Here is a 72,089-nt window from a genome sequence, read left to right on the forward strand (position 1 = left end):
TTCTTCTATTTTTATTAAAGGCTTTGTTAGACTACTATGGGCATGGACGGTGTCGGTATTGGTGCTAACATTGATATTAGTGTTGGCATTGAGAATGATATTAGATGGTTAATTGGTTTTCGATTTTGGCTGTGGTTATAGAGTTATTACAATGACTTTAATTTGATGTTATCTTCTGTTGTTATATGTTCGAAATTCATCCAACATCGGGTGAACTGGGGTCAATTGTATGGGTATTGGGAGTGGTCTCCGGTCTTGGTTTGACTTGAGATACTCGACACGGTAACGCTCTAGTTTGGGTTGTGAAACTTAGACCTCCTTTCCCATCAAAAGACACATAGCTACTTGCATTCACCTTTATAGAAAACCTTGTAGTTGTTACATATGTCATACCCAACTAAGCAAATTTAGTAGGGAATTGATATCCTTACACAATTTCAGCAAAAAGGCCCTACTCTATCATGTCATATGCCTTTAAGTCAATATAATTTTTATAATACATCAGGGACTTGTCTTTCTTTTACAATACCTTATAATTTCTGGATGCATTAAGAAATTGTGTACTAATGACTTATCATTGACAAAGGTAGTGTAATACCCTATATTTTCTTAGCATAATTAAGTCCCAATACATGAGTATTCATATATAATTTTTTTGAAAAAATCAGTATTTTTTAGTTTAGAGTCTTCCATTGCGTAGAAAATTTAATTAGCTTTCCAACGATATAAAATTTGCCCAAATCTAATAACTGGGTAAGAAGTTATGGCAATTTTAAGTTTTAGTTGTTAAACACCGTCATTTTGATCCCTAGCGTGTTGCGGAGCCAGTCTAAATGATGATTGTCAAATTTCAGCAAGCCTCCATAATAATGGCACATCGGAGAGGTGGCCAAAATGACAATTATCAATTTTCAGTGTGACTCCGCAATTTCACCACGTCACGGAGTATATCCAGGTCCTTACAAGTGAGAGACTACGATCTCACTACATCACGCCATCGTCCAATTTCCTAGTTGGCAATTTCTAGTGGCTTGGTGTGATAGTGGCACATCGTGCTAAGGCCAAAAATTAGGATTTCAGTTCCCAATTTTGAGTTTTAAAATTCATTTAGGGGTATTTGGGTCTTTTTCCACTGCCCTAATCAGCCTAAAACCTGAGATTTAACCCCTAAAAGACCTAAATAATCATCATTTATTCAATTCCTCTAAAAATTAAAGATCTCCTTCTCAAGAACAAAAGACCCTAGCTCTCAAATTCAAGGCCAAATCTTTATAACTCTCCATCAATCTTCTGAAATTCATTAACCCAGGTATGTTAAATCTTCATTCATGAGTTCCTTTAACCCATGAAGTCTAAGTATTCGATTTTAGTTACAAATTTATAATCTTTTCAAGTTATAGTGTTTTAAATTAATTTTTCAACCATGAATCTCCATGAACTATTATTTTACACCATCTAAGAATGAAATTGTTCTTGTTATTAAGTTTCCCAAGTTTTAATCTTATTAGTCATTGAGTTAAATCCTGAGTTAATTCTATTCATGTTGAATTCATGATATTACTACAAATTCTATAACCTTCCCATAATTCGATTATGCTATGAACTAGAAGTGTTTGATAAAATACCTACAAGAATACATGTTTGATAAAAGCCTTCATACTATGTTCTCTAAGATTAAGTATCATGTTTCTATTATTGTTTTGAGTCCTGGAGGTATTGAATGCATAAAAACCCTAGCTGCCTATTTAGTCCTGTCTCAGTATCTTTCGAATAACTTCAAACTACATATTATGAGCATTACGAGATCAGACAGTTAAACACAGAATAGTTAGTAACTCAGTGTCATTAAGTTGGGCGTAGGAATTAGCACCAAGCAAGGGTATGGATGGCGGATTCCTCATCAGATCGGTAGAGTCGCTAGTAGTAGTCCCTAAACTTCAGAACTGTATAGACAGCGTATGATATGAGAAGTCACCCATCAGTGTAGGCTTGACTATCTCGCAGGGGTCACCCATCAGTTCAGGCTTAAAACAGTTAGTCCTTCGGGATAGTACATCAGTATAGTGGATCCACATAGATAGCGTTAGTACCTGTGGTATGGTATTAACACCCTTCCAATTGGGGTTATAGTTTAGACCCCGATTAGCTCAGATTAGGGCATGTCAGTGAGATAAAAGCTCCCACAGTCTTAGTCTAATAATCAGAATAGTGGTTCAGTCTTAGTGTTGTTTGACCAAGGCATACATATGTCAGTTATTTCAGTATTTTAGTTTACAAAATATTATTCAGTTCGGGTTATATTCTTTGTCATGCATCTCCTGTATTTATAGACTTCATGTACTTTTAGAAATTTACAGACTTTTATGTATACACAGTATTTATAGATTTCACATATTTAAAGTATCTACAGATCCCATGCTTTTTATTCAGTACTCCATATTTTACATGTACATTCACATAATTATTATTCTTGTTCATAAAACCATGTATATTAGCCTACCACATTTATCATACCAGTATATTCAAAGTACTGATCGCATACCTTTCTTTTGCACTACGATGTATTATATCATAGATGATGACACTAAGTTTTTGAATCGCACTTAGACTTCTCAGACTCCCAAAAAAAGTAGTAGTGAGTCCTCATAATTTGAGGATGAATTATTTTATTTCATGCTTTCAATCTAGTAGTTAGTTGGAGTTAGTTGGGGCCTGTCCCATCAATTCTCATTTATTTAGTTTAGAGGCTTTCAGAAACTACAACCAGTTATTCAGTATTCAAACTTCAATTGACATGTCAGTTAGTTATTTAGTTTATCTCAATTTCAGTAATTGTTTCAGTTCTTAAAACCTTATGGCATATTAATTATTCTTCCACATTTATAGTATGTTATTCAGTGCTCATATCAAGTACCAGCTCATGGGTTATCTTGTGGTTCCTCAGGACTGTAAACACCGTGTGATGTCCAAGGTGTACTCTCGGGGAATTACAAACTTGGTATCAGAGCCTAAGGTTTTAAAGAGTCCAAAGAAGTCTGAAAGTTACTTTAAGTAGAGTCTTAGGCATGGATGTGTAGAGCTCTACACTTATGGACAAGCTGCTACAAGGCGTTTAGGAAAAGTTTCCTGTCTTTCAGTATTCAAGTCATGCTGTAAGACCCCACAAAATCATTCCGTCCGAATTCAGCTCTCTTGGCTTTAAAAGCCTCAAGACTTATAAATTTTTCATAAGTGTTCAACACTTCGTCTAATTTTAAACGTCCAAACTTTGGGGATTTATTTGATGACCTTCCCAACATTTGTTTTTCGATTTTCAAGTTGCGTTGTGATGGGGCAAGGTGGTAGTACATCCCGGGTAAGTTTCAAAATTTTTTGAATCCTTTTGGGTCACGTTTTGATTTAAAAATAGTAGCTCTCCGCGATAAGGGGGCATTGGCCATCTTAGAGAGCATCTCGAAGCAAGGCGTCGCCCTACTTAGAGAGGGGGTAAAGCAAGGTGCTGCCTGCCAGTTCGGTAGGTGCCTAGTTTTTCAGCATTTCAATTCCATATTTCTAAGGGTGTTTTGAACATTTTCTCAACCCTATATATATGCTTAAACACGGGATTTGAGTCAAATATCACCAAAATATACTAGTTTTCTTGATTTCCTCTCAATAACAACCAAGAACAAGTCTAGGGTTCAATTGGAGGTTTCTAATTCCAAGCTTATTTGACTACAATCTTTACAGATTATTACTCAAAGGTATGCGTAGTATTCATCTATGGATTCAATTCATTCATAGAGCTCAAGAATCATGGTTTTAATTGTTATTTTGTAAACTTTTTGTGGTGATATATGCATGTACTTGTTGATGATTGTTGATTATGTTTTAAGATTATATCTAAAGATGTTTCCATGAAATATATGTGGTTTTTAATTGAAAAATATGAACTTTAGGTGGTTTCATGTGATTCAAGTATGAAATCCACCTATGCCTTAAAGAATGTATGCAAGGTGTTTGATAAAATGCCTAGGATGGTACAAACCCATATTTACATGATTCCATGTATCTAAATGACAAGTCCATATTAGTTATACACTCCTATAGGAATTTTCATGATAATTATGTGTTGTTATTGTTGTGGCATGAAGCATGTGTGATAATGGAAATATGAATTATGTACATGAAATATATCCATGCTTTCCCTACCATGTTGAGATGTTGAATAAATACATGAAGTATGCTATCCCCTACTTATGATACTGTGAGTTGTAGAATCCAATCTTGTGACCAAGTCATGTCACGTGTGTCAGTTTTCTTCTATCGAGTCTTGGGGGTATTCATACCCAAAAAATATAGCTGTATGCCTAGAGCTATGTCATGTTGTCCGGATAAATCTCAGTCAAGCTATAATTTATAGAACTCAGTCAGTCATGTGCTTCAGGAAACATAAAAAATATCATGATCTCAGTTAACTCTCAGATATAGTACTACTCCATCGGTCAACAAATGTCAGTTATTCATCCCATGTACAGTCAGTTAAATCATGTTTGTTCCCTCCAGATAGGAGTGAAAGTTAGCACCGAGTGAACCCACAGATGGGAACTCACCTGCTAGTTCAGAGTATGATTCTTAGCAGTCATCCTTGTGTTCTAGAACTACATAGCCAGCGTAGGTTGAGACATCTTAACCTGTAATATAAGGGTTGATAAGGTGGCTTAACCTGTCAGTTTAGGGTCCCACCGTTCTCACCTTGAGTACCTTTCAAATAAGGGTCACTCACAACTGTCCTTACTAGTGGCGCGGTATTGACACCTCTCTTATCGGGGTAGAGATTGGACCCCAGCTTAGCCGTAATAGCATATATGGGCTATGTTGGTTAAATAACTACCTCCCATAGTTTCAAACTCAGTTTCAGTAAACAAACTCAAATAGTTCTTTAGATTTCAGTATACCAAGACTGTCAGATACAATCAAACTCAGTCACGGTACGAAACTCAGATAGTTCTATTAGATTTAGGACTGTTAGCTACAGTCATCCAGGTTATCAAAATTTCCATATCATTTATGCTAGTATCAGTAAACCATGTATTAGCTTACCGATCTAGCTATCACGTATTCACGATCTCAGTTTCTATTTTATGTATGTTTGCACTCTCACATTCATATCAGTCAGTCAGTTGGCATTGTTCATGCATAAAATGCTTTGTATTAGCCTACCTCACTCGTATACTCAGTACCCCAGTTGTACTGACGCATTTGCAATATGGTACTTTTTTTTTATGTTAGACCATAGGTCCAGAGGAACGAGCTCCAAACCAACAGTAGTAGTAGCATTCCTATCGAAGAGATACAGTGAGTCCTCATCTATTCGAGGATAATATGATTTGATTTATTTATTTATTTATTTATTTAGTTTAGTTTTTTGAAGTTAGTCGGAGACATGTTCCTTCAACTCCTTATTCAGATTGTATTTAGAGGCTTTGAGATTTAGTCTAATTTAGCTTTCAGATTTAGTTGTTTTGGGTATTCACTACCACATGGATGTTATGGTATTTTGTTTAGTTGAACCTTATGGCCTACATGTTCAGTCATGGGTTAGCTTGTGGTCCTTCGGGGTCATGAGCACCATGTAGAGTTTCAATTCATAAAATTAGGGCGTTACAATCTTGGTATCAGAGCCTACGGTTTAATAGAGTCTTAGGAAGTTGGAAAGCTACATCTATTAGAGTCTTATGCATGGGTTTGTTGTGCGCCATATTTATGTACAAGAGGCTATAAGATGTTTTAGGAATAGTTTCCGTTCTTTCAGTATTCATGTTGTGCTTGTAAGCATAATCTCAAGTTAAAATCCCAGTCTAATCTGTTCTTCTCTTGTTTCAGAATATGGCCCCAAAGAGAAGAAATCAGCTAGCTCCTCAGCCCAAAGATCCTTTGGGCGAGCATGTTTCTCATACAGAGTTTTGAGCTACATTCACCATACTTGCTTAGTCAGTGGCTACCCAGAATGAATGGCCACCAGTTATTCTGGCCAATCCAGTGGCCAATTCGACAACAGCTAGGATTCAGGACTTCACACGAATGAACCCTCCATCTTTCTTTGGGTCTAAGTCTGATGAGGACCCTTAAGAGTTTATTGACCAAGTTCAGAAGGTCATGGACATCATGGGTGTTACTTCTGTTCAGAGTGCTGAGTTAGCCGCATATTAGTTGTAAGATGTAGCACACTCTTGGTATAAATAGTGAAATCCAAGAGGGTAGATGATGTAGGTCCTATTGAGTGGGAGGAATTTGTCACGGCTTTCTTAGATAGATTCTCTCCCCAAGAGCTGAGGGAGGCCAAAGTTCTTGAGTTCATCAAACTCAGGAAGAGAAATATAATGGTTGGAGAGTATTCTTTCAGATTTACTCAGCTAGCCAGATATGCCCCTCATATGGTTGTAGACAATAGGGCTAAGATGAGCAAGTTCGTGTCAAGGGTCAATGATAGCATGGTAAATGAGTGTAGATCTATGATGCTTAATAGTGATATTACCTTAACTAGACTCATGACCTATGCCCAACAGATAGAGGAGCAGAAAGTTAGGACTAGGGAGAGGCAAAATAAGAATGTAAGATCAGGTAGTTTCAGTTTTGCTCAGCCCAAATTCGAGGGAGAAAACTATACACAGTTTCATCCCAAGTCATCAGCTCCAGCTCATTCTATAGCCAGTGCTCCAGTCCCTAAGTTCAGGGAGAGTAACAGAGATAGAGCACCAGGCTTTAAGCCCTATGGTAGTATTAGTAGTGCCTGCACAAATCCCCTATGTCAGACTGTTGGTAAGAACCACAAGGGCATTTACAAATCCAGTAGTGATGTTTGTTTTGGTTGTAGTAAGACAAGCCACATGATTAAAGAGTGTCCACAGTCAGGTCTTTAGGGTTAGCAAAATCATTCCATAGCACAGTCCGGTCGCCTGAACCAGCAGAGTGCCACTTCTACTGCTCCTAGTGGGCAACACCCAAATAGACTCTATGCTCTTTAGACCCGACAGGATCAGGAACATTCTTATAATATCATTACTGGTACATTACAGATTTTCCATGTTCAGTTTTATGCTTTGCTAGACCTAGGTGTATCCTTGTCTTTTGTCACTCCATTCATAGTAGGAGATTTTAGAATCAGTCTCAAAATTTTAGCAGAGCTCTTTTCAGCCTCTACCCCAATGGGTAAAACCATCATAGTTCGACAATTATATAGGAACTACCCAGTCATGATATTTCAGAAATCCATGTTAGTAGATTTAGTTGCATTAGAGATGACTAGTTTTGACGTCATTATCGACATGGATTGGCTTCATTCCTACTATGCCACAGTCGACTACAGAAATAGGAAAGTTCATTTTTAGTTCCCAAATAATACCATCCTAGAGTGGAAGGGTAGTATTTGAGCATTCAGGGGCCACCTTGTTTCCTACCTTCGGGCAAGGAAAATGATTTCTAAGGGGTGTGTGTATCATCTTGTACATGTTAAAGATTCTAGTTTCAAATCTCCCAGCCTTGAAACAGTTTTGGTGGTTAATGAATATTTAGATATCTTTCCCGAAGATCTTCCAGGAATTCCTTCCGAAAGGGAAATAGATTTTGGCATAGACCTTCTTCTGGATACTCAGCCTATTTCTATTTCGCCATACAGAATGGCACCAGTAGAACTCAAGGAACTAAAATATCATTTGAAGGATCTCTTAGATAAGGTATTCATCAAACCCAATATTTTCTCATGGGGCTCACCAGTCTTATTCGTGCATAAGAAAGACAGTTCTCTCAGGATGTGAATTGATTACCGTTAGCTCAACAATGTCAAGTCAAGAACAAATATCCTCTTCCCAATATTGATAATCTATTTGACCAACTTTGGGGTGCCAGTTACTTCTTCAAGATAGACCTCAGATCAGGCTATCATCAGCTCGGAGTTAGAGAATATGACATCCCAAAGATAGCTTTGCATACTCGGTATGGTCACTTTGAATTTTTAGTCATGTCTTTTGGTCTTACCAATGCCCCTGTAGCTTTCATGGACTTGATGAACCGGGTGTTCAAGCAGTACTTGGACATGTTCGTCATAGTCTTTATAGATGATATTCTAGTCTATTCTCGCATAGAGCGTGATCATTCAAACTCTCAGAGATCATCAGTTGTTCGCCAAGTTTAGCAAGTGCAAATTTTGTCTAAGATCAGTAGCATTCCTTGGCCATATTTTTTTTGGTGAGGGCATTAGAGTAGATCCTCAGAAAATTAAAGCGGTAAAAAACTGTCCCAGGCTCATATCTCCATTAGATATCAGGAGTTTCTTGGGTTTGGCTGGCTATTACAAATGATTTGTCAAGGTATTTTCTTCTATTGTATCTCCCATGTCCAGATTGCGTCAGAAGAAGATTAAGATTCAATCGTAAGATTCATGCAAGAAGAGTTTTCAAGAGTTGAAGACTCAACTCACCTCAGCTCCAGTTTTAGATCTTCCAGATAGTTCAGATGGTTTTGTAGTCTATTGTGATGCATCCATAGTAGGTTTAGGTTGCGTCCTCATGCAGTATAGTAAGGTCATAGTCTACGCCTCCAGACAGTTAAAGCCATATAAGAAGATTTATCCTACTCATGATCTTGAGTTAGTAGCCATGTTATTTGCACTAAAGACTTAGAGACATTATTTATATGGAGTTCATGTAGACATCTTCACAGATCATAAGAGTCTCCAGTATATTTTTTCCCAAAAATATCTCAATCTTCATCAAAGAAGGTGGTTAGAGCTCTTGAAGGATTATGACATAAGAGTCCTTTACCATCCGGGAAAGGCCAATGTTGTGGCCGACGCTCTCAGTAGACTCTCCATGGGTAGTATCTCATATTGAGGATAGCAAGAAAAGATAGTTCAGGAGATCCATTAGCTTACCAGATTAGGCGTTTACTTGGTTGACTCTTTAGAGGGTGGTGTATGTATTCAGAGTAGTTCAGAGTCATCTCTAGTTTCCGAGGTAAAAGAGAAGCAAGACAGGGATCCTAGCCTTGTCAAGCTAAAAGAGTCATTTCAAAATCAGAAAGTAGAGGTTTTCTCCGAAGGGAGAGATGGTGTTTTTCGTTGTTAGGGTAGTTTGTACGTCCCAGGTGTAGATGACTTGAGTTAGCAAATTCTTGCAGAAACTCATGGTGCAGGATACTCTATTTATCCAGGGCCACTAAGATTTACCGCGATCTACGGGAGAACTATTGGTGAAGTGGGATGAAGAGGAATGTTGCAGAATTTTCGGGTAAGTGCTCTACAGGTCAGCAGGTTGAGATAGAGCATTAGAAACCTAGTGGTTCCATGAAGAAGTTCACCATTCCCACTTGGAAGTGGGAAGAAGTGAACATGGACTTTGTGATGGGTTTGCCTAGAACTCGTCATCAGCATGATTTAGTTTAAGTCATTATAGATAAAATGATCAAGTTAGCTCATTTTCTTCCTGTTCATACTTCTTATTCAGCCGAGGATTATGCCAAACTCTATATTAGGGAGTTGGTCAGATTACACGGTGTTCCCTCATCCATTATCTCAGATAGAGGTACCTAGTTCACCTCTTACTTCTGGAAAGCATTCCAAAAGGGTCTCGTACCCAAGTCTATCTCAGTACAGTGTTTCATCCTCAAATAGATGGTCAAGCAGAGTGGACCATTCAGACTCTTGAAGATATGCTAAGGGCGTGTGTAGTCGATTTCAAGGTAAGTTGGGATGACTACTTGTCTTTGATTGAGTTTGCATACAATAATAGCTATCATTCCACTATTCAGATGGCTTCATTCGAAGCTCTCTATGGTAGGAGATGTAGATCTAAAATTGGTTGGTTTGAAGTTAGTGAGGCCTTAGTCATAGGTGACGTGGTATTCAATGCCTTAGAGAAAGTTCAGGTTATCAGAGAGAGACTTTGGGCTGCTCAAAGCCGACTGAAGTCTTATGCAAATGTTCATAGAAACGATCTCTAGTTTGAGGTCAACAACTATGTCTATCTTAAGATCTATCCCATAAAGGGAGTGAAGAGGTTCGACAAGAAAGGGAAACTCAGTCCCTGATATATCGGTACCTTTAGGATTCTTAGTCACTTCCACAAGGTAGCATATGATCTTAAATTGCCTTCAGATCTAGCCTCAGTCCATCTAGTCTTCCATGCCACTTTGCTCAAGAAGTGCATAGTTGACCCAAAAGTTATTGTCCCTATTCATAGCATTGATGTTCAGAACAACCTCTCTTATAAAGAGATTCCATTTGAAATCTTAGACTATCAGACACGTAATTGAGGAACAAACAAGTCCCTCTAGTCAAGGTTCTTTGGAAAAATCACTCTTATAAGGGAGCTACTTGGGAGGAAGAAGAAGATATGCGTACCAAGTACCCTCACCTCTTCCCCGCCAATTCGGATCAAGCTGAAGGTAATAGTTCTCCTTAAGCTTATTCGATTTCATGTTCATGTCCCCAGTTTAAACATGGTATCTATTACCATTGCATACTCAGTCATGCATTCATGTCTCAGTTTAATTATAAGGTCATGCATCAAATATTCATTCTTATCTTGAGAAGCTCAGTTTATCAGATTGCTCAGTTACCCATTTATGTCTCAGTTATCCATGCATTAGATATGCATGAGTTCAGCATGTTTAGCATGTCAGTCATGAGATCAAGTTTCAGTTAATCATGTTCAGTTCAGGTTCTTTTGTCTTGTATACCCTCTCACTTGATTCATATTTGAGGATGAATGTTTTCAAGGGGGAGATATTGTAAGAATCCGCAAAATTGTTGCGCCTGAATTTAGCTCTCTTAGATTTACAAGCCTCAAGACTTAGAAATATTTCATAAGTGTTCAACACTTAGTATCATTTTAGACCTCCTAATTTCAAGGATTTATTTGATGATCTTCCCAACATTCATTTTTTGATTTTCAAGCTGCGTTGTGATGGGGCAAGGTTGTAATACATCCCAGGTAAGTTTCAGAGTATTTAGAATCCATTTAGGGAACTTTTGGATTTGAAAATAGTAGCTCTCCATAATTAGGGGGTGCCGCCTAGCTTAGAGAGCCTCTCTAAGCCAGGCGTCGCCCGCTTAGAGAAGGGGTAAGAGCAAGGTGCCGCCTTGCCAGTCCGGTGGGTGCCTAGTTTTTCAGCATTTCACTTCAGTGTTTGTAAGGGTTTGTTGGACATTTTCCCTACCCTATATATAGGCTTAAACATGGGATTTGAGTCAAATATCACAAAAATATACTAGTTTTCTTAATTTTCTCTCAAGAACAACCAAGAACAAGTCTAGGGTTCAATTGGGGGTTTCTGATTCCAAGCCTATTTCACTACAATATTTGTGGATTATTACTCTAAGGTATGCATAGTGTTCATCTATGGATTCAATTCGTTCATAGAGCTCAAGAATCATTCTTTTAATTGTTATTTTGTAAACTTTTTGTGGTGATATAAGCATGTACTTATTGGTAATTGTTGATTATGTTTCAAGATGATATCTAAAGATGTTTTCATGAAATATATGTGGTTGTTAGTTGAATAACATGAACTTTAGGTGGTTTGATGTGATGCAAGTATGAAATCCACCTATGCCTTAAAGAATGCTTGCAAGGAGTTTGATAAAATTCCTAGGAGTCTAGAAACCCATATTTACATGATTCCATGATATCTAAATGACAAGTGCATATTAGCTATACACTCCCATAGGAATTTCCATGCTATTTATATGTCATTATTGTTGTGGCATAAAGCATGTGTGCTAATGGAAATATGAATTATGTACACGAAATGTATCCATGCTTTCCCTACCATGTTGAGATGTTAAATAAATACATGAAGTATGCTATCCCCTACTTATGATACTGTGAGTTGTGGACTCCAATCTTGTGACCAAGTCATGTCATGTGTGTCAGTTTTCTTCTATCGAGTCGTGGGGGTATTCGTACTCGAAAAATATAGCTGTGTTCCTAGAGCCATGTCATGTTTTCATGATAAATCTCAGTCAAGCTATACTTTATAGAACTCAGTCAGTCATGTGCTTCAGGAAACATCAAAAATCTCATCAGATAATTGTACTACTTTGTCGGTCAAAGAATGTCAGTTATTCAGTCCATGTACAGTCAGTTAAGTAATGTTCAGTCCCTCCAGATAGGAGTGGAAGTTAGCACCAAGTGAACCCAGGGATGGGAACTCACCTCCTAGTTCAGGATGTGATTCTTAGCAGTCATCCTTATGTTCTAGAACTATGTAGCTAGCGTAGATTTAGACATCTTAAACTGTCAGATTAGGGTTGATGAGGTGGCTTAACCTGTCATTTTAGGGTCCCACCATTCTCACCTTGAGTACCTATCAGAAAAGGGTCACTCACAACTGTCCTTACCAGTGGTGTAGTATTAACACCCCTCAAGCCGGGGTAGAGATTTGACCCCAGCTTAGCCGTAATGGCATACATGGGGCATGTTGGTTAAACAACTACCTCCCATAGTTTCAGACTCAGACTCAGCAAACGAACTCAGATGGTTCTTTAGATTTTAGTATGCCAGGACTGTCAAATACTGTCAAACTCAATCACTGTACGGAACTTAGATAGTTCTATCAGATTCAGGAATGTCAGCTACAGTCATCCAGGTTATCAAAATTTTTGTATCAATTATGCTAGTTATTAGTAAAATATGTATTATCTTATAGATCTAGCTATCAAGCATTCACTATCTCAGTTTCTATGTATGCATGTTTGCACTCTCACGTTCATATTAGTCTTTCTGGACGAAACCCTTTTTATTAGCCTACCTCACTCATATACTCAGTACCGCAGATGTACTGATACATTTGTGCTATGGTGCTTTCTTTTCATGTTTCACCATAGGTCCAGAGACACAAGCTCTATACCAGCAGTAGCAGTAGCAATCCAATCATAAAGATACAGTGAGTCCTCATCTATTCGAGGATAATATGATTTGATTTATTCATTTATTTCTTCAGTTTAGTTTTTTGGAGTTGGTTGGATACATGTTCCTTCAACTCCTTATTCAGATAGTACTTAGAGGCTTTTAGATTTAGTCAGATTTAGTATTCAGTTTTGATTCAGATTCAGTTATTTCGGGTATTCATTACCCCATGGATATTATCATATTTTTTTCAGTTGATATGTTCATATTTTCTGCATATTAAATGTATATTATGTAGTGTACAGGTATAGATATCAGTCATGCGTTAGCTTGTGGTACATTGGGGTCATGAGCATCGTGTAGCATTCCGATTTAGAAAATTGGGGCGTTACACATGCGTGTAAGCATGAACACAAGTTAAACTATTAGTCTAATCTATTTCTCCCTTCTATTTATAGAATATGCCTCCTAAGAAGAATAACAAAAGGGAAGCAGGAAATTAGCCAGCACCTCCACCCTTCTAGGCAGACCCTCTGGATGAGTATGTCTCTCACATATAATTCAGGGCTATATTCACTACTCTAGCAAATTATGAAGCATCACAGAATGAATCCTCCTTTCTTCACGAGATCCAAGTCTGAAAAGGCTCTACAAAAATTCTTAGATATGGTTCAAAAGGTTACGAATGCTATGGGGGTGACATCCAGTGCGAGTGCTGAGTTAGTTTCATATCAGTTACAGGATGTAGCCCATACTTGGTTTAAGAAGTGAAAGGTTGCTAGGGTTTTTTATGCATGGCGGTAGGATGGGAAGAGTTTTCCCTAACTTTCCTAGACATATTCTTCCTATTAGAGTTGAGCGAGGCCAAAGTGTTAGAATTTATTAAATTGAGGTAGGGAAGCATGAGCGTGAAGGAGTATTCTCTTAAGTTTACTCAGTTAGCTAGATATTCTCCTCATGTGGTAGTTGATAGCAGGTCCAAGATGAGTAAGTTTGTGTCTGGTGTATCTAATAGTGTAGTTAGGGAGTGTAGGAACAAAATGCTAATTAGGGAGGTGGACTAGTCTAGGTTGATGGTCTATGCTCAACATATTAAGGAGCAAAAGATTAAGGAAAGAGAGAGGAAACAAGATGGCAAGAATGGGTAGTTTTAATTTCAGCCAGCTAAGGTAGAAGGCGGTATCTGTCCTCAATTTCATCAGAGGTCTTCAGCCTCAGCACCCTCTTCAGCCAGTGCCCTAGTACCCAAATTAAGAAATGATAATCCAGATAATCCCAAGTCAGTGTTAACAGTGCCCGTATGAATCCTCTATATTAGAAATATACCAGAAACCATCAGGGTGAGTACAAAGCGGGCAGTGATGTGTGTTTCATATGTAGAAAGATAGGCCATCGGATTTAAGAATATTGGATAGTTGCTCAGAAAGGTAGGGATTTATGCTAACAGGCCCTATCCAATCAGTCGTTAGATCCATCCGGTCACCCAACTCAGTAGGGTGCCACTTCCAATGCTACCCATGGTCAGCGTACGAATAGATTATATGCTCTTAATCCTGCCAAGATTGGGAAAATTCTCTTGACATAGTTACTGGTATGTTACAGGACTTTCACTTATATGTTTATACTTTACTAGACCCTCGATCTTTGATTTCTTTTGTAAATCCATATATAGCCATCAATTTTAGAGTCAGTCTTAAATCTCAAGTAGAGAACTTTTTAGTGTCTACCCTAGTGTGTGTTTCCATTATAGCCAGGCAGGTATATAAGAACTTTTCGGTCATAATATCTTATAAAGTTACCTTCGTTAATCTCATGGAGCTAGAGATGAGTAATTTTTACATCATTCTCTGCATGAATTGGCTCTACTAATGCCTCAATTGATTGTAGAAATAGCATAGTTCATTTTCAGCTCCCAAATGAACCAGTCCTTCAATGAGGGGGTACTACAACTCTTAAGGGTCATCTTGTTTCGTACCTTAGAGCAAGAAAGATGGTATCCAAGGGGTGTATTTACCATCTTGTTTGAGTCAAAGACTCAAATTCATAAACTCCAACCCTTGATTCAATTTCAGTAGTCAAGAAATTTCCATATGTGTTCCCTGAAGATCTTCCCAGAGTTCCTCTCGAAAGGAAAATTGACTTTAAGATAGACCTTATTCCAAACTCTCAGCCAATATCTATTCTTCCATACAGAATGGATCTATATAAAATCAAAGAACAAAAAGAAAAGTTAAAAGATCTCCTATATAAAGGATTCATTAGTCCAAGAATCTCCCTATGGGGTGCACCAGTCTATTCGTGCGTAAGAAAAATGGTTCTCTCAAAATATGCATAGACTACCGTTAGTTAAACAAATTCATAGTCAATAACAAATATTCACTTCCTAGAATTGATGAATTTTTTGACTAACTTTAGGGTGCCAGCTATTTTTCTAAGACAAACCTCAAATCAGGCTATCATCAGCTTAGGGTTAGGGAATGTGACATTCCAAAAACATCTTTTTGAACTCAGTATAGTCACTTCAAATTTCTATTCATGTCCTTTAGTCTTAGGAATGCCCCAGTAACCTTCATGTACTTGATAAACTTAGTGTTCAAGCAGTACTTGGACATGTTCATCATAGTCTTCATTGATTAAATTCTTGTTTACTCCCATAGCGAAAATGATCATGTAGACAATCTCAAAGTAATGTCATGGACCCTTAGAGCTCAACATTTGTTTGCCAAATTCAGTAAGTGTGAATTTTGGCTAAGGTCAGTAGCATTCCTTGGTTATATTATTTCTGTTGATGGCATTAGAGTTGATCCTCAAAAGATCGAAGTAGTAAGAAACTGGCCTTGACCCATCTTTCCTTCAGATATCAGGAGTTTCATGGGTTTAGCTAGCTATTACCATAGTTTTGTTAATGGGTTTTCATCTATTGCATCCCCTATGCCTAGATTGATTCAGAAGAAAGTTAAGTTTCAGTGGTCAGATTCGTGCGAGAAGAGTTTTTAGGAGTTGAAGACTTGACTCACCTCAACCCCAGTTCTTACATTACTAGATGGTTCAAATGGGTTTGTTGTGTATTGTGATACATCCAGAGTAGGTTTGGGTTATGAACTCATGCATACAGGTAAGGTTGTATCCTATGCCTCTAGATAGCTTAAGCCCCATAAGAAGAATTATCCGACTCATGGTCATGAGCTAGCAGTAATTCTATTTACCTTAAATATTTAGAGGCATTACTTATATGGGGTGTACGTTAATGTATTCATAGATCACAAGAGTTTGTAGTATGTATTCTCTCAGCAATACTTGAATTTACATTAGAAGAGGTGGTTAGAGTTATTGAAAGACTATGACATGAGTGTTCTGTATCACCTAGGCAAGGCCAATATAGTGGTTGATGCTCTTAGTACATTATTTATGTGTAGTGTTGCACATGTTGAGGATGGTAAGAAAAAGTTAGCTTAGGAAGTCCATCAACTTGCTCTAGTGGATGTCCGCTTAGTCGATTCAGTAGAAAGTAGTGTATGGGTGTAGAGTAGTTTAGAATTCTCTCTAGTTTCTGAAGTGAATGAAAAGCAAGATAGAGATTCCAGTCTAGTTAAGTTGAAAGAATCAGTCAGAGATCAGAAGGTTGATATTTTCTCCCAAGAGGGAGATGGTGTGTTGCGTTGTCAGGGTTTTCTATGTGTGGCTGGTGTAGATGACTTGAGGTAACAAATTTTTGTAGATAGATATAATACGCGTTACTCTATTCATCCATAGTCCATTAAGATGTACCGCAATTTGTGGGAGATATATTAGTGAAGTGGGATTGTAATGCCCTAATTTTCTGAAATGGAATACTACACTGTGCTTATGACTCCGAAGTATCACAAGCTAACCCATGACTGATATCTATACCTGTACACTGCAATATATAATTTAATAATGCAGAAAACATGAACATGTAGGCCATAAGGTTCAATTGAATAAATAATCTGTCAAAACATAATATCCATATGGGTGAAAGATACCAAAATAACTAAAAACTTAATCAAATCTGAACTAAATCTTAAAGCCTCTAAATACTGTCTAAATAAGGAGTTGAAGGAACATTTCTCCAATTAACTCCATCTAGCAAAACTTAGTTAAAATAATAAATAAAATAAAAAAATATCATCCTCGAATGGATGAGGACTGACTGCAACTCTGCTGCTAGAATGCTACTGTTGATTTGGAACTCGTGTCTCTGAATCTATGGTGTAACATGAAAACAAAGAACCGTAGCGCAAATGCTTCAGTACAACTGGACTACTGAGTATATGAGTGAGGTGCAAATGGTTTACATGCATAAACAATGCTAACTGACTAACTGATATGAATGTAAGAGTAAAAATATACATACATAGTAATTGAGATCATGATTACGTGATATCTAGATCTGTATGCTAATACATGGTTTACTGATAACTGACATGACTAAAACTATAGTTCTGATAACATGGGAGACTGTGTCTGACAGTCTTGAATCTGATGGAACTATCTGATTCCATACTATAACTGAATTTGACTATATCTAATAGTCCTGGTATACTGATATTTGAAGAACTGTTTGAGTTTTATTATAAAGACTGAGTGTAAACTGTAGGAGGTAGTTGTTAAACCAGCATGCCCTAATCATGCATATAGCTAAGTTGGGGTCTAATCTCTGCCCTGACTAGAGGGGTATCAATACCACACCACTGGTAAGGACAGTTGTGAGTGACCCTTAGCTGGAAGAAAGTCGAAATAAGAATGGTGGGAACCCTAAGCTGACAGGTTAAGCCACCTCATCAACCCTAACCTGACAGGCTAAGATGTCTCAACCTATGCTGGCTATATTATTTTGGAACACAAGGATAACTGCTAAGAATCACACCCTAAACTAGTAGGTGAGTTCCTATCATTAGGTTCACTTAGTGATAACTTCTACTCTAATCTGAAGAGACTAAACATGACTTAACTGACTGTATATGGACTGAATAACTGACTTCTGTTGACTGACAGAATAGTACTAATATCTGAGTATTTACTGAGATCATGAGAGTTCTGAGGTTTCTTGAGTCACTTGACTGACTGATTTCTATATATTATGGCTTAACTGAGATTTATCGTGACAACATGACCTAGATCTAGGCACACAACTATATTTTTTGGGTATGAATACCCCCAAGACTCGATTGAAGGAAACTGACACACATGACTGACTTGAATACATGATCAACATCAACAATCCATAATATCATTACTTGGGAAATTTCATGAAGTACATGGTTATCATACATCTTGTACATAAGTAGGACTTGCAAGTAAGCATAGCATAATCTCATAATACTAGTTCATGAACAATCCAACAATATTTACAAGACGTAATATCAACATAAAAGTCATTGGAACATTGGGCCATATCATGAATCCTTCACTTAGTCACAATTTAGCTATATTACATGATTTCTAGTTGCATAGGCATTTTATCAAACACCTTGCATGCACTCTTTAAGGCATACGTGTATTTCATAAATTTACATCACATTAAACCAATCAAATTCATGGGTTACAACTACATGATCAAAACCTTCATGAAAATTCATCAAATTGCTACTCTATAGCACTAACAACAACCACCAACATGAATACAATCATATCGCAACAACACATTTATGATTTAGTATTTAAAGATTGATTCTTGAACTCCACGGATAAAAGGGATCCATGGATGACCACTGTGCATACCTTAGATTAAGAATTCATGAAATTTATGGTTGAATTCGCTTGAAACTTGAAACTCCCAATTGAACCCTAGACTTGTTCTTGGTTGTTCTTGAGAGAAATCTAATTAAATACCATGTTAACAAGATTATATATGAGTGGAGAATGACCAAAAATACCTTAAAAACACGGAGTTTAAGTGCTGAAAAACTGTGTACCCACCAAACTAGCCAGGCGGTGCCCACTAAGTCCGCTGACCTAGCCCAGTCGACGCCCGCCTTAGAGCGGTGCTCTTGCCTGGGCGGCATGGGACTATTATGTGAGGCTACTATTTTCCACATCCACACTCGCCCTTACATTATCCCAAAAATTTAAAAACTTACCCGGGATGTACTACGACCTTGCCCCATCACAATCCAACTTCAATATCCAAAAACGAAGGTCGGGAAGGTCGTCAAATAAATCCCCAAAGTTTAGAGGTCTAAAATGAGACTAAGTGTTGAACACTTATAAAATTTTTCTAAGTTTTGAGGCTTGTCAAGCCATATGAGCTGAATTCTAGACTTAGGATTTTACGGGGTCTTACAATATCTCCCCCTTAGGAACATTCCTCCTCTAATGCAAAATTATCTGAAAGGGGATAAAAGACCAGCTGAACATGAACTGAACATGGATGACTGAAATATGATCTCATGACTGACATGATAAATATACTGAACTCATACATATCTGATGCATGGATAACTGGTATATGAATGTATAACTAAGTAATCTGATAATTGAGTTTCTCAAGATGAGAATGCATACTTGATGCATGATCGTATAACTGAATTGATACATGAATGCATGACTGAGTATGCACTGGTAATAAACACCAAGTTCATACTGGGAGCCTGAACATGAAACTAAATGAGCTTAAGGAGAACTATTACCTTAAGCTTGATATAAATTGGCAGAGAAGAGGTGGGGATACTTGGTACGCATATCTACTTCTGCATCCCAAGTAGCTCTTTCAACGGACTGATTTTGCCAAAGAACTTTAAATAGAGGGACTTATTTGTTCCTCAATCGACGAGTCTGATAGTCTAAGATTTTGGCTGAAATGTCTTCATAAGAGAGGCTATTCTGAACGTCAATGCTCTGAATAGGGACTACTAATGCTGGATCACCTATGTACTTCTTCAGTAATGAGACATGGAAGACTGGATGAACTAAGGCTAGATCTGAAGGTAATTCAAGCTCATAAGCTACCTTGCCATAGCTACTGAGAATCCTGAAGGGACCGACATAGCGGGGACTAAGTTAACCTTTATTTTCAAACCTCTTCACTCCCTTCATGGGAGAGATCTTGATATATCCATAGTCATCAACCTTGAACTCGAGATATTTTCTACGAGCATCTGCATAAGACTTCTGTCGGCTCTGAGCAGCCCAGAGTCTCTCTTTGATCAACTGAACTTTCTCTAAGGCATCAAATACTAAGTCAAGACCTATAACTTAGGCCTTACTAACTTCAAACAAACCAATTAGAGATCTATACCTCCTACCATAGTGAGTTTTGAATGGGGCAATTAGAATACTCGAATGATAGATATTATTGTAGGAAAACTCAATCAATGGTAAGTGGTCATCCCAACTTCCCTTGAAATCAATTGAACATTCCCTTAGCATATCTTCAAGAGTATGAATGGTCCTTTCTGCTTGACTATCTGTCTGAGGATGAAATGCTGTACTAAGATGGACTTGTATACCAAGACCCTCATGGAATGCTTTCTAGAAGTGAGAGGTAAACTGGGTACCTCTATCTAAGATGATAGATAATCGAACACCATCTAATCTTACCAACTCCCTGATATAGATTTTGGCATAATCCTCAGCTTAATAAGAAGTACGAACTAGAAGGAAATGTGCTGACTTGGTCATTCTATCTTCAATGACCCAAACTGAATCATGTTGATAATGAGTGCAACGTAAACCCTTCACAAAGTCCATGTTCACTACTTCCTACTTCCAAGTAGGAATGGTGAACTCCTGCATAGAACCACTAGTTTTTTGGTGATCTATCTTAACCTGCTGACATGTAGAGCACTTAGCCATAAAATCTACAACATCTCTCTTCATCCCACTCCACCAATAGATCCTCCACAAGTCGTGGTACATCTTAATGGACCCTAGATAAATAAAGTATCATGCACCATGTGCTTCTGCTAGAATTCGCTGCCTCAAGTCATCTATATTGGGAACACACAAACGACCCTGACAACGAAGAACACCATCTCCCCCTTGGAAAAAAACCTCTACTTTTTGTTTCTGAACTGACTCTTTTAGCTTGACAAGGATAGGATCCCTGTCTTACTTTCCTTTCACCTCAAAAACTAGAGATGACTCTGAACTGCTCTAAACACATACACCACCCTCTAAAGAGTCGACTAAGCAAATGCCTAGTCTGGCAAGCTGATGGATCTCTTGAGCTATCTTTTTTTTGCTATCATCAACATGACAAACACTACCCGTGGAGAGCCTACTAAGAGCATCGACCACAATATTGGCCTTGCCCGGATGATAAAGGACACTCACGTCCTAATCCTTACAAAGATCTAACCACTTTCTCTGATGAAGATTTAGATCTTTCTGAGAAGAGACATACTGGAAACTCTTATGATCTGTGAATACATCTACCTGAACTCCATAAAGAAAATGCCTCCAAATCTTTAGGGAAAATACTATGACTTCTAACTCAAGATCATGAGTAGGATAATTCTTCTCATGGGGCTTTAGATGTCTGAAGACGTAGGCTATGACCTTACCATGATGCAGGAGGAAACAACCTAAACCCACTATGGATGCATCATAATAGACTACAAAACCATCTGAACTATCTGGAAGAGCTAAAATTGGAGCTGAGGTGAGTCGAGTCTTTAATTCTTTAAAACTCTTCTCGCATGAATCTGACCACTGAAACTTGAAATTCTTCTGAGTCAATCTAGATATGGGAGATGAAATATAAGAAAATCCCTTGACAAACCATCTATATTAGCCAACCAAGCCCAAGAAACTCCTGATATCTGATGGAGATATGGAGTGAGGCTAGTTTCTTATTGCTTTGGTTTTCTGATGATCTAATCTAATGCCATCACTAGAAATAATATGGCTAAGGAATTCTACTGATCTTAGCCAAAATTCACACTTAATGAACTTGGAGAACAACTGATGATCTTTGAGAGTTTGAAGAACAATTTTGAGATGGTCTGAATAATCATGCTCTATGCGAGAATAGACCAGAATATCATCTATGAAGAATATAAAGAACATGTCTATGTACTACTTAAACACCTGGTTCATCAAGTCTATGAAAGTTGCAGGGGCGTTGGTAAGACCAAAGGACATGACTAGAAATTCAAAGTGATCAGACCGAGTATGAAAAGCTATGTTTGGGATGGCATATTTTCTAACTCTAAGCTAATGGTAGTTTGATCTGAGGTCTATCTTGAAAAAATTACTATCACCCTAAAGTTGGTAAAACAAGTCATCTATTCTATAGAATGGATACTTGTTCTTGATCGTAACTTTGTTGAGCTGACGGTAATCAATATTCATCCTGAGAGAACCATCTTTCTTGAGAACGAACAAGATTGGTACGCCTTGATCTAGCTAAGAATAAACATAAACATTGAACATCTATAACATAGCAATAACAACATCAGGAGAATTTTCCTGATCCTATCGGGTCTGAATAGCATAGAGCCTGTTTGGGCGTTGCCTACTAGTATCACTGGAAGTGGCACCCTTCTAGTTCGGGCGACTGGACTGAGTTGTGGAACAATTGTGTTAACATTGAGGACATGGTTGAGGATAGTCTCTAATTCTGTGGCCTGTCTTTCCATAACCAAAAAAAATGCCATGACCCTCTTTACACACACTTTGATGGTGCTTACCGCAAGTTTGACACTAAGGATAAGTGCGGGCATTGCTAACACTACCCTAAGATTTATAGACTGGTACTCTATCTCTATTGCCATCTCTGAATTTTGGCACTAAGGCACTAGCTGAGGAAGGGGCTGGAGTTACTGACTTAGGACAAAACTGTGAACGATTTTCTCCCTCTAATTTAGGTTAAGAAAAACTGAAACTACATGTTTTTCCTCTCTTGTTCTGCCTCTCCCTAGTCCTTATCTTCTACTCCTCTATCTACTGAGAATGGGTCATGAGCCTGGCTAAAGTCATATCACTATTCAGCATCGCAGACCTACACTCATTTACCAAGCTATCATTCACCCTTGACACAAACTTTCTCATCTTAGACCTGTTGTATTCAACCATATAAAGGGCATATCTATCTAGGTGAGTAAATCTAAGAGAATACTCCCTAACCATCATATTTCCCTGTGTGAGGTTGATGAACTCAAGAACTTTGGCCTCCCTCAGCTCTTGGGGAAATAATCTATCTAAGAAAGCCGTGACATAGTCCTCCCACTCTATAGGACCTATATCAGTTACCCTCTTAGACTTCTACTATTTGTACCAAGTATGAGCGATATCCTGTAACTGGTATGTGGCTAACTCAATACTCTAAATAGAAGTAAATCCCATGATGTTAATGACCTTCTGGACTTGGTCAATAAATTCCTGAGGGTCTTCATCAGACTTACACCCAACGAAAGATGGAAGGTTCATTCGGGTAAAGTCTCGAATCCTAGCTACTACGGAATTGGTCGGAATAACTAGTGGCCATTTATTCTGGGCAGCCACAGACTGAGCAAGTGTGGTGAATGTGGCTCTAAACTCAGCATGAGAAACATGTTTACCCAAAGGATCTTTGGGCTAAGGAGCTGGCTAGTTTCTTCTATTTGGAGGCATATTCTGAAATAAGAGAAGAATGACAAATTCCTTCTTAATGAATTTCTTTCCATATTCCTCCAATGATTTAGATCTATCTTCTACTCTTTTGCACATTATTAAAAAATGAGTTGCAACTCCAGTTACCACCCCTACCTCTTTCATTCCAGAAGTGTTAAGTGGCTTAGTGAGATTAGACAATTTAGTGAAATATTCTATGGTTAAACCTTTTTCATAGCCCGATAAGTCACAGTCTGTCCTTCTTGTTAAGAAATAAGTTGTCAAACTTGTTCCTTATGATTCCCCTAATTCTGATGAAAATCAGTATGACATGGTTCAGCAAAAGCAAAATGTATGATTTAGAAAAACTCTGAACAGATGAGAAGTACTGCTCATCCTATGCAACGAATGACGAATTTGCTTGCTGAATTAATCTTTGTAAAAATGGTGGCACACGAAGAATAAAAAGAGTCAGGTACTTCCTGGGAAGTTACTAAAACTAAAATCCTCCTTGCTTGAACTGTTCATAATAGTGAAAATAGGAGCTCATTTCTAAAATTGATGCCCTCCAAAGTGTTCTTACGAAGAAGAGTAATGCAGTGGCAACTCATGAGGCTAAGAAAATATCAATTCTTGCCAAAATCAATTCCCTTCAGGCTGATTTTCTAGTGCATGTGCGGATAATGATCAACTAACCACCTAGCTATTTTTATTCCCTCTACCTTCACTAACTCTTAAAGCCCTAGTTTTTTTGTTTTTTTATATCTAGATGTTTCTGGTTTGATTATTTGTTATTATATGTTGGAGATTTTAATAATGTGGCTTTTTTTGCTTGATTAAAACTCTATTCTTGTGCACTCTTATGCATGATTTGTCTTGGCTTTTTTGTTCTATTTATTTTAGCGATAACGCAAGTGGCCATGAATTGTTGAACGATCTTTTTGTATTTTCATGTATTGAACCAACTTTTTGATAATGTCAAAAGGGGGAATATGAGTTGTGCAATGTTTATAACCTAATCACTTAATTTGTTTCATTTTTAGTGTTGTTTCTTAACCAAGGGTTTCAGGGACATAATGTTTTTCATTATGAAAAAGAGGGAATTTGTTAGATCAATAAAGTTTTGATGATGGACAAACAAATGAAACATGTTACTCAAGCTGGTCCAACCACATCAACACAGTCACTAAGAAAAGCAGATAAGTTTTTTTAAACGGTGGAATGGATAAGCTCTCTTGCGCTCTTAATGGATCACGTATGATAAAATATAGTTGTAATAAAATACAAAAATTGTTGATAAGGTGAAGAGAAATTGTTGCACTTTAATAAGGAGATTGAGTTGAAGTAGGAGTTTCACCACTACAAGAGTTTCACTAGAAAAGGGACTCTACCTGAAGATAGAAATATATCGAAGATAAAGAATCGATAAGGCAAAAAAAGAATGTACACTGTAAATGACTCTTTTGAAGATTCATTATATATTGATGGAGTAACTCAATTTGTTACTATACACTTTAAAAGGTAGCAACACATCAACGAATTATCAGCGAAGTTCCAAAGCTTAAAGTAGTCTGAGTTAAACTTGTTCTTATTACTTGGAGTTAAGGAGTCTTAGACTTTATGTTTTAGGTTAGTTCTTGAGTTGTAATTTTTTCTAGTCTCAGTAAAGTATAAACTGAGTTAGCAGCTTTGTCTTCTAGTTTGGGAACTCGAAGACTTGGGACTGTCATTCCTATAAGTATGGACCCAAAACCAATGATTCATTGTTAATATATATGAGATGACTAATTCTATAATGTTGGAATACTTTTGAATATTAATTGAGGAAACAAATATCTCCTAACTCAAAGATGAGTTTAGAACGTTTCTATCGATTAGGTTTTAGTGAATTCTTCAGTTTATGTCATTTTTAAATTACCATTAATCTATTTACATAAATGAGTTATATGGCCTACTTAAAAACAAAATAAAGATCTCTGAGTCCTCTTTCCAACACAACTAGTTTCACATTAATCTGACATCAGAGTAGAAAGTTATGTCATTTTACTTTGAAGTATCTATCTGTCAACTTAGTGATCACTACTCTAATAAGCCATCACTTAGGTGACGACTAAGATGACGAACCGTTAACTAAGTGATGACCCATCAGCTCTAGATGTCATCCTAGGACAGTAATAGGGAAATTCCAGCCTGAAAGTGATGACTTAGGTGGTAATCCGTCACCTAAATGATGGGTCATCAACCTTGATCGTCAACTGAAGAATTTTTGCAATTTTATTTGATTTCTTTGGGGGTATTTTGGTCTCTTCCTTTCTTTAAAAACCTGCCCCACGAGTTTAAATCATACCCTAAGTATTATAATCCATCTTCTATTAGTTTTTAACATCTCAAATCCTCTCAATTCTCAAGTACAAGAAGAAATTAGGGTTTTCTTCAAGGCATGAATTCAAACCTTTCAATCCAAGATTTCCTAAGAAAAGTGTCATTAGGGTTCTGTTCTTTATCTAAGAAACATAAGGTACATGGGGCTGTCCTAAAAACTGTATGGGTATAAGTTATGGTTTTATTAAGATTTTGAAAGAATGTTATGATGTTTATAACAATGGTTTGAGCAATTGTTTGGAATAGCCAAATCATGAAACACTTTTCAATGATATATATATATGTAATACACCGCACTTTTACTAGCTTAAATTCATTCCAAGAATGTTAAGAAATAGCATCCAAGATGAAGAATATTTATTTTGTGTGGAATTTTCCAGATTTAGACCTCCCATTCTGTGGAAAATTGAATAAGATTTCCATCGATACCAAATTCACCAAATTCCAACACTAGGTAAAGAAGTTATGACGCTTTTAAGTTGATAGTGTTTCACCTGGGCATTCAGCGCATTGCAGAGAAGGGTAAAATGATGAATGTCAAATTCTAGTGGCCCTCCATAGTAGCGCCGCATTGTAAAGAAGTCCAAATGCCCAATCATCCCATTCTAGTAGACCGACGTGATATTGGCGAATCGAGGAGAGGTTAATTTTTCGATTGTTGATTTTCAGCAGCTCAGTGCGATGTTGGTGCATCGGACCAGTAGCTAAAATTAAAAAACTATAGGTCACCATAATTGATCCGCGTCGCAGGGAAAGCTTAGTTCCCACTCATCATTTTAAAGTGAGCCACTGCGATAGTGGCGCATCGTAGTGACTAGCCAAATCGAAAAATGTTGCTCTTTTCTTGTTCTATTTAAAGTTTTAAAAAGGGTATTTTGGTCCATTCCCAAGGTTTCAATCAGTCAAAAACACAAGATTAATCATCTTCAAAGCACTCGGTGCTCATTATTCATCATTTTCTTCAAAATCAAAACCTTAAAGATCCAAAGATTCTTCTAAAAAAAAACAAAATCCTCCAATGATTCTCCAAGAGAACTTAAGATTGATGATTTTCAAGGAAATATAATCAAGAATCCATCTCTAAGAACTCAATTAGGAATCAATAATTTAAGTTTCTTCATCTAATTACCTATCAAGGTATGTGGGGTTTATGAACAAGCATCTTCTTCCATATTTGTGCTCAAAATCAAGCTTTTACATTAAATTCATATGATTTTAAATGATATTACATGAGTTTTTTATTTAGGATTTATGCCCATTATTGCTATTTCCAAAGTTACGAGTTTCTGAGATATTTTGAAGGTGAATTGTATGTCTATTTTCATATTTTCATGCCTATTATAGTAAATTACAGATTTTAAGATGAATTATCATTATTTTCATTATCAAGAATGATTATTATGATGTTTTGACATGAGTTTTATGCATGGGTTGTTAATCTCCAAGTTTATATGTTGAGGTTTTGAGAAAGATGATGCTTTAAGCATCTTATTAGATGATTATATCAGATTTATAATAAAGTTTTGATCTTTTGATCCTCAGATAAGTTTTGGAATTCAATTTATAGATTTATTACAGATTTCAGAAAGTAAAATATCATCATTTTCAGATTGATTCAGATAAATGCATAACTATTTTCATAACAAACCCTTATGCTAGTTTTAAAGTAGATTTCCAATAAGATGAGCATAGCAAATAAGAAGGTAGTAGTATTTAGCACTGAGTTGGGTATGATTCCAAGGTCTCACACCCCAAAACTATGTGCCACCATAGAATTGAGATTTGAGAGCCCATAGTGTGTTGAGATAGTGATCACTTAAGCTGTGGTTATACTCCCTCGCAAGAGTATGAAAATTCTCCCTAATGTAAGGAGAAGACGTTGGACTCCTGTCGGTTAAGAGAACCTCCCTTGCAGAATAGTTATTCCCTAATAGTAAATCCTAACAAAAAAGATTTACAGAAAAGCTTTCAGAAAACTAAATGTAAAGGGTCACAAAGTTTACTCAGATTATGCTTTATAGAAATATAACAGTTATAGACTTCTGTTTTTAGAATTAAGATTTCAGAAGTGAGCTCTTTCTACACTTAGACAGTATGATTTACAAACATAATATGAGTATAGCTTTAAGAAGTACATGTTATAACTCACTAGATTTATAAAGTATGACTTATTTATTATTCATTATTTCAGTATATCAGATATTCCAGCTTATGTTAGTCATTTATATTTAGCATGCATTGTTTTATAAATTATGATGATGATATGATGTTTTACTTATGGATTTCACCCCATATACTTAGTACATCTTCAAAGTACTGATCCACATATATTTATATGTGCTACATTGTCTCATAATGTAGGTTTAGGTGCTTAATATCAACAATGTGAGTAGTCCGAGCATCTCCATGTATATCCTACAGTTGGTACGTCCTTATGGTTTGGTGACTTGTTAACTCATATTTTGTAGCTTATTAGTTTACATGATTTAGTATTCTTTTCAAAGAGTTGAGTTAGTTGGGGGTTTATCCCAGTGACTATCCAAATGTTAGTAGTAGAGACTTGTCAGACTTTTAGTTGTGATTCAGCTTATTCAGCATAGATGTTTCATACACTATATTCGGATTATTCTTAGTTATTTTAGACAGTTTCCGCATTCAGTATGACTATCATGTCTATATTACAGTGATTATGAGATTTATATCTAGTAGAAAGCAGATAGGGTTAGCTTAAGGCTACTCGTAGTCTTGAGCACCATATCACATCTTGAGATCAGATTTTGGGGCGTTACAATATATATATATATATATATTGTTTTTGTCTTGAGACCTCCCCTTAAAATTGATTTTTACTCATGTATATATAAGTGTGAGTTTTGAGTTTCTCAAAGATTAAATCTAGATCATGAATGAACAAACCCCTCTCATGTTATGCTACCTCTTGATTTTACATGTTTTGGGTTGTTCAATTGCATGTTTTGAAGCATGAGATAAGTGTTTTACTATTATTTTGAACTTGATATTGATTATGAATTGAAGAGAGGGTATTTTATTATTTATAAATATTTCGGATGATAATGAAAAGATATGCATGCATTCTTATAAAGGAATTAACTATTATATGTTTAAATATTGAAAAGGTAGAATCCTTGAATAAGTTTTGCACATGATTTGAAATAAGGACTCCCTTGCATTTTTTATATATTTTTTGTGGTCAAATGACTAAGCTGATTGAAAAATCTAAAGAAGAACATTGTATGGCTTAGACATATGGCTTCCAAGTCTTGATATGAAGATACCAAATAAAATAATACCATAGAAGATTCAGAACAAACTAAAATATAGATTTTACTCAGATTTTGAATTCAGAAAGATGCATGTTTAGAAAAGGTTAAAAATAGGCTTAAAGAGAGTTAGATGATTACCCGAAGAAACTACGAGTTGAAAGACTGAATGCTAAAAATTGTTATTTGCCAAAATGGGGTTACAATACCATATTTTGTGGTCTTGAATACCTTGATTCACGTCATTCAAATTTGGGACTATGGTTAGGAGTCATGCTTTGTTGTCTTGTTCACTACCATGACATATTGATTTGATTGGGGATCATGGAACAATGTTGTGTGGTCTTGCGTGTGTACCTTTACTAATACTCCGATCCTTGAGGAAAACATGGATTGGGGGCTTGGACGCCAAGTCAAGGATAGATTCCATATAGCCCGTGGAATTACAGATAGTAGGGTATACCATCTAGCTCAGAAGAATAACAAAGTATTGAGTCATGATTTCAAGAAAGTGTTATGAAATTTATTAAATTATGCCTATGTGTTTTCAAATGTTGTAAGATGATATGTTTTATAAAATTCTCTCAGCTATGTTGTATAAAAATATATTTTGTTTTTGGATTGTCTTACATGCCAGTACATTTGTATTGACCCCCTATATTTCAGGTTTTGAGGATCAGTCCCATGTCCCGCTAAGCAGTTGATCATTGTCAAATGATTAGAGTTGGTTAACCTCTCTTATTTCATAAGTCCTTTTTTTGCATGATGATTTAATTATTTTAGTTCATGGTCCTACCGGGGGCCTTGTCCCAGTTTCAAACAGATTTGCTCTCAGTTGTCAGTAGAGATTTTGCAGTCTTGTATAGATAGTTTTAAGTCTTGTTGAACTTATGTCTTGTTGTTAGTTGATATAATCAAATGACTATGTTTCTATTTTTTTTGTTTCCACCTTTTATAGTTTATGAATTATTCATATAATTGTCAGGGCTCTAGGGTCTTCATGGTTTGGGATGAGGCCAGGGCCTCGATTTGGGTCGTGACATAGGAACTCTAGCCTTGGGAAGGTTTGTGTTGTGTATAAATAGGAGTTAGAGTTTAATTCCTTGATTACGAGTGTTTTGTAATTCGTTGATTTAGTGAGGCTCAAATTGTATTAGTAAAGTTGGGGTTAAATTCTTTAGAGGCACAAAACATGATTTTTTACTCAGCTTTAAGCCGGGTGTTTTTCATGTAAACATGTGCAAGTTACTTACTGTTTTATATAGATAGGAACACGTTAGTCAACTTATTCCATTGATAGGCAACTGCTAGGCCAAAATTAGTAAACAGTAGGGGACACACTATAACATGGCATTCTCCATGTTTACCATGCTGAAATGCGGCTGCTAGCTTTGGGAACACTTAATGCATTAAGAATGGATTCACCAACCTGCATACTGAACATGACTATTTGGTGGTTGCCTACATGCTGATCAAGAAGTCCAATAATTAGAAAATCAATCCTCTGGTTAAAGTTAACTCAAAACTCTTTAATAGGAGCTAATGTTCTTATTAATCACTATGTAAGTGAACAAAATCAAGTTGCACAATTTTTGGCAAAAAAATCTTATACAAGTTGCCATAGAGCCTTATATCTGTTTTACTAGGACCTCCTAAAGATTCAAAAGGCCTAGTCTCTATTTTAACTTAGTAAGAGGTAACTTTCTATATTTAGGATGAGATTTGAAAAATGTAATTTCTCTTTTGTAAGTTCTAGGAAGGAACTTTTTATAGGCTATTTATTTCCTGTATATTGCTTGTCAACTTATTTTTTGTAGACTTGAGGCAAGGTTTCCAGTTTCCATGTCCTCCACTAGTATTACCTCCTAATATCAACATTTTCAATAGCTACGTATGAAGGATGTACGGTAAAACAATTGAATATAGTTTATTACATTACCTCATGAGTATTACCTCTTAATATCTAAGTATTTCATACTAGGATGGATTATCGATTTTTTTTTGACTGCTATCTACATGACATATACATTCAAAGTTAGGGAGACCAATAAAAGAAATTGGTTTGCTACATTGCTATATAGAGTATTACCTCCTACTATCAATGTAACGTAGCGAATGAATTATTGGTGTTCAGATGACTACTGTCTACACGTGAGACATAAATCCAAACACTCAACATATTGGCTCACAACCTAATGATGATGACTTAGGTAAAAAAAAAGGCATACTGTTCCTAATACAATATAGTCTATTGTGTTTTACCCCCTTGTTTTGGTTATGTCATCCATCCCCTTGTATACTATCCTTTATCTATAGTCGGGGGTCTATTGGAAATAATCTCTCTATCTCTTCAGAGGTAGCGGTATGGACTGCATACATCTTATACTCCCCAGATCCTACGTGTCGGAATACAGTAGGTTTGTTGTTGTTGTTGTTGTTGTTATTGCATTTTACCAAAAATAAAAAATAAAAAATAAAAAACATTAAAAATTTAAATTCTGATTTAGCATTTGTTTGTCTATTAGCAATGTAAAGATCTTGATACATAATTGACGTAATCTCACCTACTATAATATACGTAAGTCACCATTTTTATATTTATCCAAAAGAGTTAACTCGTAATTAACTCGTCGATGCAAATATTTCTTGATAATGCAAATCCAAGAATTAACATGAATGTTGCTTTGTTAACATGTAAAGACATAAATCTGAAGCTTAACTCAACCCGAAAAACTAATTTAAGAGAGAGAAATTGGTCAAAACCATGTACATAAGGAGAGGAGACCAATCCCCTTTTTCCTGTAACGTTAATTAACTTTTCAACATATAAACTCAAGTTAAACTCATAAGATAAATCCAAGGTATAGAAGCATCTACTTTTTTCACTTTTATGATTACTAAAAAACAAGTTCAAACTAGACTATGAGAGAGAAAGAGAGTGAAAACAAAAGTTGTTGGTAGTGAGTATTTTAATGTGTGAGATAGGATGTAAAGAAATAATGAAGTATTATGCTAGCTAGCAGATAAGAAACCGCTTCAAATTATTTTGTATCATTTAAGGCAATGCATACACGGTGCCAGGCGTATTCTCCTTCGTAACATATGCCATGTCTTCCTTTTGTTTGTTTCTTCAGTTCCTCCAAAAAATCTACTCTCCCTATAACTTCATTCTCCATCTCATAGATCTCTCATATTCTTTTCTCTCTTCAATCTTTTTCTGCCCTTTATGGATAGTCTACCACCATCACTTGATCCAACACCCTTAATGGATTACTCTCCAGTAGTTTCACCGATAGCATCTCCTGAAGCAACACCACATCTATCTCCACTGCACGCCATTGATAAGCCTAAGACATTATCTGAAAAAGAACTCGACGCTCATAGGGTACCTACACCTTCTATCCCTCTCCTTACACATATTTTAAAGCATTAAATAGATATTATTTTAATTGTTGATATATGATTGTTTTAGTCGATGACTTAGCATATAGTAGACACTCATACTACTAAAGAAGCCACGTGAATTTTTATGGAGGTAACATATTTACACATACATAGTAGTTCCCTCTTTTTCCCTCATCTGGCATTGATGATGTTTCTTGTTATGTGTTTCTTTGTTTCTATTACTAATATTTATAATGAATAGTTTTTTTGATCTTTTTAAACACTTGATATATATGGCGCATATATCAATGACCACTATAAAATCAAAGAAAAATTTATATTTTAAAGGTCTTATTTTATAAATCTCTTTTTTATTATTTTTTAAAAGAAGATTTTATTTTGAGTGTCCAAAGGGAAATGAAACCCTTATAGAGGAAAGCAACAAATCTTGAGCAAATCCATTCTGTTGGATCAATAGCTAAATTTATTCTTGGGCTCTACCAAAAAAATATTTATATATTTAATGAATTTCTAAAATTTAAATACATGATCTACATAAAATTGGTTTCTCAAAACCACACTTGATATTTTAGATCCACCGTACAAAACGACTATGGAAGCCGGTGAAGTTTTTTTAGTTACCTGATTAAAATGATAAGATCCCTAAAAGCAATCTTAAAATTAATGCAAATGATTAATCGGATAAAGCCTTTAATGATGCAATTTTAAGAGTCTAGATATATCGTTATTACATATATATTTAACTGAATTTCTTTTTGGATAGGATATCAAATAATCCAATTAATGTATAGTTAATTGTTTACTAAAAGGACACAATGACTCGATTTAATTTGAATAAAAGTAGGAGTAATTCCATGAAGACGGAGTCTGAGTTGCAATTGGATGAAAGAGCAAGAACCAGAACTTAAGATTAATCCATGGTTCTCTTGCTTTAATTGTATGGATAATATATGATTTCCTTGTTTGAAATTTGTTAATTTATTCAAAGATAATTTTTATTTATTTTACTTAAGGTTTAAATTTTATATGCAAATAAATACAATTAAGCAGTTTATAAATGCATATATCCTTTGAATTATTCTACTTTAATTATCACCCCTTTTTTAGGGTTTAACACCTATCAATGGGCTGAAATCAGAATTCCTTTCCGATAAGATAAAAGATGTGAAGCAAAAAATACTCACCAAGGCAAAGAAGGTCTTTCACATTAGTGAAAATGCCAAAAATGAAAGTGAGACTCCTTTAAATAAAAGTTGTGATTTGTATCTTAATTTTGTATTTTGAATTTTAAGTTGTTTACTTCTGAATAATTAGTACTTTATGAAACCTTCTAATTTAATTTGGGAAAATACGCAGCTACCCCCTGAACTATACCAAAAAAGGCTATGACATACCTCAACTTAAAAGGGGTCCTATTATCCCCTGAACAAATTAAAGGTGTAAATTTGACACCCTTAGTTCCTACGTGGCACATACTTGGTACGCACGTGTGCCTACATGGACACTTCAGTATGTTGTGTCACATATGTGCCACGTAGGCACTAAGAGTGTGAAAATTACACTTTTAATTAGTTCAGGGGGTAATAGGACCCCCTTTAAGTTGAGGTGTGTCATAGCTTTTTTGGGTATAGTTCAGGGGGTAATCGGGTATTATCTTATTTAATTTTAATATTATGATGTACCATATTTTGTTTTCTAATTTATGTATCTTATTATAGTAATGAGCAAAGATTGATTAGCTTTGAAATCTATATTCCGCTTTAGCAAGGATTACATATATATCATAGTCAAAACTTAAACACAGATTGTAGTGGATTGGTAAGTACTACTTCATATTTAACCAAAGGTCTCAGATTATAGTCCCTAAGTATAGAGTCGTCTTCATTAATGAGCATTTTACCTCCCAATGTGGGAATTTTTAGTACAAACCTGAATTTAGTCGAGCGTCAATATGTGGGTGTGATACTCCGACTGAACAACTGTCTGAACATAATAGTCTAAAAAGCCTCTAACTGACTGAACTGTCTGAATAAAGAGTTGATAGGACATGTCCTCAACTAACTCCAACTAATAAACTAATTATTGAGATAATAGAGAAATAATCATGTCCTTAAAGAATAAGGACTCACTACTAACTCTAACTATTGATATCTGGAATCTACTGATGCTCTGGAGTTCGTGTCTCTAAACCTAAGGTATAAGACACCATAGCGTGAATGCGTCAGTCTGACTGAATGTACTGGTATGCATGTGAGGTAGGCTAAATGCATGGGGTTCATATGCAAGAACAATAATAATAACAACTAACTATAATGAGCGTGAGAATACATGTATGAGACATAATAACTGACACTAATATCGTGATAATGTGATTACATAATATGAATACTGACAACATGAGTGACTGTATCTGACATTCCTGACTCTAATGGAACTATCTAAGTTTTGTACTAAACTGAGTTGACTGTATTTGACAGTTCTCAAATCTGATTAACTATCTGAGTTCTTTTACTGATATTGATACTGAAACCGTGGGAAGTAGCCATCTAACTGACATGCCCCAAATGTGCAATAATACTTGAGTTGGGGTCCAATCTGTGCCCTGATTGGAAGGGTGCCGATGTCGCGCCATAGGTAAGGACAACATGTGAGTAACTCTAATATAGTAGGTAACTCTAGTGAGAATAGTGGGAACCCTCATATAGCAGGTTAAGCCACCTCATCTACCCTCATATAGCAGGCTATGATGTCTCAACCTATGCTGGCTATATAGTTCTAGAATGCAAGGATTACTTCTAAGAATCACACCCTCATATAATAGGTGAGTTCCCATCCTTGGGTTCACTCAATTCTAATTTCTACTCCCATCTAAATAGACACTAAACTTGATTTACTGAACTAAACATGCACTAAGTTACTGAATTCTATTAACTAACGAAATATTACTGATTTTTGACAACTGACCGAGTTCATGAGATCATGGAGATTTCCTGAGTCATAAGACTATCTAAAGTCAAAGGATTCATAGCTTCATTGAGAGTATCGTGAAAACATAGCATTGGCTCTAGGCACACAGCTAATGTTTCAGGTACTAGTACAACCAGGACTCGATGAAAGAAAACTAACCAAGCATAACTTACATGAACACATAACTAACATCATAATCCATAATTCATTTATTAAATCATTTCATTAAACATGTGATATGCATGAACTTATACATACATGGGGATTTCATAATATCATACTAGTTAGACACTTTTCCTTCATATGGGCATTTAATCAAATACATGGTAGGCATAGCATATGTAAACAACAATTAAACATCATAATTCAATTCTAATTTCATCATTCAAGGGTTTAGGCATATGTTTGCATGAATCTATGTCTATACTAATCAAACCAACATAAAATTTATCACCCAACATAGAATAGAATTCAATTACTCATCATCAACAAGAACAAGAGCAGCCTAAATCATGAAATTCATAAAGGGAATCCATAAACTTGAACTTAGAAAAGGGATTAGTGGGCTTCATGGATGAAAGGAGTCCATGAATGAACACTATGCATTCGTAGGTTGAGTTTCTTGATGTTCTTAAACTTGAGGGATTTGAATCTCTTAGTTCTTGAAGAAGATTTGGATTTTTTTCTTGAGATTACTCTCAGAGAGAAAAACCCTAGTTTTGTCATTGTGAAATAATAGTGAATAATGAGCTATGGTCGGGTATAACTGGGTATACATAATTGGGTGGTAAATGACTAAAATACCCCTATATAAATGATTTAAAATAACTAAGCGGTTCATGTGATGATGGGGTACGACGGTCCGTTGCTGGGTCCACGATCTATTTAATTGAGACACAACTTGGACATACTGCCATGGAGCGACGATGGGGTACGACGATCCATCGCCGGGACGACGGGTCGTCGGACCTCTCCATCATACTTATCCTATAGCTGAATCACTACCTTGATGCGATGGTTGTGGTCGACGGTCCATCGGCCTGCACCATCGCACCTGGGCAGGTTTTTCTGCCTTCTATATTTTGGCCATAACTTCCACATCTGACATCGGATTTTAATGAAATTAATATCGATGGAAAGCTTATTAAATTTCCCACGTGATAGAAATTGAAAATATTTAAAATACCATGTGTAAAAAATATATTCATATTTTAAAGAAAGTTCTAACATCTTTAAGATGATTTCAAGATAAGGAAAAGGTACGGGTATTACACTTAATCATGATTTAATTCAGAAAATAATAATATTAAAATAAATCAGGGTTGATAACAACAACAATTTCATGTAAGCATGGTATGAAATCAAGTAACATGGAGATTTGTGGTTGAAATCATAATTTAAAATCATAATAACTTGAAAAGATAATATTTTGTATTTAAATTGGATGTTTGGGCTCCATAGGTGAAAGGAACCCATGGATGAACACTTAACATGCCTGGGTTGATGAATTTGTGAGAGTCGATGGTGAATTTGTTCAAATTTGATCTTGAATTTTGAAGGCTAAGGTTTTGTATTTGATAGAGAATGCTCTTGATTTGAGAAGAATTGAATAAAATAATGACTAAGTAGGCTTTCAGAGCATCAATTTTAAGTTATGGACTGATTTTGGTCATGGAAAGAGACCTAACTATCCTTGAAATAATTAAAAAATTCCATCACTGGAATCTTGTTTTTGGGATTCACAGTGATGCGGTGCCATCGCGATGAGCCAATGGAAGTATGGTGAAACTGTATTCGATGGACAAGTATAAAAATGCACTTTGACGTTATTTGGTGGAATCGCATTGCATCCTTGGAATTTGACGAGTGGGAACTGGTACTCTAGTGTGATGTGGTGGTAGTGCAGAGCCTCAATGGAAAGTGACAATTGAAAAATGGTGCATCAGCGCGATGCGGTGCTACTCGTATTGAGCTACTATTTTCACTAAAAGTTTCATAACTTCTCACCTGAGTATCGAATTTGGGCGAAATTGATATAGTTTGAAAGATAATTCAATTTAGTACATCTTGGTAGGTCCTGAACTGGAAAATTCCAAGTAGAGAAAATGATATGCTCATTTGAAGTTGACTACAACAACATTCTTAACAAAATTTCAATTGAGAAAGATTATCTTGATTCTTCTAATAGCCTAAAATTATTTGGGGCCTTAATATGCCTCAAACTAACTTATAAAACTATCAAGGAACTATAATGTACTATGAATGAGCTTGAAGCATGAATCTAGCATTGGTTATGATTTTTGGGTTATTACAATATCTCCCTCTTGGGAACATTCATCCTTGAATGAGACTGGTTAAGCTGATAACACTGAGGAACTAAGATTACATGCTGAATATATGTGTTGAAAACATGATTACATGACTAATTTTGAGCATGTCACATGACTGAACTAGTTTTGCGAATGCATGACTGACATGAGAATAGTATACTGCTAAAACTAAGCATGGAAAAGAGAGATTCTAAGGAAAATTGTTACCTTAAGTTGCGAATACTGAAGAATCTGAGATCATTTACTAAACACGCATGAATGGGAAATGAGAGAATAATTGAGTGTAAAACATGAAACATGAACTGGATATTATAACACTAACTGATTTCTTGAACACATGCAGTGACATGAGAATGGTTATAAGGTTGGGATAGGAATGAGAGAGTCCACTTATGAGTAACCATTACCTCCGGTTGGATCTGGTTTTGTCCAAAAAATATGAGAGATTTAGTACATAAAAATCTCAGTGGTATTACATCTCCCCCTTGGGATAGTTCATCCCGCAAATGATACTGACTTAACTGAAATACTAGGAAAACTAAGATGATGTACGGAACGCTTACGGACTGAATCATGACTGAATATCTAGGATCTGAAATATGATGCATGAACTAAAATGGATTTATAATTTACATGGATGTGAACCATGTATTTCTTGGAAGGGATATATATTCATGAAACTTCAGATAGTAAGACTAGATCGGAAGATAGAACAAAACCAAAGGAACTTGTCTGTCTGATTGCTAATCTGAATTACTCGCTACACAAAGTAACTCATACTGAAAGCTTATACTTAACTAGAGTATTTCTTTGTCACTCTTTCTAAGAAGTTATAATGACTTTAGGAAGAAAATAATCCTGCGCATGGTCTGAATAAGACATCTGGACAAGAAATCAAAATAAGTTTAAAATTCGGTAATATGAAACAAAGGCCTACGAAACATCAACTAGCATAGCTCTACTAGGCCTTATGCACTGCAACTATTATCTTTCAAGTGTAGACATACTCCTATAATACTCTCTCAACTATACCTTCCATCTTAATACTGCACTTTACCTAAGACTATAAAAAATATTCATATGGACACTAATAATTCTACTTACTGAAGTCTGAGCTGGACTGAATTCTCCCACTGTGTACAAGCTTACTCAAATCTACAAAATACACACATCACTGTAATACTAGTCTAAATCTTGAATTCAACATACCCTGCATTTTCACAACTTCTCATCTCATGCAAAATTCTGATTTCCCCTTCAATAACTAAATACAACCTCTTACTAGCCATTTAGCAATGCGTGATGCATTTATTCACTTACACACTAACATGACATTCAAGCCTATATTCGTAACTACAACCTCCTATAAAGAAAGCATGCAACACTCTTTCCTTAACATGAAATATTAAATCTCTCCCGTCTAAGCAATTGTTCATCACTATATTATTTCATAAGGAGTGGTCACTGAAAGGCTAAAACATGAGGAACTGAAGCATGAATGGACACTATACAGAACTTGACACTTAACTGATGCCAGAAGAATAGAATATCAACATCAAGGATTCATCAAGAGATCTAAACTGAGGATATACATAAGATAATCAATAATCCACTGATCGATAAGAGTGTAGCATAAGTCATAAAAACTAAGCATACTATAAAACACGAATACATGAGTCATGAGCTGCATGACCTGAGTATGGAGTTTTTGAATCTGTGGAACATGATCCGTACTACTAAGCAAACTGGAACTCCTTATACTAGGAACTGGAAAACACATGATTTTACTATAATATGCATGAATATGAGCAATCATCATAGAGCTTATATGTAAGGTATGATTAGATATCATAATAAATGAAGTACAATTACTAAAGTAAGCATGGTTCAGGATTCTCCCTCCCTAGTACTACTCTATAACACACTCACATCAGTACTAGAATATGAAAGCCTAACTTAGTTACTTGTTCTATCATCTCCCCCTTAGCTTAAAGCCATCATTCTAAGTCCGTGAACCACTTAATCAACAAATCTAAACTGAACTGTACCCACTTTACTCTAGAATCAGGGGTATAATAATATACATAATTGGTAAACTCACCCGAAATGACTATGCTCGATAATGTAAAACTTCCTGCTAGTGTTTTCTTTTGAGATACAACTCTTAACCCTATATAAACCCAATAATCATCTTGTAAAATCTTAAAATTGACTAACCTTGAACTTTTAACTCTACTTTTATTAGCACAACCTTCAAAAATACTAACTTAGATTCTAACACATAACATGGATACCCCCAAATCTTTAATAACCATACTACCTTCATCATAACCTACAAATGTCACATCTCTAAGCTTAGATTTCTATCTAAACCATGAGAACTACTATTACACCTAAACATCTGACATTAACATCTTATAGTCCATAACGGAGTGGGTAGGAACACCAATTACTACGTCAATAAAAATATTCAAACTTAAAAAGCAAGGATACTACATAAGCGTACCCACAACATCATACTTAGCTTAAATTCTTGCATATACAGTTTTCAAGACTATAGATTCACCTTTCTTAAAACTAGCCCCACAGATACATAGTCCACCAAATTTAGATAACATTATCCCCACTTTACTACTGCTAAACTTTTGGATTCATGCTTCTAACTCTAGGCCATCTACTATTATGGGATTCCAGGACGGGCTCTGGAAACATATCTAACCCCTAGGCACTGAGGTACTACCCCTCCATTCAATGATCAATTCATTTGGAAACTTAAGATGAACACTCTGCTTCCATAATCAACTGAAGCATAGCATAAGTAGAGCCAATCCATTTTGAGAATGGCATCTAAATCTATCATCTGTAAAATAAGATCCACTGAAGTTACTTCTTGGTACACTATAATAGGGCAGTTCCCATATACCTTCTGGGATACGATTGACTTACCCACTGGGGTAGACACTGAGAGAGGCTCTACTAAGATTTTGGGACTGACTCTGAATTTGATGGCTATATAGGAGTCATAAAAAAAGTGAAGGCTCGGTATTTAACCAAGAATAAATATAAAGATGAAAGACTTGTAACGTACCCATAATTATATTAGGAGAACTTTCCTAATCATATTGGGCTTAGAGTGCATAGAGTCTATTCTGACACTGACTATGGGTTACAGTGGAAATAGCGCTCTGCTGAGTTGAGAAATTTGATGGAACTGAAGAATGATTATGCTAACTCCGCAGACCAACCTTAGGATATTCTCTGAATCTATGGATTGACTCTCCACATCCAAAGCATACATAACTACTGGATCTACACACACCCTTATTATTTTTTCCATACTCTCTGAAAAGTGGATTACTACAAACTCCCTTCCCACTACTTGTGACATAGAGCCTGGTTCTTTATGTTGACTATTATTCTTAAACATAGGCACTAGCTGAAAGTAGAGTTGCAACTGAGAATTTTTGATAGAATTGGGAGCGCTTACTACCCTTTAACCTAGGCTTAAAACTAATTGTTCTGGCCCTCATATTATTTCTCTCTTTCTTGCTACGCTCTTCTTTCTCACTCAGCTAAGCATGATCAAAACCCTAGAAAGGAAAATAGCCTTCAGATTATTTGGAGAAACTATTAAATAAGCTAAGGTAGTGAAAGTAGCTCTAAATTTTGCATGAGAGACTGTCCCATTTAAGGGATCTTTTTAAATAGGCAGAGGTATAGGTTGATTCCTATTTTTTGTTCCATTATTCTTTCTAGGAGGCATTTTCTGTTCATGGAAGGATGGATGATTTAGGAAGAGATTTTAAATAGAGCCTATGCTCTATCGTATGACCTGAACGCTGAAAGAAGGGAAACTTTTCATAAAATGCCTCATAGCCTCTTGTCCATAAGTGTGGTTCTCTTCACACTCATGTACAGGACTCTTCTTGATGCAAATTTAAGACTTTCTAGGACACTTTAAAACCTTAGAATCTGATGCCATATTTGTAATGCCCCAAGAGTACACCCTAGGTGTCACACGGTGCTTACATTCTTGGAAGATGGTACCTACTGTGAGCACAGAGTAAAACTAATAATGACATAACATTTGAAGAATTTAACTGAGGAATGCCATAAGGTTTTAAGTCATAAATCTAATAAAATTTGTAAGGCATAACTAATAATACTGATAAAACATTTGACAATGACAACTAAAATCTAAGAAACTGACTAACTACCTATAATAGTTTGAAAAGCATCTACTGACTGAATGAGGAGCTAATAGGACAAACCCCCAACTAACTCTAACTGAATGGAAATTAATGAAACTGATAAAGTAATATGAACTAAATAAATCATGTCCTCAAAATTGGAGGATTCACCAATGCTATAACTGATAGTCTGGGAAATCTAGGCATGATCTGGAACTGAGCATCTGAACCTATGATATGATACATCATAGCACAAGAAAAGAGTATGTGATTAGTACTTTGAATGTACTAGTATGCTAAATAAGGTAGGCTAATATACATGGTTTCATGAACATGAATAATAACTAACTGAATATATATGTACAACATGGATTACTGAATAGAGTGTATGAGATCTGTGGATACTACGGATACGAAAAATATATAAATACTGAGGATGTATAAAATATGTAAGTACTGAGGATGTATGACCAAGCATATAACATGTCCTGACTATAATTTGTAAATATTGAAACACTAATATCTTGTAATTGAATCATTGATATCTGTATGCTATGGTCAAGTAACTAAATCTAAATTACTGAACTGATTATTATAATGAGAATATGGGAGGTATCATCTAATCGACATGACCTAATCAGAGCTAATTGGGGTCCAACTTATAACCGCAGTTGAAAGGGTGTTAGTACCGTGCCACGAGTACTAACGCTGGTTGTATGGATCTATTAAGAGAATTAAAAACTAGGATGTCAAGCCTAAGCTGATGGACAACACCTGGGTGGAGTCAAGCCTAATCTGGCGGGTGACTCCTAGGAGGTAGTCAAGCCTAAACTGATGGGTGACTCCTCATCCTACACTGTCTACATAGTTTTGGAGTCCAGGGACTACTACTAATGACTCTACCTATCAGATGGGGAAGCCACCATCCCTGAACTAGCTTGGTGCGAAATCTTACTTCCAACTAAACTAACTGGGAATACTGAACTAATATAAAGTTAACTAATTTTGATGACTGACTGAACTGATAATGCTCATAACATATTCTGAAACTATTTTGAAGTTACAGAGACTAGGTAAACAGCTAAGGTTTTGGGTATTAATAACCACCAGGACTCAATAGCAACAATAGTAAACTAGTACTAAAATTTAAGGACATAACATGGAAACATTTATTGAAATACATTCTTGTAGGCATTTCATCAAACACTTAATATGCATGGATTAGGCTAAAAATGGGAATAGTATAAAACTTGGAGTGAAAGCATAATTTCAACATCAACAACACTTAATCATGATTTCATTTAGAAAGTAGTAATATTAAAATATGTAGGGGTTCATAAAAATAACAGTTTTATGTAATCATGGTAGAAAATCAAGGTTCATGGAGATTCATGGATGAAATAACAATTTAAAATCATAATAACTTGAAAAGATCATAACTTTGTATTTAAATTGGATACTTGGGCTCCATGGGTGAAAGAAACCCATGGATGAACACTTAACATACCTCGACTGATGAATATTTGAAAATAGATGGTGAATTTCTTTAGATTTGATCTTGAATGCTAAAGGCTAGGGTTTTCTATTTGAGAGAGAATGTTCTTGATATGAGAGAAATTGAATGAAATAATGACTAAGTAGGCTTTTAGGGCATTAATTTCATGTTATGGACTATTTAAGGTCATGGAAAAAGATCCAACTGCCCTAGAAATATTTAAAAAAATTTCATCACTGGAATCCTATTTTTGGGCTTCACCTTGATGTGGTGCAATCGTGGTGAGCCATTGGAATTTGGATTAAACTGTATTGCACGAACAACGGCGAAAATGCACTTTAATGCGAAGTGCTGGAAATGTGTTGCGCCACAATAAATTGATGAGTGTGAATTGGCACTCTAGAATGATACGGTGGCAATCATGGAGCCTCACTGGAAAGTGACAATGGTAAAATGACACATCCTCAGGATGTGGTGCGACACGTATTGAGTTTTTGCTTTAACTAAAAGTGCCATAAATTCTCCCTCGAGTATTGGATTTGGGAAAAATTTGTATTTTTTGAAAGGCAATTCAATTTCCTACAACTTGGTGGGTTGTGAACTGGAAAATTCTAAGTAGATCAAAAGATATTCTTATTTGAAGTTGACTATAGCAACATTCATATCAAAATTTCAATTAGTAAGGATTATTTTGATCCGTACTATAGTTGGGAGTTATTTCGGTCCTTACTATACCTGAGAGTCATTTGGGTCCTTAATATACCTCAAACTAACTCATAAACTATCAATGAACAATAATGTGCTATGCATGGTCTTGAAACATGACTCTAGCATTAGTTTCAATTTTTGGGGTATTACACCAAGATAGAAATGAAGGGTATAGAAGGAGTTAATGTCTTCATACTCTATCCATCTTTTATGGAGAATGGGATCCCAAAGTCTACCTTGATTTGAAATGGCAATACAAAAGGACCTTTGAGGATTATATTATGAATAGATCTAAAAAAGCTACATATGCCCTTAGGTATATTCAAGGTCCAACCTTAGGATGGTGTACACTTACAAGGAGTCGCACTCAAACATGGGGTACCTTGAAAGAGTTCTTGAGGTCAATATATTTATCGAGGGGTTACACAAAGTTTATAATTGTGATCCAAGAAGACGAATTTCTTAATATTGGTAGAGATTTGTGTAGTTCTGAGATGTGTTCGTATGCTTGATGATTGGTTTGATTAAAATAACATCACCTCTTATTTGGTTGACTATCTAGGGATACCTCGAAAATCATTATCCTTCCCATATTATTTGGATGTCTATAGGGTTTTTGAGAGAGTAAAGGTTTTCTTTACTCGAGAAGGACACTATGAGGAAGTTTAGTGTGACATCTTCCCATTGGAGTGCGGATAATTATTCTTAGGGGCAATATGGTTTGTAAGGCATTGAGTTTCAAATCTGCAAAATTATCCTAAGATTATATTGGACCAATGAGTAATCTCTTTCTACCTACCCTTCCCAAATCTCAAGGAAAGATGCCTACTTACTCTAAGACTTATGAAAATGAGAGACAAAATATTGAGAAGAGTAAGGGAGTACAAGGTGTCAACATATAGGATATATAATGAAGAGGTAGTGAGGATTAAAGTGAGGGGTTTGCCACCAACCAAAGATAACATTATTTTTCTTTATTTTAATAAGGACATTTATGTCGGTACAAATATGGCAAACAAAGGAGAACAAGTGTCAAAAGAAAATATTCCATTTGCAGATTTGACGTGGGTGATCTTAGATGCTTCCAAATCTTTTAGAGGACCTTAACACCAAGGTAAATAAGAATATTCTCAATAAATTTGAGGTAATATAGCCAACTCTTACACTTTTGTGCATGAGAATGATAATTATGTGGCTAGTATCCCATTGAGTGTGAGTCTAAATGTGAGTCTAATGATTTTTTACCTCTTGATGATGATGTACATGTTGTAAGTGTGTATACGCTAGTTGATACTATTGATGACCAAATTGACTTATCTTGTAAGATCAATTTGTGTCCACCTAGTACTGATGCCATTGTGTTTGATAATAGTACATCATCTTGTGAAAATAATGATGATCAACTTATGTGCTAAACTTTCCCACCACTTTAGGATGTGTTATGTGATTAATGAACTTCAAGTAAGTGATGATGTTAAAAATATTAATCAAGTCAATAGGAGTGACCCTTTGAGCATGTCCTCTAGTGAAGATCTTAATGTTAGTTTGGATCATAGGGATAATCATGTGTTTGAAACATCTTCGATGCATGATAATTGTCTTTTAGACAGTGAACTTGCATGTTCTATATCCTCTTTATGGATAAACCCTTCTCTATTTAAGAATAATATATTGTTTGAAGATGACGAAATCACTCCTAATGAATTACTTAGTAGTGTGGATAACATTAATGATGTAGCTCATCTTGAGGGATATATCTTATATAACAACCCACTATGGTGTGAAAACATTCCTCCTAAAGATGAAAATCTCTTCTTTGAAGATTAGAGTACTCTTAAGGGAATGAAATGTGAAATCATAGAAAATAATAATAAATTAAGTAATGATAACTTTGATTTGCTTGAATATTTGAGAAACCCAATCAATAATTGTTCCTATGAAAATGCTCATGGTTGTTATCCATTATACGATACCCCTCCTTTTTTTTATAATTATGAGGATGGATTGCTTGCTTCTTGTGAAGAATTAATCAATAATTCCTTTTAAGTTAGTGGTGGTATATGTCTACTTGAGGATTCTTCCATTGAAAGAAAAAGTTCAATTGGTTCTAAATCACTTCTTATTCTTCTTTGTGTGCTCCTATTATTGAGAATACTCATGGTGATGATCTTGAATCTAATAGTGAGTACATACATGTGGACACCTTAGTTGAAGTTGACTTGTGTGATACCTTTCTCTACTCTCCCTTTGTTTTTAATAATGCTTATACTAATGTAGAGAGTATATCTTTTAGTTTAGGTGAATCCTACAGGGAAAAAGAGTGTTTTCTAGACCTGTGTATATGGTAACTCTATCCATTTTACCCCGGTGCCAAATTGGATATGGTGATTTTGGCACACTCAACTTATTTCTTAGTCTCTGTGATAAGCAAAATTTGAGTGAGGATGTTTGTATCCTTCTCTAAGAAGAAAAGTATTTATTTAGGATTTATGATCCACTTTATGGACCAACATTATGTAAGGGAAATATCTATAATAAATATGAGAAATTTTTGAAGGAGAGGAGCAGTGAAAACCCCCAAGAGAGTTCACCACAGTGTGTTGAAACTCTTGACAAAGGTTCCACTACTTTTAGGTCAAGAAGAGAGGTCTAAGCCTTGATCGCCCTAAGGATCCAAGAATATGCTTTGAGGCTCTTCTTCAAGCACCTAATCAAGTAATGCCATGTTTGGAAGTTAGATTGGAGCCGAGGAAAGCCATGGATCAAGGAATAAAGAGAGCCCTTGTAAAGCCCCGCATAAAAAAATCTTACGTTAATAATTAGCTCTTTAAGCTCCTAAAAGCTCTTTGGAAGGTCCAACACTTAGAAAATTTCAGCTAAGTGCTCAACACTTAGTCTCATTTTAAGCCTACAAACCTTGTGGATTTATTTGACAACCTTCCCGATCTTCGTTTTCCGATTTTCAAGTTACGTTGCCATGGGACAAGGTCGTAGTACATCTCGGGTGAGTTTCAGATTTTTTTGAATAGCATAAGGGCACGTTTGGATGCCAAAAACTTTAGCAATAGGATATAGGCTTTTATCTCCCTGGGTTTAGCACCACTCCAAGCAGAGCATCGCCCTAGGTACCCCGGCGGACTCGCCAGGCACCACCCTGGCTATAGCCTTTTGCCCAATTTTTCAGTATTCCACCTCCGTATTTTGAAGGGCATTTTGGTAATCTTCCTATCCATATATAATCTCTTAAACACGGAATTCAGCCCTTTTAAAGCCAAAATATACTAGTTTCTCTAAATTTCTCTCAGGAACACACCTAGGGTTTTCAATTGGGATCCAAATTCAAGAATTCCATCGCTAATTTTCAAGAACCTTCCATACAAGTATGCATAGTGTTCATTAATGAATTCCTTTGATACATGAAGCCCAATAATCCTCTTTTATGTTTTATATTATGATATTTATGTGATAATTGATTATGTTCATGTTGCTATTGAGTATGATCGCCAAGATTGGAAATTTATGTACTATTATGATACAATGTTAGTATGTGGGTTGAAATATATGAAATTGGTTATTTATGATGAATTAATTTGACCATTATGCCTATGCCCTAAGGGGTGCATATAAGGTGTTTGATAGAATGTTTAAGAGAATAAGAATTATGCATTATGAACCAATACAGCCTAAATGATGAATTCATGCTATTGACCTTATGTTCAAATAATTTCCATGCTAATGTTGTGAAATGTATAGGTTGTTGGAAAATCCATGATGTTATAGTATGAGCTCATGACATGATTATACGCATTCTGATCCATGTACAATATTATGATAACTATGTGTTTTCATGAAATCCCCTACGTATGGTATTATGAATTATGAACATTAGCCATGTGTTTAAGAAGAGTCAAGTTATGTTGTGTTAGTTTCCTTCTATCGAGTCATGGGGCTTTTGTACCCAAAAAATTTAGTTATGTGCCTAGTGCTATGTCATGTTTTCACGATATTCTATGTCAAGCCAAGAACCTTAGACTTCTGATAGTCTTATGAATCAGGAAATCTCAATAATCTCATGAACTCAGTCAGTTGTCAAGTATCAATAGTATTTTATTAGTCAATGGGATTCAGTAACTCAGCCCATGTTTAGATTAGTTAATCATGTTCAGTGTCTATTCAGATGGGAGTATGATTCAGCACCGAGTGAACCCAAGGATAGGAACTCACCTGCTAGTTAAGGGTGTGATTCTTAGGAGCAGTCCTTGTATTCTAGAACTACATAGCTAGCATAGGATAAGACATCATACCTGCTATTTAAGGGTAGATAGGGTAGATTAACCTGCTAGTCAAGGGTTCCCACTATTCTCATTAAAGTAACCTGCTAGTTGAGGGTCATTCATATATTGTCCTTACTAGTGGTGCGGTATTAACACCCTTCCAATCAAGGCATAGATTGGACCCTAATTCAGCTATAATGCGTTATTTGGGGCATGTTGGTTAGATGACTACTTCCCATGGTTTCAGTATCAGTCTCAGTAAAAGGACTTAGATAGTTCTTTAGATTTTAGGACTGTTAGATACAATCAACTCAGCTTAGTACGGAATTTAGATAGTTCCATCATAATTAGGACTTTCAGATACAATCATTCATGTTATCAGTATTCAGATTCAGTAATCATGTTAACACCATATCAACATCAGTTATTATGTCTCATGCATGTATTCTCACTCTCATGATAGTTAGTTGGTTTTTATTATTATTCATATATATGAACTCTATGCATTTAGTGTACCTCATATGCATACCAATACATTCAATCGTACTGATGCATTGGTGTTATGGTGTTTCTATACCATAGGTTCAGAGACTCGAGCCCCAGAGCATCAGTAGGCTCCAGATATCAACAGTCAATCAGCGGTGAGTCCTCATCCTTTGAGAATGATATGATTAGTTATTTTATTATTTTAATAGTTGGAGTTAGTTGCGGACATATCCCATCAACTCCTTATTCAGACAATCCTATTTTAGAGGCTTTTTAGACTATTATATTCAGACGGTTATTTCAGTTGTTTTGGGTATTTCATACACTTCTAGATGTTTTGTTTTGCCTTTGTTATGTGAACCTTATGGACTTTTAGCTATTATTCCACATTCATATATTATGTTATAAAGTGCACAGGTACAGATATCAGTCATGGATTAGATTGTGGTCCTTTGGGGTTATAAGCACCATGTAACATTCTGGATCCCAGATTTAGGGTGTTAAAAACTTGGTATCAGAGCCTAAGGCTCAATAGTTTCCTAGGAAGTCTGAAAGCCACATCTAGTAGAGTCTTGTACATGGGTGTGTTTCGTGCTACATTTATGTGCAAGAGGCTATAAGATGTTTTAGGAATAGTTTCCCTTCTTTCAGTATTCATGCTGTGCCAGTGAGACGAATCTTAAGTCAATATCCTATTCTAATTTTTTTCTCCCTTTTCTTCTACAGAACATGCCTCCTAAAAGAAGAAACGGAAATCAGTCAGCCACTCAGCCCGAAGAACTATTGGGCGATCATGTTTCTCATACGGAGTTCAGGGCTACATTTACTACTCTTGCTCAGTCATTTGCTGCTTAGAATGAATAACCAGCTATCATTCTGGTCAACCCAGTGGCCAATTCAGCTGTAGCAAGGATTCGGGACTTCACCCAAATGAACCCTCCATCCTTTATCGGGACTAAGTTAGATGAGGACCTCAGGAATTCATTGATCAGGGCCAAAAGGTTACAGACATAATGGGGGTTACTTGTAGTGAGATTGTTGAGCTAGCTGCATATCACTTGCAGGATGTTTCTCACTCTTGGTTTAAGCAGTGGAATTTAGGGAGGGTAGTCAATGCAGGGTCGATTGAGTGGGAAGAGTTTGCTTCTAATTTCCTTGATTGATTCTTTCTCCTAGAGATTAGAGAAGCTAAGGTGTTAGAATTCATCAACCTCAGGCAGAGAAACATGACGGTGAAAGAGTATTCTCTTAAGTTTACTCCATTAGCCAGATATGCCCCTCATGTGGTTGCAGATAGCAGAGCCAAGATGAGTAATTTTTTTTTAAGAGTGAATGATAGCGTGGTTAATCAGTGCAGATCTGCCATACTGATTAGTGATATGACTTTAGCCAGGCTTATGGCTCATGCTCAGCCTATTAAAGAGAAAAATATTAAGATAAGGGAGAAGCATAATAAAAGAGCAAGGATAGGTAGTTTCAACTTTGCTCAACCCAAGTTAGAAAGAGGAAACCATTCTCACTTTCATCCTAAGTCATCAGTTCTAGATCTTTCTTTAGCCAGTGCTCCAGGTCCTAAATTCAGAGAGGGTAACAAAGATAGAGCACCAGGCTCTTAATCCCAGGGCAGTGTTAGAAATGCCCGCACCTATCCTCTTTGCCAGACTTATAGCAAGCACCACCAGCGTACTTGCAGAGCTGGAAGTGATACTTTTTTTGAGTGTGGCAAGCTAGGCCACAAAGATAGAGATTGTCCGCAGTCAGGTCCTCAAGGGAGATTGTCTGCAGTCAGGTCCTCAAGGTCAGCAAAATCGTTCCTCAGCTCAGTCTGTCGCCAGAATCAGCAGGGTGCCACTTCCAGTTCTATAAGTGGGCAATGCCTAAATAGACTATATGCTCTCCTGTCCCAGCAATATCAGTAAAAATCTCCTGATGTGGTTACCGGTACATTACAGATCTTTCATGTGCATGTTTACGCTTTGGTAGATCCAAGTGCTTTCTTATCTTTTGTTACTCCCTATAGTAGTTGATTTTTGAGTTAGTTCTGAATTCTAGCAGAGCTTTTTTTAGTCTCTATCCCAGTAGGTAAGACCATCATAGCTTGGTAGGTATACAAGAACTGTCTAGTTATGATATTTCAGAAAGTCATTTCAGTAGACTTAGTCAAATTAGAGATGACTAATTTTGATGACATTCTCAGCATGGGTTGGATTCATTCCTGCTATGCCGTAGTCAACTGTAGAAATAGAATAGTTCCATTTTAGTTTTCGAATGAACCCATCCTCGAGTGGAGGTGTAGTACTTTAGAGTTTAGGGGTCAGCTTTTTTCCTACCTTTGGGAAAGCAAAATGATATCTAAAGAATGTGTTTATCATCTTGTTTGAGTTAAAGACTCTAGTTCTGAAACTCCCAGTCTTAATTCAGTCCCAATCGTGAATGAATATTCATGTCTTTTTCAAAGATCCTCCAAGAATTTCTCCCAAAAGGGAGATAGACTTCAGCATTAATCTTCTTCTAGATACTAGCCTATATTTATTTCTCCATACAGAATGGCACCAGCAAAACTCAGAGAATTAAAGAGCAGTTGAAGAATCTCTTAAACAAGGGATTCATTAGGCCCAGTGTTTTCTGGTGGGGTGCAACAGTCTTATTCATGCGCAAAAAAGATAGTTCTCGCAGAATGTGCATCGATTACCATCAGCTGAATAAAGTCACAGTCAAGAATAAGTATCTCATTCCCAGAATCTATGACTTGTTTGACCAACTTCAGGGTGATAGTTATTTCTCTAAGATAGACCTCAGATCCGGCTACCATCATCTCATAGTCAGAGAATATGACATTTAAAAAATAGGTTTCTGAACTTGGTATTGTCATTTTGAATTCTTAGTCATGTCCTTTGGTCTTACCAATGCCCCAGCAGCTTTCATGGACTTGATGAATCGTGTGGTCAAGCAGTACTTAGAATGTTCATTATAGACTTCATAGATGATATTCTGGTATATTCCTGTAGTGAGCACGATCATGTAGACCATCTCAGAATAGTACTTTAGACTCTCAGAGATTATAAGCTATTCACCAAATTCAATAATTGGAAATTTTGGCTAAGGTCAATAGAATTCCTTGGTCATATCATTTCTGGTGATGGCATTAGGATTGATCCTCAAAAGACCGAAGCAGTAAGAAACTTGACTCACCCTATCTCTGTAATAGATATCAGGAGTTTCTTAGGTTTAGCTGGTTATTATAGATGGTTTTTGAGGGATTTTCTTCTATTGCATCCCCTATGTCTAGATTAACTAAGAAAAAAGTCAAGTTTCAGTGGTTAGATCCTTGAGAGAAGTGTTTTCAAAAGTTAAAGACTCGACTAACCTCAGCTCCAGTCTTAGCTATTCCGGATGGTTCAAATGGGTTTGTAGTATATTGCGATGCATCTGGAGTAGGTTTTGGTTGTGTTATCATGCAGCATGGTAAGTTCATAACTTATGCCTCTAGATGACTTAAACCCCATTAGAAGAATTATCCTACACATAATATTAAGTTAGCAGCCGTTGTATTTTCCTTGAAGATTTGGAGGCATTATCTCGATAGAGTTCATGTAGATGTCTTCATGGATCATAAGATCCTTCAGTATGTCTTTTCCCAGAATGATCTCAATCTTTATCAGAGAAGGTGGTTAGAGCTCTTGAAATATTATGACATGAGTGTTCTTTATAATTCGGGAACGGCGAACATTGTGGCCGACGCTCTCAGCAAACTGTCTATGGGTAGTATTGCTCAAATGGAGGACAACAAGAAAAAGTTAGCACAGAAAATCCATCAACCTGCTAGACTAGGCTTTCTCTTATTCGATATAGAGAAGGGTAATATATGGGTTCAGAGTAGTTGAGAGTCATCTCTAGTTTATGAGGTAAAAGAAAAGTAAGATAGAGATCCCAGCCTTGTTAAGTTGGAAGAGTCAGTCAAAGATTAGAAATTAAAGGTTTTCTCCATAGGGGGAGATGATGTTCTGCGTTGTCAAGGTCGTCTTTGTGTTCCAGGTGTAGATGAATTGAGGTACTGAATTCTTGCAGAATTGCATAGTGCGCACTACTCTATTCATCTAGGGGCAACAAAGATGTACCATGACTTCAAGGAAATCTATTGGTGAAGTGGGATGAAGAAAGATATTGCAGAGTTTGTGGCTAAGTGCTCTACATGTCAGTAGGTTAAGATATAGCAACATAAGCCTAGTGGTCATATGCAGGAGTTCATTATTCCTACTTGGAAGTGGGAAGTAGTGAACATGGACTTCGTTATAGGTTTGCCTCAAACTCATCACCAGCATGATTCAATTTGGGTCATTGTAGACAGAATAAGCAAATCAGCTCATTTCCTTCCAGTTCATACCTCTTATTCAGCTGAGGATTATGCCAAACTGTACATCAGAGAGTTGGCCAGATTGCACGGTGTTCCGCTATCTATTATATCAGATAGGGATACCCAGTTCACCTCTCATTTCAGGAAAACATTCCAAAACAGTCTTGGTACCCAAATTAATTTTAGTACAGCCTAGCATCCTCAGACAGATGGTAAAGTAGAGAGGACCATTCAGACTTTAGAAGATATGCTATGAGCGTGTGCATTTTATTTAAAGGGTAGTTGCGATGACCACATCCTTTGATTGAGTTTGCATACAATAATATTTATCATTCCAATATTTGGATGGCTCTATTCAAAGATCTCTATTGTAGGAGATATAGATCTCCAATCAGTTGGTTTGAAGTTAGTGAGGCCTCGATCATAGGTCCTAACTTGGTATTCGACGCCGTAGAAAAATTCCAGTTGGATAGGGAAAGACTTCAAGCTACTAAGAGCCAATAGAAGTCTTATGCAAATATGCATAAAAATGATATCGAGCTTAAGATTGGCAATTTTATCTATCTAAATATCTCTTCAATAAAGGGAGTGAATAAATTCGGAAAGAAGGGAAAGCTCAGTCCCCGATATGTCAGTCCCTTCAAGATTCTCAATCTTTTCAGCAAGGTACCTTATAAGATCGAGTTGCCTTCATATTATCCTCAATTCACCCAGTTTTCCATGTCTTATTGCTAAAGAAGTGTATAGGTAACCCAGTAGTTGTAGTCCCTATTTAGAGTATCGATGTTCAGAACAACCTTTCTTATGAAGAGATTCCAGTTGAAATCCGATACTAACAGACTTGTAGACTGAGAAACAAATAAATCTCTCTAGTTAAAGTTATTTGGAAAAATCAGTCCATCGAGGGAGATACTTGGGAAGCAGAAGCAGACATGCATGCCATGTATCCTCATCTCTTCTCCGCTAACTCAGATCAAGCTCAAGGTAACAGTTCTCCTTAAGCTTACTCAGTTTCATATTCAGTGTTCATCACAAACTTGGTATCAAGTGCCATTGCATATTCAATCATGCATTCATGTGTCAGTTCAGTTATATAATCATGCATCAGATATGCATTCCCATTATGAGAAACTTAGTTCATTAGAACACTCAGTTATGCATTCATGGATCAGTTATACATGCATCAGGTATGCATGTTCACTATGATATGTTCAGCTTATCAATCATGTCATTCATGAAATCATGTTTCAATTGCTCATGCTTAGTAGTCACGTCAATTATTATTTTGCCACAGTCTTTCTGTCTCATTCGAGGATGAATGTCTCCAAGGGAGAGTTTTGTAAGACCCTAAAAAAAAATATTGCACTAATAATCAGCTCTTTTAGCTCCTAAAATCTCTTTAGAAGGTCCAACACTTAGAAAATTTTAGCTAAGTGCTCAACACTTAGTTTTATTTTAATCCTCAAAACTTCGGGGATTTATTTGACAACCTTCCCAATCTTTGTTTTCTGATTTTCAAGTTGTGTTACGAAGGGGCAAGGTCGTAGTACATCCCGGATGAGTTTTAAAATTTTTTGAATAGCATAAGGGCATGTTTGGGAGCCTAAAATAGTAGAAAAAGGCGATAGGACCACTTCACTCTAGGTAAATCACCGCTATAGGTGGAGCGTCGCACTATCAACCTCGACGGACTTGCCAGGCGCCGCCCTAGCTATAGCCTGTTGCCCAATTTTTCAGCATTCCACCTCCGTGTTTTGAAGGGCATTTTGGTCATTTTTCCATCCATATATAAGTTCTTAAACACGTGATTCAGCCCTTTTAAAGCAAAAATATACTAGTTTCTCTAAATTTCTCTCAAAAACACACCTAGGGTTTTCAATTGTGGATCCAAATTCAAGAATTCAATTGCTAATTTTCAAGAATCTCCCATCCAAGGTATTCATAGTGTTCATTCATGGATTCCTTTGATCCATGAAGCCCAAGAATCCTCTTTTAAGTTCTATATCATGATATTTTTAAGATAAATTGATTATGTTCATGTTGTTATTGAGTATGATTGTAAGATTGGAATTTTATGTACTATCATGAAACAATGTTAGTATGTGGGTTGAAATCTATGAAATTTATTGTTTATGATGTATTAATTTGACCATTAGGCCTATGCCCTAAGGGGTGTATGTAAGGTGTTTGATAGAATGTTTAAGAGAATAGGAATAATGCATTATGAACCAATACGACCTAAATAGTGAATTCATGCTATTGACCTTATGTTCAAATAATTTCTATGTTAATGTTGTGAAATTTATCGGTTGTTGGAATAACCATGATATTATAGTATGAGCTCATGACATGATTATACGTATTTCTATCCATGTACAATATTATGATAAAAATATTTTTTTATGAAATCCCTTACATATGGTATTAGGAATTATGAACATTAGCCATGTGTTCAAGAAGAGTCAAGTCATTTTGTGTTAGTTTCCTTCTATCGAGTCTTGGGGATATTTGTACCTAAACAATTTAGTTGTGTGCCTACAGCCATGTCATGTTTTCACAATATTCTCAGTCAAGCCATGAACCTTAGACCTCTGATAGTCTTATGATTTAGGAAATCTTAATAATCTTATGAACTCAGTCAGTTGTCAAGTATCAATAGTATTCCATCAATCAATGGGATTCAGTAACTCAGCCAATTATTGGATTAGTTAATCATGTTCATTGTCAATTTAGATGGAAGTATGATTCAACACTTAGTGAACCCAAGGAGGGAAACTCACCTTCTAGTTGAGGTTGTGATTCTTAGGACCAATCCTTTCATTCTAGAACTACGTAGCCAACGTAGGTTAAGACATCATACCTGCTAATTGAGGGTAGATAAGGTGGCTTAACTTGCTAGTCAAGGCTTCCCACCATTCTCATTAAAGTAACCTTCTAGTAGAGGGTTACTCATATGTTGTCCTTACTAGTGGTGTGGTATTGACACCCTTCCAATCAGGGCACAGATTGGACGCCAATTTTGCTATAATGCGTTATTTAGGGTATGTCAATTTAATGACTATTTCCTACAGTTTTAGTATCAGTCTTAATAAAAGGACTCAGATAGTTCTTAAGATTTTAGAACTGTCAGATACAGTCAACTTAGCTTAGTACAAAACTCATATAGTTCCTTTAGAATCAGGATTGTCAAATACAGTCATTTATGTTATCAGTATTCAGATTCAGTAATCATGTTATCATGATATCAACGTTAGTTATTATGTCCCATGCATGTATTCTCACGCTTATGATAGTCAGTGGGTTATTATTATTATTCATGCATATGAACCCCCATGGATTTAGTCTACCTCACATGTATACCAGTATACTCAATTGTACTAACTCATTCGTGCTATGGTGTTTCTATATCACAGGATCAGAGACTCGAGACCCAGAGCATCAGTAGACTCTAGATATTAGCAGTCAGTCAACGGTGAGTCCTCATCCTCCGAGGATGATATGATTAACAATTCATTAGTTTAGTACTTATTTATTTCAGTAGTTGGAGTTAGTTGGGGATATGTCCCATCAACTCCTTATTCAGACAGTCAAGTTTTAGAGGCTTTCAGACTATTATGTTTAAATAGTTATTTTAGTTTTTTTCTTTATTTTGTACCCCATTCAGATGTTATGTTTTACCTCAGTTATATGAAACTTATGGCCTTTCAGCTATTATTCTTCATTCATATATCATGTTATACAATGCATAGATACAAATATTAGTCATACGTTAGCTTATGGTTCTTCGGGGTCATGGGCACCATGTAATGTTCCAAGTACCAGATTCGATGCATTACAACCCTTGTGGGTTATTTCTGAAATAGACACTGTTGGGCTATTTTTGTAATATGCTAGTTGTGCAAAGACAACTACTATACATAGGTGCATTAGATATTTCATTAGTTAGTTTTTATTTAATAGTGATGATGAATTCATGAAAACTCCATTGGAAGTGTTGAGTGCTTGAAAAAGCCAATGTTGAACCTTGTTGAGAAATGGTGGTTGTACGGGAGATACGATCCCTTTGTTGTTTCTTTAGTGCTTTTGTTTGTTATCATCATTGTAGAATACTATCATATCACGGTCCTTTACTGGTGGGTGATATGTTACAACCTACTGGTGAAACACTTTGGGTTTGGACCCTTAGAAAATTTCTTAGATTTCTGGATTCTGGGCATCATATGACTTGTGGGTACTAGTTGTATGATGGGGTATGGTTTATATACTTTTGGTCGTATGATAACCAATGTTGGTTGATAGGTTGGAATAGTTTCTAGAATGGGTACGACTTGGTGGGTACTAATCGTATGGATGGTGACAGGTCGTATGGCTTGGGTTTTTCCTTTACTTAATCTAAGACTTAGTAACTTAACTTGGATCTTAGTATGAATGGATCCCTATGAGCCATAAGTTAAGGTATGAGTCATACCATTCACTCAAATGGTAGACAATGTTCAAACTTTTTTTATTTTATTCTACCAGGGATATAGTTTAGGGGTACTAATCGTATGGTTTAGGTATAACTTGGTTTGGTTAAGTCCTACGGTGGATAGTGTTGGGTCTAAGGGGGAGTCCTACGGTACGAGTGGTACCCACCACTCATATTGAAGGGTGCAATTATTATGGGGTAGTTGTAACATCTGATGGGAATTTTATGTAGTTTAAGTTGGGGATAATTCGGACATTTCCTCACTTAACCTCATAAGGCTCCATGACTTATAACTATTTTGGGACATCATTTACCCTATTATTCTAATCTAAAATACTTAGAAACTCCCTTGAATTCTCTCTAAGGCTCTTAGGCTAAGGAAGGCTAGGGTTTTATCTAAAATATTAATTTTGGGCTTGTACAGATATTTTCTCTCTAATATCTTCATAATCTAAGGCATATACTCCTCCCTCATTGTTAGTTCCAACTAAAGGCATATTTTATACAATGTTTTCATGGCATGATTATTGTTTGGTTTAGGGACTTTCAAATATATATTTGGGATTTTGGTTATAAATGCTTAGTTATGGTGTTCATATTTTTACTTATGGATTTACATGCTTTAGTATTGGTTTGGATAATTGGTTGATGGGAATGGTTAATTATTAATTGGAATTGGTTTTGGAAATACTATGCCCCCAACATGTTTGATAAAATGCATATGAGAACGTTTTTACTATATTAATGGACTTTTAATGGAACAATTGCAAGGTATGGTTTTGTAATGGGACCCTAAATGGTTTAAATAGTTTGGAATGGTTAAAATGGTAAGTTTTGGTGGTCATGGTTATGATTAATTAAATTTCCTTATGGGTTACAAGGGAATCCCCTAACTAAACATGTTAATGAACAACTTGTGGATACATGGGATCCCCTAAGAAAATATAATAATGGAATAATTATGGGGTACACAAGATTTCCCCAGGTTAACTTGATAATGTGATCCATGCGTACATAGTAATACCTATACATAAAAAGGTTGGCTAAGGACATTGCTTGCAATCTATAGTTGGTATGACGATACCACTACTCAAAGCCCTAGTTAATTGTAATGGCATAATGGTTTGGTTGGATGGTAATGGTTTTAATTCGGCAATAATGGTAGAGTGTCATAGCTAATCTTAAAGGTGTGAGAGAAAACACATGTTTGCCGATATGAGGGTTGGTCATAGCGACCTTATATGATACTATGAGGTACATAAGAATACTCTAAGTACACTGTACATATGTATCATGAAGAGCGAAGGATACTTGTGAATCCCTTACTTTTATAGTAACTTTGGTTAATGCAGATACACTCATTGAGGCCCATTTAGTGGGTTACACTGGGCCCATATATCTCATGGGTGGTTCTAGAATGATTAAGCTACACATACCCAGGTTAATAGTTTTAAAGGTATGCTAAACCTGGCTCCCTTTCCAAATATAGTTGTGTATATATATGTGTGTGTGTTTGGTTGTATGGATATGGCTGGTTTACTTGATTTCACCATGAGTTCATGCTAGCGTTCACCTGTTAACCTCTCTTCGGATGGCTATATCCCCACGCAATGCAGGGATCAACCGATTTACTCTTCCTACTTAGTGATTGGATTCCGGATCAGCTATTGAATTAAAGTAGTGAGCTTCTACATTCCAGGAGGCTTCATTATATATTATGGATGTCCTTACATACTTTGGCCATATATGGATATTAGTTTTGGCTATGGTTCGGTGCATGTCCTAATTGGATATTGTTTTTATTTTGGTTATAGGTTTTGTGTGACTACTATGGGTTAAAAAGGACGATGTTATTAGTGGTTCTAGATTAGTATTGGTATTAGTATTGGGGTTGATACTGTTGGATTGAACTTATGATTGTTCCATCCTTTTATGTAATATTATCGATAGTAACTTGGTTTTTATATTAGTTTGGTTATGGTTGATGGATGGTAAATGATGGTTGGAATTGTTTAGATTGGTCATGGTTATAGACCTATCTTAAGGTCTGGAATTGGAGTAAATGCTATCTTATTATACGTTTAAAATTCATCTGACTTAGGGTATGCTTATTTGGAGTTTAGGTTGGGTAATAAGGGTGGTCCCCGATCTTTGATGGACTTGGGATGCCCATTACGACAATGCCTTAGTTTGATTTATGTCAAGTTTGTATCAGAGCCTTAGGTTCATGGTCAATTAGGAGTCCACAAAGTCGTGTAGCGTAGAGTCCCTTTTAAGGGTGTGCAGCGCACCACACTCATGAGGGAGAGGATACAAAGGATTTAGGAATGTTTCACTTTCTTGTTATTCTATTTTCAAGATCAGAGTCTAAGTCCTAAAATATTCTTTAATCCTTGTTCGTTCATTTTTTAGATCATGCCTCGCTGACTTGAGATGCAAAGTAACTCTTCTATCCCAACTGGAGACAATGTTGAAGGGACACATACTACTTAGAGGATCCAAACTCGGTCTAGGTTCTCATCCCTGATTGTTTTGGAGTCCCACTAGTTTCTACTAGTCCTTCTTAGGGTGAGGTGTCTAATACATAATTTCGTTAATTGATTCAAGTTATTTCTGAGTTGGTTGCTGCTCAGGCTGAGTAAGGTACATCTAGTGTTTCATCTGTTGAAGCCACAAGGGTTAGCCAGTTTATGAAAATGAATCCTCCTACTTTTACTGGTGTAAAGATGAAGGAGGATCCTCAGGGTTTCTTGTATGAAATATAGAAAATCTTGGGTGATGCAAGCCACAAATATGAAAGGGGTGAATTTTGCTGCTTACCAGCTTAAGGATATAGTGTACCAATGGTACGAGGAGTGGGATAGAGAGAGAGGTAATATAGAGGAATTTACTTTATGGGAGATTTTCTCTAATGGTTTTTCTAGTTTGCTTCTTTCCTTAGGATTTGAGGGAAGCGAAGGCAAAGGAATTTTTTTAATTTGAGATAAAGGGGAAATGTAGGTTAAGGAATAAGCCTTGAAATTTCATCAACTATCTAGGTTTGCTCTAGAATTGGTGTCTAACTTGAGGGACAAGATGAGAAAGTTCAGTTCTGGACTATCTCGAGATTTGATCCTTGGAAGCAAGACTGCATTGCTAATAAGGATATAGACATTTCTAGGTTAAGGGTTCACATACAGTAGGTGGAGGAGAAAAAGAAGAAATAGGCTAAGTTTGGGGAAAGGCAGGTTAAGAAGTTCAGGTCATCTGAATATGGTGGTGCTCAAGAGTAAAGTGGTTAAGATAGTGGTAAGTGGATAAAGAAGAAGTGGGAAAGTTATGGTTCCTTCTCTTCATCTAGTGCACCTTACCTAAAATATTCAGGTGATAGGCGTCAATAGGGTGGTGATAATTTCTAGGAATAAGGTGCCCAATCTCAGGCAACTATGGCTCAATCGGCCTCATCATGCCCTCTTTGTCAGTTTTGTTGTAGGTTGTACATGGGTTTCTATGATGAAGGAAGGGACAAATATTTCAAATATGGTCAGCCAGACCATATGCTTAAAGACAGTCCGATTAGTAAGGGTACTTTGGGAGCGAGTAAGGATCTGGTTGCTTTATCTTTTACTCCTTCCCCAAAGCATGCTATTTCTACATGTGTTTCTGCTTCTGGTACCGGCGCAGGTCAAAATAGGTTACATTCTCTTACTATTCTACAGGAATCTGAGACATCACATGATGTTGTGACTGGTATGTTACAAGTCTTTTCTCATTACATATGTTATTTACTTGATCTGTGGTCCATTTTCTCTTATGTGACCTTATTTTTGGTTATGTATTTTGATTTTGATCCCGAGGTTATTTTGGGAACTTTTTTTATTTCTACCCCAGTAGGTGACTCTATAATTGCTAAAAGGGTCTATAGGGGGTGTGTGGTATCTTTTGGTAATAAGGAGACTTTAGTGGATTTGTTTGAACTTGATATGGTGGATTTTGATGTTATTTTTGGGATAGATTGGTTACGCTCTTGTTGCACATCCTTTGATTGTCAAACATATAAGGCTGCCTTTAGGTTCCCTGGTGAATCGATTAATGAGTGGGAGGTTGGTTCCCTAGCTCCTAGGGGGAGGTTTATTTCTTATCTTATAGCTCAGAGATTAATATCAAAAGAGTGTCTTTATTATCTGGTATGGGTTAAGGATTCTAACTCGGAAGGTCCTTCTCTATAGTAAGTCCCGGTGGTAAATGAGTTTCCTGAGGTCTTTTTGGATGATCTTCCTAGTCTTCCTCCAGATAGGGAGATTAATTTTTTTATTTATTTGGCTCTAGATACCCATCCAATATCTATTCCTCCTTATATAATGGCTCTGGCTTAGTTGAGGGAACTCAAGGAGAAACTTAAGGATCTTTTGGATAAGGGTTTCAACCATCCTAGTGTATCCTCGTAGAGTGCACCGGTGCTATTCGTGTGAAAGAAGGATGGTTCCCTACAGATGTGAATTGGCTATCAATAATTGAATAAGGTAACGGTTAAGAATGAATATCCTCTCCCAAGAATAGATGACTTGTTTGATCAATTGCAAGATGCCAAATTATTTTCTAAGAGAGATCTTTAGTCTAGGTATCATTAGCATAAGATTAGGGAGATGGATATCCCTGGGATGGATTTTCATACGATATGTGGGCATTTTAAGTTCTAGGTTATGTCATTTGGTTTGACTAATGCCCCGGTGGTATTTATTGATTTGATGAACAAGGGTTTTAGGTAGTTTCTAGATGTTTTTGTCATTGTGTTCATTAATGACATCCTGGTCTATTCTAAAAGTGAGGTGGATCATGCTAATCACCTCCGTATGGTGTTGCAGACCTAGAAATAGCGTCGATTGAATGCCAAATTCTCTAAGTATGAGTTTTTGTTGAACATTGTAACCTTTCTTAGTCATATTATTTCTAGTGAGGGGATCATGGTGGATCCATAAAAGGTGGTTGTGGTTAAAATAAAGACTAGAACCACAACTCCAATCGACATTTGGAGCTTTTTGGGTTTGATTAGATTTTATAAGATGTTCGTGGAATATTTCTTGACGATAGCTACCCCATTAACTAAGTTGAATCAGAAGAGGGTAAAGTTTTTTTGGTCAAATGCTTGTGAGGGGAGTTTTAAGAATCTGAAAGATAAGTTAACTTCAGCTTCAGTTTTGACATTGCCTGAAGGCAATGAGGGGTTTGTCATTTATTGTGATGCATCCCGCGTAGGACTTGGTTTCATTTTGATGAAACATGGGAGTTGATTTCCTATGCTTCCAGGAAGTTGAAGGCACATGAGAGGAAGTATCCTACTCATGATTTAACAATTTTAGCAGTGGTTTTTTTGTTGAAAATATGGCGGTATTATTTTATGGGAGTATGCGTGGACATCATTTCTGATCATAAGAATCTATAATATGTCTTCACTCAAAAGGAGCTAAATCACAGGCAGAGAAGATAGTTGGAGTTTCTCAAGGACTATGATATGTGTCTTCACTACTACCAAGGTAAAGATAATGTGGTTGTTGATTATCTTAGTAGGTTTTCCATGGGAAGTTTATCTCATATGGATAAGGAAAAATGGGAATTGGTGAAGGGTATTCGCCACTTGGCTTATCTTAGAGTGTCTCGCTTGGACTCTGAGAAAGGTGTTGTATAGTACAAGAAGTGGTTCGGTCGTCTCTTGGTGCAGAGATCAAGGAAAAAAAAATTCTAGATCCTCTCTTGATAAAAATCTAGGGTGATGTAGGTGGGAAAAATGTGATGGTGATCGAGATCAGTGGTGATGGTACCTTGCAGTACCAAGAGAGGTTATGTGTTCCTGACACTGATGGTTTTTGAGAAAGGGTATTGGATGAAACGTATGAATCATGCTATGTTGTTTATCCCATTTCAATGAAAATGTATCATAATATCAAGGAGATATATTGGTGGAATGGTATGAAGAAAGATGTGGCTAATTTTGTGGCCAAGTGTTTAGTGTGTCAACAAGTGAAAGTTGAGCACACGAGGCCTAGCAGCTTGTATCAAGAGATTGATTTGCAAAAATGGAAATGGGAGGTAATAAATATGGATTTCATTACTGATCTTCCTCAGTCTCAAAACCAATTTGATTCAATTTGTGTCATTGTGGATAGGATGTCAAAGTCTGCTAACTTTTTACCGATAAGGAGTAACTTTTCGACTAAGGATTATGTGAGGCTGTATCTTCATGAGATTGTAAAGCTGCAAGGGATACCTATGTTGATTATCTGCAATGCAGTACGTAATTTTCTTCTCACTTTTGGCAATTTTTTAGAAAAAGTTGGGGACTAAGGTTAGTTTGAGTACTGCTTGTCATCCTCAAATGGATGGTAAAGTAGAGGATAATTCAGACATTGGAGGACATGCTTCGTCCATGTCTGATTATGGTTGTAGTTAGGTCAAGCTTCTACCTTTTGTAGAGTTTGCTTACAATAATGGCTATTATTCTAGTATTGGGATGACCCATTTTGAGGCATTGTATAGTAGGAGGTGCAGATCTCCTATTAGGTAGTTTGAGTTTGGTGAGGCAGATATGTTCGGTCTGAATTAAGTTTTTTAGGCTATGGAAATGGTGAAGGTGACTCAAGATAGGCTTAAGGCTGTCCAAAGTTGCCAAAAGTCCTATGTGAATGTAAGGCATAGAGACTTGGAGTTTAAGGTTGGGGATAATATGTTCCGAAGGGTATCTCCCATGAGGGAAGTGATGTGGTTTAGTAAAAAAGGGAAGCTCAGTCCCCGATGTGTTGGTCCTCATGAGGTTTTGAAGAGGGTTGGAAATATAGCGTATGAATTAGAGCTTCTTTGTAGTTTGAGCTCCATTCATCCAATTTTTCATGTCTCTGTATTGAGAAAGTGTCTTGGTAATCCTTCTTCGGTGGTTCCCTCGGAAGGATTGGGCATCTCAGATTCTCAATCTTATAAAGAAGTCCCGATTGAGATATTGGAGCGGCACGTTCATTGGTTATGTACCAAGGATGTGGCCTCGGTTAAGGTTCTATAGTGGAACCACATGGTGGAAGAGGCTACATATGAGGCAAAAATGAAGTCCAAATATCCACATTTGCTTTCTACTCTGGATATTCATGTGGAAGGTATGTGTTCTTGATCACGTCTTTGTTTTCTAACTTGGTTAAATTTTGAGTTTGATGTTTGATAATACAAATGACTTGTTCTTGTGTTTGACCTACCCATTTCATCATTTGGGGATGAATGAACCTAGTGGGGGAGACTAAAACACCCTAGGTTTGGAGCCTTAGACAATTTCCTAGATTTCTAAATTCTGGAAAACATATGACTTGAGGGTACCATTCATATAATGGGGTAGGATTGGTATGCTCTTGGTCGTATGCTAACCAGTGTTAGTTGGTAGGATTGATTCATTTCTACAATGGGTACGACTTGGTGGGTATGATTCGTATAGATGGTGATAGGTCATCTAGTTTGGATTTTTTTCACTTAATCTATGACTTAGTAACTTAACTTGGAACAGAGTATGGGTGGCTCACCATGAGCCGTAAGTTAGGGTATGAGTCATACCATTGACTCATATGGTAGAAAGTGTTCAAACTTTCTTTGCTTTTATTATGTCAGGGATACAGTTTAGGGGTACTGATCGTATTATTTAGGTACGACTTGATTTGAGTAAGTCATATGGTGGACAATGTTGGATCCAAAGGGGAGGCCTAAGGTAAAACTGGTAGGTACCACTCATACTAAAAGGTACGATTGGTATGGCATAGTCGTACCATCTGATGGGAGTTTTAAGAAGTTTAACTTGGGGGTAATTTGGACATTTCCCCACTTAGCCTTTCAAGGCCCCACAACTTATAACTCATTTGGGACATCATTTACCTTATTATTCTAATCTAAAGCACTTCAAAACTCTCTCTAATTCTCTCTAAGGCTATTGGGTAAAGGAAGGCTAGGGTTTCATCTAGAGGATCAATTTGGGGCTTGTACAGGTGATTTTTCACCATCATCTTCATAATCTAAGGTATATACTCCTCTATCATTGTTAGTTCCAACTAAAGGCATGTTTTATATAATGTTTTCATAGCATGATTGTTGTATGGTTTTGGGGCTTTCAAATATTTATTGGGGGTTTTAGTTAGAAATGCTTTGTTATGGTTTTCCCATGTTTTATTTACGGATTTATATGCTTTAATGGTGGTTTGGACAATTGGTTGTATAGGAATGATTAATTGATTTAGGAAACATTATGCCCCCAACATGTTTGATAAAATGCCTATTTGAATGTTTTTACTATAGTATTGAACTTTTAATGGGAGTATTGCATGGTATGGTTTTGTAATGTAACCCTAAATGGTATAAATGTTTGGAATAGTTAAAATGGTAAGGGTTAGTGGCCATGTTTATGGTTAATTAAACTTCCTTGTGGAGTATCAGGGAATCCCCTTAGTAAATATGTTAATGAACAACTTGTGAGGTACATGGGATTCCCTCAAGAAAATTTAATAATGGAACACTTGTAGGGTACACGGTATTCCCCCAAGTTAACTTTATAATGTGATCTATAGGTACATGAGAATCCTTTTATATAAAAAGTTTGGCTAAGGACATTGCTTGAAAGCTATAGTCGGTATGATGATACTATTACTCATAGCCTGGGTTAATAATAATGGTATAATGGTTTAGTTGGATGGTAATGGTTTTAATTTGGCAATAATGGCGGGGTGTAATAGCTAATCGTGAAGGTATGAGTCAAATGATGGACATTTGAAAGTCATGTTTGTCGACATGAGGGTTAGTCATAGCGACCATATATGATATGACGAGGTATATAGGAATCCTCTTCGATTCATGTGGATACATGCATCGAAGATCATTCAGGGTGTTACACTAGACTGATATAGCCCGTGGCTGGTTTTGGGATGGTTAAGCTACACATACCCAGGTTAATGGATTTAAAGGCATTCTAAACCCAACTCCCTTTCTCGTTATGGTTATATATATATGTATATATCAGTATGGTTGCGTTCATTTGGTTGGTTTACTTGATTTCACTGGATGGCATTATTTTATCCTTATCATGAGTTCATGCTAGCGTTCACCCGCTAACCCATATTTGGATGGCTGTATTCCCACATGATACAAGAACTTGCTATTATACTGCTGCCGAGTGATCGAATTTGGGATCCGCTATTGGATTGAAGGGGTGATCTTCCATATTCCGAAATTCTCCATTCCATATTATGGATGTCTTTATATACTTCGGTCTTTTCATGGATATTGTTTTGTATATGGTTGGGGGAATGACCCAACTAGATATTGTTTTTCTTTTGGTTAGAGATTTTGTATGACTACAACGGGTTTGAATTGGCAGTGTCGGCAGTGGTGCCAACCATTGTATTGGCATTAGTATTGGGGCGATACCGTTGGACTGAATTTATGATTGTTCCATCCTTTTATGTTATGTTATGGACAAAAACTTGGTTTTTATATTGATTTGGTTATGGTTGATGGTTGGTAAAAGATGGTTGGACTTGTTTGGATTGGTCATGGTTATTGAAATATCCCAGAGTATGGAATCGTAATAAACACTATCTTGTTATGCCCATTACAACAAGGCCATGGTTCGGGTCGTGTCAGCTGACTACGTAGTTCTAAAACTTAGGGACGGCTACTAAAGGTATCATTCCTCTATTAGTGGGTAAGCATTCATCCCTAGTTCTCTCAGTGCTAAATTGTACTCCCAACTGAATTGACATTGGTATTGATTTTAGTTAACTAGACTCATAACTAATAATTGCTCAACATAAATATGATAATCTCAATATGATGATAAAATCATCATTTGAATGACTTCAAACTTGAAAAATTTAAACATGTGTAAAAATATAGGTATTAGGTGCTCATACCCACCAGTACTGAATAACACTTTAGTACAATAACATCAACAGAATCTTGTAAGGAAATTCATGATTCGTAGACCCAAAACATAGTATTTCATGAAAATAGGGTAAAGGGTTTATACTTTAAAACAAGGGATTTCTTAGGACTCAATGGGCGGAAGGAACCCACTGATTAATATACCGTATACCTGAGTTGCTTGAATTATTGAAGAAAACTTGGAATTGGAACCTTGAATGGTGAATTCATTGGAGGAACTTTCACTTTTTGTGTTCTTAAGAATGAGGAATAATTTTATGTTGTTAACAGATGAGGAATGGGGCAAATAATTCCCCCTCTAGGGTTTAAAATGTCAATTGGGAGTTTAGGGAGAATGAAAAAAGACCAAAATTCCCCTTTGAACCTTAAATAAAAAAGCAAGATTTCACATCCTATCTGGCACAGAGGCTAATCTCTGAGACACGACATGTATCACAGAGACTAAACTCTATGACACGTCGTGTATTACGGAGGGCCAGTCTCCATGATACAATAAAATCACGGAGGCATTCTTCCTCCATGGTCCAAAAACAACCCAAAACCCTTCCAAAAATTCTGAATCTCTCCTAGATGACCTTTTTAACATCCCTGAACATATTTCAGCTCATAAATCAACATTTAGAACTCGAGAAGGCCAAAAATTGAATGTTCAAAATATTAGGGTATTAAAAAGGCCGTGTCACTTGTACTTAGTTTAAATTAAATGGCTTTGGAACTTCTAAGCATTGGGTGAATAGCTAGAAACTCATTTAGAATTTTGCAGGGTGTTACAATAGCTCCCACTTGGTATCATTCATCCCCAAATAGAACTATCTAAGTTGAGATACTAAATAAACTTAGATCATGTAATTAATACTTATAAACTGAATCATGATTAAGTAACTGAATCTAAAACATGATGCATGGAATGGACTAAATTCATGAATTTATGCCATGACAGTTGGATAGTTGAGATAGAAAATGAGAAAATCAATTTAAGGGAAACCATTACCTCAAGATGAATTTGAATTCGTAAAAACTGATGGGAATACATGATTCGCATATCTTCTTATAATTACCAAGTAACTCTCTCAACAAACTAATTTCTCCATAGAACCTTAACCAAAGGAACTTTTTTATTCCTCAACCTATGTATCTGACGGTCAAGGATCTCAACTGGTACTTCTTTGTAGAAAAGGATATCTTTCATATCCGCACTCTTTATGGGAACGACTGAAGATGGGTTGCTAATATATTCCCTTAGCACATGGAATACAGGATGCACTAATGCTAACTCTGCAGGCAACTCCAACTCATAAGCTACCTTTTAGAAATGACTCACAATCATGTATAGGCCAACATAGAGGGGACTAAGCTTCCATTTCTTACCAAATCTCTTTATCCTTTTCATTGGTGAAATTTTCAAATAAACTAAGTCACCAACAACAAGTTCCAGATCTTTTCTCCTCACATCTGCATATGATTTCTAATAACTTCAGGTTGTCTTCAGCCTTTCTCTAATTAACTTAACTTTCTCCATCGCCTCATACACTAAATATGGCCCTATCAAAGTAGCGTCACCTACTTCAAACCAACCAATAAGAGATCTATACCTCATTCCATAGAGAGCCTGAAACGGAGCCATCTGAATACTAGAGCGGTAGCTTTTGTTATAGGAAAACTCAATCAAAGATAAGTGGTCATCCCAACTACCTTTGAAGTCAATAACATAAGCCCTCAACATGTATTCTAAGTTCTAAATGGTCCTCTCTACCTGACCGTCTGTCAGGGGATGAAAAGTTGTATTAAGATAAACTTGGGTACAAACACCCTTCTGAAAAGCCTTCCAAAAATAGGAGGTAAACTGTGTACCTCAATCTAAATAATGGACATTGAAAACCTACGTAACTTTATAAATTCCTGGAGATAGAGTCTTGAATAATCCCTAGCTGAATACGAATTATGAATAGACAACAAATAGGCTGACTTGGTCATTTTATCTACAATGACCCAAATTAAATCATGTTGATGACACAAACGAGGTAACCCTATCACAAAATCCATGTTCACTATTTCCCAGTTCTTTGTGGGGATGCTAAACTCCTGAAGCATACCACTAGGACTTTAGTGTTCAACCTTAACCTATTGATAATTCAACCACCTAGCCACAAATTCCAAAATATCTTTCTTCATACCATTACACCAATAGATTTCTTAAAAATTACGGTATATTTTAGTAGCCGTTGGGTGGATAAAATATTGTTCATATGCGCCTCTGCTAATTATTGCTATATTAAAACCATCCACACTTGGAACACATTACCTGCAATGACAATGAAGAATACCATATCCCCCTTGGGAGAAAACTTTAACCTTCTAATCTAAACATGTCTCCTTCAACTTGACTAAAATGGGATCCCTGTCATGCTTTTCTTTCACTTCGACAACTAATGAATATTTCAAACCATTTTGAACCCATATACTACCTTCAACCAAATCAACCTGCTGAACACCTAATCTAGAAAGTTGATGAACCTCATGGACTAACTCCTTCTTATCCTCCTTAACAGGTGCAACACTTTCCATAGACAATATACTAAGGGTATTAACCACTCTATTATCTTACTCGGGTGATACAACACACTTATATCATAGTATTTTAATAATTCAAGCCACCTTATCTGACAAAGATTTAGGTATTTCTATGTGAAAACATATTGTAAACTCTTATGGTCCATAAACACATCAACATAAACTCTGTAAAGGTAGTGCCTCCGAATCTTTAAGGAAAAGACAACTGTTGCCAACTAAAGGTCATGGGTCGGTAGTAAATTCTTCTCATGGGTTTTAACCACTCTAAAGGCATAGGCTATGACGTTACCTCACAACCTCAACACACAACTAAAGCCAAATCTAAAACCATCACAATAGAATACAAACCTATCCGACCCTCTAGTAGTTTCAATACTGGAGCAGAAGTTAGTTGAGTCCTCAACTACTAAAAACTCTTCTCATAAGAATATAACCACTGAAATTTAACTTTCTACTAAGTCAAACGAGACATGGTAGAAGCAGTAGAAGAAAATCCTTCAACAAACCATCTGTAGTAACCATCTAAACCCAAGAAACTCTTAATATTTGATGGAGAGATAGGCCTAGGACAGTTTCTCACTACTTTGGTCTTTTGAGGATCAACTCGAAAGCCGTCACCAAAAATGATGTGACCAAGGAAATATATTCATCTCAACTAGAATTCACACTTGTAAAACTTAGTGAATAACTGGTGATCCTTAAGGGTCTACAATACAATCCTCAAATGGTCTGCGTAATCACCTTCACTATGAGAATAAATGAGGTTGTCATCTATGAAGACAATGACAAATATGTCCAAGTACTGCTTGAACACCCAATTCATCAAGTCCATAAAAGCTACAGGATCATTCTTTAGTCCAAAAGACATAACTAGAAATTCAAAGTAACCATACCGAGTTCTGAAGGTCGTCTTTGGGATGTCACATTCTCTAACTCTAAGCTGATGATAGCCAGATTTGAGGATAATCTTTGAAAAATATCTTTCACCCTGAAGTTAGTCAAATAAGTAATCAATCCTAGAAAAGGATACTTATACTTGATTGTGACTTTGTTCAACTAACGGTAGTCGATACACATTTGAACGAACTATCTTTCTTACGCATAAAACGAATTGGAGCATCCCATGGAGAACACTAGGACTAATGAAACCATTATCTAAGAGGTCTTTCAATTAACAGTTCAATTCCTTAAGCTCAGCTAGAGCCATTCTATAATATGGAATTAGATAGGTTGGGCATCTTGGAGGAGATCTATTATGAAGTCAATTTTCCTCTCAGGAAGAACTCCAGGAAGATATTCAGGGAATACTTTTGGGAACTCATTCACTATTAGAACTGTCTCAAGACTCAGAGTTTCAAAATTTGAGTCTTTGACTTGGATGAGATGGTAAATACAACCCTTGAATATCATCTTTCTTGCCTTAAGATAGGATACAAATTGACCTGTAGGCACTGAAGTACTACCCCTACATTTTATGATAGGTTCATTAGGAAATTGGAATTTTACTGTTCTATTTCTACAATCAACTGAGGGATAGAACGAGTGGAGCTAATCCATGCCGAGAATGATATCAAAATCAATTATCTCTAACTCCACAAGGTCAACAAAAGTGACTTTTTGAGGCACTATGGTTGGGTAATTTTTGTATACTTCTTTCACTGTAATAGAACTACCTACTGTGGTAAACACTAAGAAAGGTTCTGCTAAGATTTTTGGATTGACGCCAAAATCTACTTCTATATAAGGATTAACAAAAGAAAATAAAGATCCAGGTTCTAATAATGTATAAACATGAAGA

General features: G+C 36.3%; 1 protein-coding gene across 2 annotated transcripts; it reads left to right on the top strand.

The window, feature by feature from the left end:
- The first annotated feature begins 32,104 nt into the window (after window positions 1–32,104).
- Window positions 32,105–56,879, top strand: LOC107869640. Of its 2 annotated transcripts, none has more exons than XM_016716136.2 (3): window positions 32,105–32,489; window positions 49,056–49,114; window positions 49,686–50,153. In XM_016716136.2, exons 1-3 carry the CDS (start codon window positions 32,331–32,333, stop codon window positions 49,864–49,866), a joined length of 399 nt encoding a protein of 132 aa, XP_016571622.1. In that variant the 5' UTR covers window positions 32,105–32,330; the 3' UTR covers window positions 49,867–50,153. The 2 variants fall into 2 exon arrangements, with proteins under 2 accessions (XP_016571622.1, XP_016571625.1); XM_016716139.2 differs by lacking the exon at window positions 49,686–50,153 and adding an exon at window positions 56,727–56,879 and having other exon boundaries at window positions 32,114–32,489.
- Window positions 56,880–72,089: the final 15,210 nt, after the last annotated feature.

This window comes from Capsicum annuum, chromosome 4 (assembly GCF_002878395.1).
Source record: "Capsicum annuum cultivar UCD-10X-F1 chromosome 4, UCD10Xv1.1, whole genome shotgun sequence".
Taxonomy (NCBI): Eukaryota; Viridiplantae; Streptophyta; class Magnoliopsida; order Solanales; family Solanaceae; genus Capsicum; species Capsicum annuum.

Bases quoted from the DNA above. Each gene is read 5' to 3' on its own strand.
- LOC107869640 (XM_016716136.2), top strand. From the start codon at position 32,331: ATGGATAGTCTACCACCATCACTTGATCCAACACCCTTAATGGATTAC. The intron at 32,490-49,055 runs GTACCTACACCT...TCTATACCATAG, and splicing joins AAGAACTCGACGCTCATAGG to GTTCAGAGACTCGAGCCCCA. The intron at 49,115-49,685 runs GTGAGTCCTCAT...TTTCTTCTACAG, and splicing joins ATATCAACAGTCAATCAGCG to AACATGCCTCCTAAAAGAAG.